This window comes from Lolium perenne, chromosome 6 (assembly GCF_019359855.2).
Source record: "Lolium perenne isolate Kyuss_39 chromosome 6, Kyuss_2.0, whole genome shotgun sequence".
In the NCBI taxonomy this organism is placed as follows: domain Eukaryota; kingdom Viridiplantae; phylum Streptophyta; class Magnoliopsida; order Poales; family Poaceae; genus Lolium; species Lolium perenne.
Window position 1 is genome coordinate 268,443,223 of NC_067249.2, and position 72,089 is coordinate 268,515,311.

Here is a 72,089-nt window from a genome sequence, read left to right on the forward strand (position 1 = left end):
TAGGAGGAGAAGCAAACCAACTTGTTAACATACACATGGAGAGGGGGCCACCTGCAAGCAGCACTATCACACCTGCATGCTAATGTGCTGTCACACCCACAACGAACAGCCATCAGTATAAAACCAGCACAACCTCACCGCCAGTCAGTTTCCTAGCACTCACACCCTTTCCCAGGATCACCATAGCTTGCTAACAGCAGCAAAGCTTCATCAACAACCTGTTTAGCAATTATTTGCAATAGCTAGAACCATTAGAAGAGCCAGAACTCCAAGAACATATCTGTTCAGCAAGAACCTAAGAATAACATTGAACCACCAAGAAAAGCTAGATCTTAGGAAACATATCAAGCAGCAGGGAGGTGCAGGCTAACCACAAGAAGGAGGTTATTTTCAGATTCCAGAAGACCAAGCTACAGACGTGCAACAGGTAGAAATCAACTAGAAGTATAAGATTAGGAAGCATCTATTCTTAGCTTTTGCATGGGCACATAAGGGGAATAACATAAATCAGTCTAACCCAACTACCTTTCAACTAGATTTTTATCTAGGACTAAGAGGTTAGAAAGATGGTTTTCTCTAAGAGTTGCATGGAGGTGCTATACAAATTCCTCATGGAGAAATTAAAAGCCACATAAAAGTATCTGTTCTTATCACAAGTTTGTGCCTCAGCCTAAGCATCATTGGCAAGTCTACAAGATCAAGTCAAATCTGTTCTTATCAGTTTATAACTATCAAATAAGGGACAACAAGATCCATCAATAAAACCCAACCTTGCAAAATAAATCATTTTAGTTGCTAATGAGCAACTAGATCATACTCAAGACATTAGCAGGGCACCCGTTTGTGTATTCCAAACACATCTACTGTTCCATATCATTTGTGCACATAATTTATTCATCACCATAAGCATCCAGTATTAATCAATAAGCTCCAGAATTCTACTTAGGGTTCAGGACATTCATCCCAGGCCAACCAAGTAGTATCCTAGATGCAGCTAAGAAACTATATATAGGTATTCATACAAGCCGATCCACAAGCCACTAGATCCAGAGTGCTGATGATAAATTCATCATCCAAACAGAGGCACAGTATAGGCACAACATCAACTAGAGTAGCTAGAGTAACAGCCAACAAATTCTAGAGGATTATTCTGAGACTAGAAAATACTCCAGGCCATCAAGTAAGTTATACAGTAGTAGCTGCAGTATTGAAATCATCAGCATGTTTGAGCTCAATTAAAATTAAACCGCAGCAAAGCCACCATAAGTGAGCATATAAGCTCACAGCCAAGCTACCCAACAAAGCATCAGCCTGTTCAGTTTCATCAGTTTAAGATAGTAGCAAGCCATGGATGAGCTAATCATCCAAAATGAGGGACCCCACTAATTACTGGGCAATTATAAATTTGCACTTACAGAATCAAGCCATTTATCACAAGGAAGCCATCAAATAAATTATCAAGCCACAGTAATTCTAGTTCATTGATTAAACTAAACCATGAGTTAAATGGGGCACCAATTTATCTCAGTAAAACAAATATGTGTGGTTGAATAAAACCATCCAAACAGGGGCACCACACAGAACATATAGCAATGATCATTGAACCAGAGTATTACTAGCTTAAGTCCACACCTCACTGATTCAGTATGCACATAAACCACTAGGTGCTAGACCATAAGCATATCCAGCACTTAACCAAATCATAGTATTGGAGCACACCAACAATTGGGCAATGCAGAGAAGCGAAGAAGAATAGCTCACAGTGTAGTAGAAGCGTAGTCGCAGCCGTCGACGCCGGGGTTGCGCCTACGGCACCGTCCAGCCGGCGTCGAGGTCGAGGATGAAGTCGTCACCGCAGCACCACCAGTACACGGACGTCGGGGTTGCACACCAGTGGCCGTTCCACCGGCGTCGAGACGGTGGTCGACACATGACCAGCAGCATCACCGCACCACCAGTTCACCGCCACTTGAAGAATCAGAGCAGTCGGGCAGGGCGGAGCCGAGCTGGGGCTCGGGGCACTCAAAGAGGAGGTCCATTTCGCCAAGGAGAGATAGCCGGAGGCGCGGGTGTGCGAGCGCCGTGTCGGCGACCTAGCCATCGCAAGCTAGGGTTAGCCACAGGGTTATGTGCGAGCACAGGACGGCGTCGTGGCGACGGGTGTTGACGGAGGAGTTCGTGGCGGAGCTGGGCCGGTCGACGGCGGCGGTGGATGCGACCGGCAGAGCCTTACGGCGGCGTGTGCGTCGGCGACGCACAAGTGCGGGGCGCACAAGGGGAGCCGAGGAAATCAAATCGATCAAGACAGAGATGTAGAGCGTGATGAGGCGGTCCAGAACCCCACCTCGCCGGCATCGAGGAAGGCCGGAGGTGGTCAGGGAAAACGGCGGAGGCGGCGTCACAGCAGGGGTCGGGGCGAGCGAGTAGGAACTCGAGGATCAAATCGAGCAAAGGGAGGTTGTAGATCAACCCGAGGCGGGCCAAAACCCTATCACACCGGCGCTAGAGTCGGCCGGGAACGGCCGGGAGGAGATGGGCGCGTGGCGGAGCCATGGCTGCTCGTGAGTGTGCGCGTGCGTAAGAAAAAGAGAGACGGAGACGGCGACAAGAGACATGAGGCTCTGTTGTGTACTTGTGTTGGACTCGTATCTGTGCGTGTATGACCGGACAGGGTATATGCGTACGTGCACAATTGGCTTAGTAACTCATCCGATGTGTACGTGTGTGTAACACTACATGCATAGGATTAGTACTTAATACTTACACACACTTGTGTAGGTTCAATATTTACACTCTAATAAAATTATCCACTAACCTTGTATAATTGTTTGATTATGACGTAAAGATTATAAGATTACTTTAAAGTCCCTTGAAAAATACGTAGTAATACCTACAAATCTCAAATAGAATTTTTAAATGTTTGAAATATAATTCCAGCCTTAATAATGCAATAAATATTACCATTATGACTTGAACATAATAAACTAAATAAACCTTAGTTTTAATAAACAAACATATGAAGTTCCATAAAATCTATAATAAATATTAATTAATTTAAATAATATTCTAACACATGCTTATATTTTTTTGATGAATATTTCTTAAAACTTTAAGTAGTTAATTAAATCCTAAATCATTTAGTACCTCTTAGGAAGTTCTTAAGACCTTAAAAATAAGTTCCTTAACCATAATAGATGAAACCCTAGAACTTGACATTACTAGAGGTTAACTATACCTAGAGTCACCTATTACTATTAATTAACTCCTAAACCATGTATTTCCCTTATAATAAAAGCCTTTATTTTAAACCCTTTGAGCCAATTGAGATACTTATATGATACACTTCGGAACCTTAATGTCCCATAATCCTAGAATTGTATATGTTAAGAACTCAATTACTACCATTATGTAATACCGTACCTAAACCTAAAGTAACCCTGGAAGCAAATAACACTCTCATGGAAGTACTTATTTGTCCTTAAGAAATATATTCTTCCAAAGTTATTCTTTTAGATATGTAACAAACAATCACTAAAACACATATGGTAAGTCTTAAATGAATAGTTGTATTTTGTATGCTAATCATGTGCCAACTATAAGCAGTTGTGTGTTACTATGTTATTCAACTTATAAGATGCCCAAATTAACCAAAATCCTAATAATAAACTTGTTTGTGAAACCACTCTAGAAAGAGCAACACATCCTAGAGAAATCATTACAACTCATCAATCCTAAATCAGTGGGGTTAGGTTACGCTCGGAACGATTGCATCTCATACTATGCATTATAGCATCTTTGCCAGTTCTTTAAATATTGTCCTTACCGGACGATGATGATATTTCAGAATTTGGAGTTATCACGTATCGAAGCTTTTGCCTGCATAACTTTGCAGTCAAGAAAGGCAAGTTCATCGCTTGCTCATGTCATTTGAGTATTTTTACCAAATTACTTGCAAAGTACTATATTTATCACTATTGCATGAAAAACAAAACCACTATTTTCATAACTATGAATATGACTATGTGGTGGGCAATGGAACCATGGATTGTGTTGATATGGTGGAGGTTCCATTGCAAGGGTTTATATCCATCTAGGATTAAACAACAAATGTCGCCAGTGATTCTTGTGCCGTAATACCCGTGTTAACCATAAGATCTGGAGTGGGACGGAATAGTCAATCGTATTTCCACCTCTTGTACATCAACGGATGCGCTTTACCGTAGACCCTTGATCCAAGAGAGGACAAGTGGTACCCTTGATCCAAGAGAGGACAAGTGGTAGGGTGGGGGTCCCGATGAAGTCCCCACGGTTATTGCGGTCTATGATGGGTTGCGGCCGGCGAAGGAGTTCATGGTAGAGACCTGAACTGTCGTCGTGGTCGGGGTCCATCCTTAATTGGAGTAAGAGGACCGGCGAGGACCCAGGGTCGGGGTTTGCAACAACGGGTGGGTGTATGAGGTAGCGGAGGAATATGATTGGCTATGACCTTATACCGGGCCTCACACCAAAGGAAGTGTGGACGAGCCCGCGGCTCGGTTGGCACCAAGGTTAAGATCTCTTATGGGTAAAGCAACACACCTCTGCAGAGTGTAAAGAACCGTGACCTGTCACTCCCTGTTCCGGGATATGGAACTGCGAACGCGGCCGGAAAGGAGCTCCATGAAGTTCTAGTAAACCGGTGAAGGCTGACGGACATAGTTCTTCTGAATAAAAGCAACCTTTTGAAGAAATGGTTATGAAAACGTGCATTGGTATTAGACTTTCTGGTCTAATGCTGTAGCTAGTGCATTAAACACCTCTTTCCTATAATGAACTTGTTGAGTACGCTCGTACTCATCCCACTCTTAAATACCCTGCTTAGATATGGAGGCATCGAAGGAGGACCTACAGTGCAACTCGAAGGCCGAGGAGACAACAACTACTTCAAGAAACAGAACCCTGTCAGAGGAGTCGGACACCACATCCAACAAGGAGAAAACTTAGTTTAGCCATAGAAGGGAACTAGCTCCCTAAACCCAGCTCCTATTTAGTTAGAATCTATTCATAGCCTCTATAGCTAGTCAAATACTTTACAAATAGAGTTCGTGATATGATTAGACTACGAGTCGTTCTTCTGGAGTTTATTTGCAAATTTACCTCATTGTAAAGTAGGAGGCTATGCTGATCTTATGTAACAGAGTCTGTATGTAATTCTATAGACATGCCTTGGACCCGCATATGTTTCTGTTGTACCACTCTGAGCGATATAATACTAGTGGAACGGTGTTTCATTGGTGTTATATCAGACTTGCATACTACACCATGCAGTGGTATGCCGGGTCACCACAAAATCTCTCTAAAAAAACAAAAATGAACAAAAAAAAAATTCCCTCTCTCTCTCTTCCCCGGCCACTCCTTCCTCTGCCTTCTCCGGCGCGATCCCTCTCTCTAAAAAAACAAAAAAAAACAAAAAAAAAGCCGGCCTCTCCACGCGCCCCCTCTCTGTTTCTTGCCGATCGAGAGGGCGCCGATGGCGGCGGGCGAGGGCGGCGGGCGAGGGAACGGCGAGCGGGCGAGGGAGCGGCGGTCGTCGGGCCGACGACGAGCAAGCTGGGAACAGGCGAGGCGGCGGCGACGATACACGTACGTCGGCCGACGGCGCGCGACGATGGAGGCGGCAGAGGCGGCGTGCGAGGGCGGCGGGCGAGGGCGGCGTCGATGGCGGCGGGCGAGGGAGGCGTCGAGGGCGGCGGCATCGAGGGGCAGCCTGACGGCGTCGAGGGGCAGTCGTCTAAGGATCGCCGCACGTCTGTGTTTTCGAGGAAGAAGAGAAGTGAACCGCCAGGGCGCGCACGCGGGTACTTATAATTTCGGCCACCAACTGCGAGTAAAGGGTTTTTTCGGGTACCAACCACGACTAAAGGTTTTTTCAATTGAAATTCATTTCAAATTACATAAATTATATAAAAACATCAGAAAAATAAAACTAAATCATTTTAAAATCATAAAAATACAAATAATATATCAAAAAATTCAGAAAAATAAAACTAATTCATTTCAAAATCTTAAAAATACAAATAATATATCAAAAAATTCAAAAAAATAAAACTAATTCATTTCAAAATCAGAAAAATACAAATAATATATCAAAAAATTCATAAAATAAAACTAATTCATTTCAAAATCCGAAAAATACAAATAATTTATCAAAAAAGTCAGAAAAATCCATTTCTTCCCGCCTCTGTCTTCAGGCCACCTCCTGTCTTCCCGCCCCCCCGGTTTCCGCTATTTCTTCCCGCCTGGCGTATCGATGCTAGGTTGGCTTGTTGGTCCGCTTGCCAAGGCGTATCGATGCTCATTTTATAGGCACGGCGCCGCTTCTGCTTTGTCTTGTTCCTCCGATAGGGCATCGTGCGCTACATGCTTTATCTCATCGAGCAGTACGTGCACCCACGCGTCCTTATCCTGCCGACAGCTTTAGTCCCGGTTGCACCCACCAACCGGGACTAAAGCTTACCCAGACGTCCTTATCCCACCGATAATTTTGTTAGATGACACAAAAACCACCTTTAGTCCCGGTTGCACCCACCAACCGGGACTAAAGGTTAGATGACCAGCTCTGGATTCATCTTCTTCCCGCCATTAATTCCTTCCCGCCTCCTGTCTTCCCGCCCACATTTCTTCCCGCCATTTCTTCCCGCCTCTGTCTTCCCGCCCACATTTTTTCCCGCCATTTCTCACTATATATATATAGCCCGGCTTGGCCAGCATTATCACATCTCTACAATCTCTCATCACTCTCTCATGGCTTCCACCGTACCCACTCTAACCTACCAGCAGGTGGAGGAGCTTTGCGCCTCGAACTACCCTTGCCCACCGGGCTACCGCGTCCCCGCCGGCTGGAGCCTAAGCGCCGAAGGCGTGCCTGTCCCTCCCGTCCCTCAGGGTACTGCGCGCCGGGCGGCCATCACGAACCACTACTACCTCGACCTCACACCGGAGCAGCGGATGAATCCCCACTGGCATCCCGACAACCAGCAGACTTGGGACGCCTTCTTCATCAATCGGCGTGAGAGGGTGCTCGCCAGGTATGAGGAGGACGGTCTGCCTCCTGGGAACTTCCACGAGGCCGGCCGTCGGCTATGGTGTGGCAGCCGGACTCTACAGAGCGTCATGGACTACATCACGGCCGGCGATATCCCCCGCCTGCGGTACCCTCAGTACCAGTCGAGGTTCGAGCCACGAGCGCCGCCCGATGACAGCGACGACGACAGCGACGACGACGGCGGCAACTTAGAAGGCGACGACTACCAGTACAACGGCGGCGACTACGAAGACTACGAGTATGCATATTATAGGCCTAGGCAGGAGTATGACTAAATCAATCCAACATTCTAAGATGTACTCCTAGGCCTATCAAATTTCATGTATCATCAGTGGTATCTCGAATCAATCGAATCATTCGAAAATGGACACCAAACACATCACATATAATATAATTCACATGATCCATTCAACAAAGTTTGGTACAATAAATTATTACACATCATTTCTTTCCTTGTGTCCCTTGCTTACGATTGTGCCGTATCCATGGAGCATCCTTATCATTTAACCTAATGCTTGGATCAGTGTTCACTTTGAAGGGCGGAATTTCACCGAACATATTATAATCTTCTGACATGTCTGTCTTGTCCTCCACACCCACGATGTTTCTTTTCCCTGAAAGAACAATGTGGCGCTTTGAATCATCGCATGATGTACTCGTTTTCTTATCTTTCCTTTTCCTCGGTTTGCTACTCATGTCCTTCACATAGAAAACCTGAGCGACATCTTTGGCTAGGATGAATGGTTCGTCAAGGTAACCAAGATTGTTGAAATCCACCATTGTCATTCCGTATTGCTCGTCCACCTTTACCCCACCTCCTGTTAGCTTGAACCATTTGCACCGGTACAAAGGGACCTTGAAGGAGGGTCCATAGTCAAGTTCCCATATCTCCTCTATGTAACCATAATATGTGACCTTTTACCCATTCTCGGTTGCTGCATCAAAACGGACACCACTGTTTTGGTTGGTGCTCTTTTTATCTTGGGCGATCGTGTAAAATGTATTCCCATTTATCTCGTACCCTTGGAAAGTCGTTATAGTCGAAGATGGTGTCTTGGCCAACATGTACAGCTGATCTCCAACATCATTGTCATTCATTAAATGTTTTTTGCAACCAACCGCCAAAAGTCTCCATGTGGGCCTTACTAATCCAGGATTCAGGCTTCCCCGGGTTTTCCGAGCGTAAAATATTCTTGTGTTCCTCGAAGTACGGAGCTACCAAGCTGGAATTTTGCAGAACTGTGTGGTGTGCTTCAGTCATAGAATGGCCGTCCATACATATCGTTGATTTCCTTCCGATCGTGCCTTTTATGACTGAAGCACACCAAACCGATCTACTTAGTCTCCCCTCGTTCTATGACTGAAGCACGATCGGAAGGAAATCAACGATATGTATGGACGGCCATTCTATGAATGAAGCACACCACACAGTTCTGCAAAATTCTAGCTTGGTAGCTCCGTACTTCGAGGAACACAAGAATATTTTACGCTCAGAAAACCTGGGGAAGCCTGAATCCTGGATTAGTAAGGCTCACATGGAGACTTTCGGCGGTTGGTTGCAAAAAACATTTAATGAATGACAATGATGTTGGAGATCAGCTGTACATGTTGGCCAAGACACCATCTTCGACTATAACGACTTTCCAAGGGTACGAGATAAATGGGAATACATTTTACACGATCGCCCAAGATAAAAAGAGCACCAACCAAAACAGTGGTGTCCGTTTTGATGCAGCAACCGAGAATGGGCAAAAGGTCACATATTATGGTTACATAGAGGAGATATGGGAACTTGACTATGGACCCTCCTTCAAGGTCCCTTTGTTCGGGTGCAAATGGTTCAAGCTAACAGGAGGTGGGGTAAAGGTGGACGAGCAATACGGAATGACAATGGTGGATTTCAACAATCTTGGTTACCTTGACGAACCATTCATCCTAGCCAAAGATGTCGCTCAGGTTTTCTATGTGAAGGACATGAGTAGCAAACCGAGGAAAAGGAAAGATAAGAAAACGAGTACATCATGCGATGATCCAAAGCGCCACATTGTTCTTTCAGGGAAAAGAAACATCGTGGGAGTGGAGGACAAGACAGACATGTCAGAAGATTATAATATGTTTGGTGAAATTCCGCCCTTCAAAGTGAACACTGACCCAAGCATTAGGTTAAATGATGAGGATGCTCCATGGTTACGGCACAATCGTAAGCAAGGGACACAAGGGAAGAAATAATGTGTAATAATTTATTGTACCAACCTTTGTTGAGGAAAATTTATTCCAAACTTTGTATGGATCATGTGAATTATATTATCTGTGATGTGTTTGGATCAGCCCCCCTTTTCTACTGGCCCGCCGCTGTCGCCGTCGCCGTGCCACACGTGTCGCTTCCCCATTCCACGTGTCGCCCCCCTTTTAGACTATGTTTGATCTTCTATGTTCTACAAAAATGTGTAACCTTTAGTCGAATTTCCAATTAAAAAAATTGCCATTTTCATTTTCTGTCGGTGGGATAAGGACGCATGTGTAACGCGGGACTAAAGATGTCGCTCAGGTTTTCTATGTGAAAGACATAAGTAGAAAACGAGTACATCATGCGATGATCCAAATGCCTAGGAGTACATCTTCGAATGTTGAATTGATTTAGTCATACTCCTGCCTAGGCCTATAATATGCATACTCGTAGTCTTCGTAGTCGCCGCCGTTGTACTGGTAGTCGTCGCCTTCTAAGTTGCCACCATCGTCGTCGCTGCTATCGCTGTCGTCGTCGCTGTCGCCGGGCGGCGCTCGTGGCTCGAACCTCGACTGGTACTGAGGGTACCGCAGGCGGGGGATATCGCCGGCCGTGATGTAGTCCATGATGCTCTGTAGAGTCCGGCCGCCCCACCATAGCCGATGGCCGGCCTCGTGGAAGTTCTCAGGAGGCAGACCGTCCTCCTCATACCTGGCGAGCGCCCTCTCACGCCGATTGATGAAGAAGGCGTCCCAAGTCTGCTGGTTGCCGGGATGCTAGCGGGGATTCATCCGCTGCTCCGGCGTGAGGTCGAGGTAGTAGTGGTTCGTGATGGCCGCCCGGCACGCAGTACCCTGAGGGACGGGAGGGACCGGCACGCCTTCGGCGCTTAGGCTCCAGCCGGCGGGGACGCGGTTGCCCGGTGGACAAGGGTAGTTCGAGGCGCAAAGCTCCTCCACCTGCTGGTAGGTTAGAGTGGGTACGATGGAAGCCATGAGAGAGTGATGAGAGATTGTAGAGATGTGATAATGCTGGCCAATCCGGGCTACATATATAGAGTGAGAAATGGCGGGGAAAAATGTGGGCGGGAAGACAGTGGTGGGAAGAAATGACGGGAAGAAATGTGGGCGGGAAGACAGGAGGCAGGAAGACAGAGGCGGGAAGAAATGGCGGGAAGAAGAGGAATCTAGAGCTGGTCATCTAACCTTTAGTCCCGGCTGGTGGGTGCAACCGGGACTAAAGGTGGTTTTTGTGTCATCTAACAAAACTGTCGGCGGGAAGACAGAGGCGGGAAGAAATGGCGGGAAGAGGGGGGCGGGAAGACAGGAGGCGGGAAGGCTGAGGCGGGAAGAAATGGTGGGAAGCAGGGGGCGGGAAGACAGGAGGCGGGAAGACAGATGCGGGAAGAAATGGATTTTTCTGAATTTTTTGATAAATTATTTGTATTTTTTTGATTTTGAAATGAATTAGTTTTATTTTTATGAATTTTTTGATATATTATTTGTATTTTTCTGATTTTAAAATGAATTAGTTTTATTTTTATGAATTTTTTGATATATTATTTCCATTTTTAAGATTTTGAAATGAATTAGTTTTATTTTGCTGAATTTTTTGATATATTATTTGTATTTTTAAGATTTTAAAATGATTTACTTTTATTTTTCTGAATTTATTGATATATTATTTGCATTTTTAAGATTTTGAAATGAAAAGTATTTGGAAAAAACACCTTTAGTCGCGGGACTAAACGGTTTTTCCGCGGGAACCAAACTTCCGGTGAAAAAACCCTTTAGTCGCGGTTGGCTTACCCCTTTAGTCGCGGTTGGTGACACCAACCGCGACTAAAGGTGGTCCCCTATATATTCGCGCGACGCGAAACGGCCGCGCATTCTTCTCCATCGCGCCGAAGACACAGACGCCCCCGCCGCCCGCCGAAGACGACGAGCGCCGTCAGGCTACCCTCCTCGCCGCCCGCCGTCGTCCCTCGCCGCCCTCGCATCGACGTCGGCGCCCCTTGCGCAGGTCTCTCTCTCCGCCGGCGCGCTCTCCCCGCGGCCGCCGCATGCCGCGCGCACACATCGCCGCCGCGCACGGTCATCCCTCGCCGCCGTGCGCCGGCCTTCTGTGTATGTTTATCGCGGCGCCGCCGCACGCCGTACCATCGCCGCCGGCCCGCGCGGCGCCGTGTGCCCCGCCGGCCCCCTCGCGCGCGCAGCAAACAGAGAGAGAGAGATCGAGGAGGGGGCGCGCTAGAGGGAGACGAAGAGAAACAGAGAGGAGAGAAGGGAGAGAGGGCCGGGCCGTGTGTGGCCATATTTTTTTTAGTTTTTTGTTTAGTTTTTTTTATTAGTTATTTTGTTTAGTTTTTAGGAGAGATCGAGAGGATCGGAGAGAGAGTTGTGCGCCGCCGCCCCTCTCGCCGCGCCCCTCCGTATACGCGCGGGTTTTTTTTTGTTTGTTTGGGAGAGAGAGGATCAGAGAGAGAGAAATTAACACACCGACCCCGCGCGTATACGGAGGGGGCGGCGAGGGGCCGGCGCACGCGCGAGTTTTTTTTTTGTTTTTTTAGGAGAGAGAGAGGATCGGAGGGGGCGGCGGTCGCCCCCTCTATATTACAACTTATATAGTTATATATTTTTATTAATAAACACTATCGTTCGCTCGCAGCCCTCACCGCACTCACCGCAGCAGTCGCCGGCGTCGCCGCCCTCTCCTCAGCAGAGCAGGTAATATATACGTGCCCTCCTCGCCGCCCTCGCCGCCATTTGATCAGTTCTTTTACTTAATTAGTTCTTACTACATGCATATCTTCAGGAGTGACATATGGCGGACGATAGAGCCGACCCGATTGTGGAAAACTATAATCCGGAAGCTGAAGATCATATAATGTCCATCATAAACGGCGATATTCCTTATGTGCCGGCCGAAGAAGATGAAGAAGAGGATGTCTCTTCTTATCTGAACCTTGACGGTGAAGGTGAAGGTCGACAAGGTGATGATGAAGGAACGGACATTGTCGATGGAGGGCAACCGTCGACAAACGACGATCTCGAATTACAAGTAGCAACCACCTCCGGAGAGGTATATATATACATTGAGCCTCTGGTGATACAAATTTACTGATTTGAATAAATATGTATTAACGCGACTCTCTTTCTTTTTTTAGCCCTCGGCCGGATCGTCGAAAAAATCGAGTACGACAAAGCGTGGCAAAACCAAGACGATGAAACAAGGAGAAACATATACCATCGATGTTGTCAGTGAAACCGGCAAGCCGCTGGAGCCCCAAAAGCACTACACGAAGTTTATCAACCAATGCGGAGTCGTTGTTAGAGACAACGTCCCGATCACCGTCCAGGAATGGAATGAGCCAAAGAAGGCACGTCTTGGTTTCAGTTTTGTCGACAAGAGAACGAAAAAGGATTGCTGGAGAAAGCTTATGGAACATTTCATTCTACCTCCGGAATTCAACAAAATCGATGAATTCGGTAACGAAATTCCGGGTGGACGTGAGAGGAGGAGGCTAGTCAAAGAGTTCGCTCTTCAGAAGATGGCCGAAGCATTCCGGAACTTCAAGAAAAATTTAGCCCGTGACTATGTCAACCAGAACAAGACTCCGGATTTCAATGGACAATATGAGAAACTGAAAGATGATTGGCCAGAATTTGTGAGCCAAAAGAAATCGGAGCATTTCAAGGCCATATCGAAAAAAATAAGGAAAATGCGGCTAAGAAAGAGTACAATCATATTATGGGGCCAGGAGGATACCGCCTTTCGGAGCCTAAGTGGGAGAAGATGGAGAACGACCTGAGGGAGCGAGGAATCCCTCTAGGTACAGAGGGATGGGTCCCAAGGGCCAAAAGCTGGTGGTACGGGCATGGGGGATCGCTAGACCCCGTGACAGGGATGTGTGTTCACCGGAAGAAAGCGTTTAAACCCACCCAAGCCCTTATTGACGCAATGACCCAAGCTCAAGAGGGGAAGATCAAGTTCAACAGAGAGAACGACGCGCTGACATTAGCCCTTGGGAATCGTGAACACCCAGGACGTGTACGAGGCAAAGGCGACATTCCGTGGAAAGTAGGGTTTTCCCAGGACAATGACCCGTACAGTTACAGAAGCCGTAAGAGAAAGACGGGTCAGGATGCAGATCTTGTGGGGCAGTTGGCATCGGAACTCCATGAGGTGAAGCAGATTGTGAATGAACTAGTAAAAGAAAGATCGGCTGCAGGGCCGCATGAAGATCATGCAGCGGATGTCGGAAGCCAGTAGCGGATAAGCAGCGTGGCTTCCACGGATGCCCCGGCTGGTGCTAATGCACCCTTCACCCCGGCTGATGCTAATGCACCGACGATCGAGATTCGTGCACCGGAGCCTCACTACCCCGTGGATGATGTAAAGGAGATGAAAGAATGTGATCTGCATTATCCAGTGGGGAACATTTCCCTGAAGATAGCGATCGGCAGTGCTTTACCCTATACACCTGGAGCACTCCACCACAACAACCCCATTGAAGATGGCTATGCTCGTGTCACGGTGGAAGACATAGTCCAAGGGTTTGAGAACCTAGAGATTGACTATGCTACACCCGAAGGGGAGAAAAGACTTGGAGATGTCAAGCGCCAGTTCATTCTATGGAAAAAGAAGTACATAGTGTTTCCAGGCGAGGCGCCAAGGCCAACAAGTCCACCCCCCTCCGGTGGTGGTGGTGGTGGCAGTGGTGGTGGTGGTGGTTCACCTACACCTCCTTCACGTCAGCCGACGCCGCCCCCCAATCTACCTCCGGCGGGTAAGCAGCGGCCGCCCCCCAGTCCTCCTCCGGAAGGTACGCCGCCCCCCAATCCACCTCCGGCGAAGAAGCAGAAGCAGGCGGACAGCAAGGCAACCCCCTCCTGGACTATTAACCCGGATCCTTATGTACCTAAGACCACAAAGGTACCAATGCCATCACTGAAGCCTCTCCTCCCGAGACCTTGGGAACTTAGTGTCGAGGAAACCAACGTGGCCGCGGCTGCTCAGCATGAGAAATGGAAGGCGGATATGAAGGCGAAAAAAGAGCCTGAGCCCAAGCCAGTATTTACTGAGCATCAAAATAAGTGGGCTAAGGATTTTTTGACGACACCGTCCCAAGTCGAGCGGAATCTGCCAGACGACTATGGACGTGAATTTCGTAGGCAAGTAGAAATATTGGAAGAAGCGGAGGCGGAGAAGAAAGCCTTGGCGGAGAAGGAGAAGAAAGCCTTGGAGGAGAAGAAAGAAGAAAGTAAAAAAAGCGGGAAACAAGTTGCCCAGCTCAGGGAACAGAATAAACAATCGATCCCCCCGCTCATAGTGAAAGCCGGTCCGGATGCTATGACGTTGTCCTTCAGAGCCGATATGGATAAGGACTTTGAACTAATGGACCCCGCTATCATAGCAGCTGCGGCAGCACGGGGAATGACTGTAACGGGTGCCATAGAAAGAGCGGCCGAGTTCGGTATGACTCTTCGTGCATTGTTAGGCCTTGAGGATGCGCCAATAAGTGAGGTACCATTTACATATGTGCCGAATGGGCCTCTCGTCGAGCCTACGCAGGAAGCGAGTCTACCAACAGAAATGCGAAAACTGCTACGTTGGTACAAAAATTTCATAAAAAATAAGGCCGGTAAAGAATATATTTATGCGGAAGTTAGACAGGAGCATCACTTCAAACAGTACTATGTACAAGTTCATATGAGTGAATTGTTCCAGCTGTTCAATCTGCGCGAGCTCGACAAATCTATCCTGAGTTGCTACGTTCTGTAAGTGATTTATTTCTACCTCATCTCGTTCATTGCCTGCACTATATATATTGTCCTAACTATATTGTTGTGTACGCTATTATGCAGAATGAAGCTTGGGGAATGCAAAAAAAGGAACATCCATGATGTTGGGTTCATTGACCCACATATCGTTAATGGATATGTGTTAGAAAGATACCCCCACGACGTGGAGAGAGACTTGTACAATTTTCTTAAAGAGCAGCAACTCAAAAGTCAAATTCTATTTTCTTACCATTTTGGGTGAGTGTTTCTGTCTTGTGCACATTCTCTTTTGTTTACTCCATGCATGGTATGTCTAATCGATGAGTTATGCATGACTGTGCATGTATCGTGTCCGCAGGTTCCACTGGATTCTGCTAATAATTGAATTTCACACCTCCAGAGTTCTCATCATGGACTCTCTGAATATGGATTCAAAGCTTCGGGCCAGCTTGAGAAATATGCTGCAAAAGTAATTATTCATTTCCTGATATCAAGTAACTAATAACTCCCTTGTTCATTTAATTTTCTTTGCCCTGTAGGGTTTGGAAACGGTTCTCAAATAAAATAACCGGTGAATTCAAAGATGAGCTAGAATTTAGAAGGTTAGTTAATACCACATATGCTCCCTTGTCCAGAGTTTCTTTGTAGTAGCTACTACATATGCTCTGTTTATACCACGCAAAATCGAATCAATTGCAAGTTTTGATCATACAGTAGGAAACTATTTCAGTTACACAGAAAGAAGGAAATGGCAAAGATAACTTATATCAAATTTCTGGTGTCAGAGAAGAAACTTATCAGAAAACTCAAGCTTGATAAACGACAGTAAGCTTAGCTCAATCTGCATACCAGAACATAATCATAGTACAGAGATAAGGTAAATGACCAGACACTAACTATAACTATGGAAAACATGGATAATATCAGGGATTAGTGTATGTCTTAGATAAACCTAACTTATTGGTTTCACGTAAGAGCATTGGCTACCCAATATAATGATTGACGTCAATGAACCAACTTTTACTTGAACCTAGAAAATTAGATCAATGTAAAAAAAGGAGATATATATGGGTAGTTTTATAATCATAGTTATTCAAGATATTAACAAAGAAAATTAAATATCGGCAACCAGAGTATTTTCTAAACTGAGCGCTTTCCCTAAAAAAAAAGCTGAACTAAGTGCTTTATTTTTAGTAAACACCAACAAATATGCGATAAGATATAGACGAATGCCTAAAGAAGAAGAAGAAGAAGCAAAATCTCAACATTGAGTACTCAAAACGAAGGGAAAAACACTTGATCGGTCATTTGCAATAATTTGACTGGGGATTGACATACTATGCACCAATTAGCTCATTATGGATCTGAAACGCAGAAATTCGGCAGACTGAACTATAAACTCTTGCAGTTATCTAGAACAATGCATAAATTTAGTCTAGAGGAGGATGTGGAAATAGGCAAATAGCAATGCCAATATTACCACCGTATATTTGGAACAGATGAGAGACCAATCAACCCATAGAAAGGCTCATGCATTACAAACTGTGGTCGGAGCTGCACACACAAAATAGAGAGAAGAATTACATGATATTTAACTCCAATCAAAACCATCCAAGAAACCATGAAGCAAAAAAAACCTGCATAACCAAGGTCGAGCGTCGTCCTAGCTTGTTGAATGGCTGAGGCAGCCTCAAGCGGCAGAGTGGTGGTGGTGTTAGCTATAATCAAAGCATCATAAATAACATAAGAAACAAAATTACTGATAAGTATTGCTACATGAGGTCTAAAGAACTGAAAAATGAACTCCAAATAAAAAGCTACAATCACGGAGGAAAAAAAACAGAGACATCAGGGAATGGATGAGTAGAGAATGGCAGAGAAACAAACCAGTTAAGAGAAGGATTGGTATTATTTTCTCTGGGTTTCAATGGGAAAGCACGTGCGTGTCCCCACGCCTTACACTCTCTTAGCTGAGCTCCTCCAAACACCCTTCCCCTGATGGGGTGCCCGCTGGCCGCCTGGGCATCCCCTCTCATTTCATTGTTTTCATGTACAGTTTTTTCACTCTTTGTAATCTTCTCTGTACTATTACTGGCATTTATCCCGGTTTCACCTTAATGAAATGAAGCAGTGCTCGCTGCCTTCCGTCCAAAAAAAAAAAATTATGCAAATCCTTTAAAGATGGGACTCTTACTACATTTGAAACTAACTTCAGTTCATAAACCTAAGATGGTCTTCTTAAGTGATCAAACTATTGCATGATATAGCATAGGTGCTCCAAATAGATTGATCGGGCCAATTAGGTTATCCTAGACGTTTCTTTGGCAACTTGATTCTCGTGGAAAGGATGACTCCATGTTCTCAGATATACACTAATCAGATTAAACCAAAGCTAAAATACCTGAAAAGAGGGTAGCCTAAGAATGAGACAAATAGGTTCTACTGATTGCTTAACAGTCATGTCTAATATCTGAACCGGCTTGCCCCCATTGGGAAGCATGGCTCTCTATGTTCTCAAATATCAACAAATCATAAAGAGCGAATTATCAACCCAAAAGGAAAGACACCATCACTTGGTACTTCTATTGCCAGCAAACATTCACTCGTCCAGTTTAAAGGTGTGTCGGAACAACTACACTAATTTAGAATTCTAAGAACAAATGGATCTTCTAAGATCAAACTATCATTGGTACCCAGCAGAAAAAAATATAAGGAACCTGACATGAATAAATCACACAAGACAGGGTATCTTCATCCAATCGAGAGAATAATTAACATTTACCTTTTAATTGACTTGGCCATGCCACATGACGTCAAAGAGAAGGCATCAGGGGTGATTTCATCGTCGGCGATGTCTTGCTGCTGTAAAAGTATAGGTTGGTAAGAGTTTAGGCATCAGGCCTCTGTTTAAAGTTGAAGTACAGAAAGATTAGATATATGCACCATAGAGATAGCGATTTACTGCATTGGGAAGAAACATCAAACAACATAAAGATCCTCTCCATACTACAATCCCATAATACTTCAATTAGTAGAGATAGCATGGAACAAAACAGAACCTGTAAATCCTCATATGAATATCAAAATGAGCTGGCATCAAAGGGAACTGGTTATCCAATATTTGATTTGGTGATGCAGGAAACACAACCCTTGTGCTAAATTTTTCTGGTGGCTGGACACCACGCATACCAAATCACTTTGTGTCCGTGCAACTCAAAATTAATCTGATGAAGAGTATTTTCTTATAAACCTACAAACTTACTCCGTTTTTCTACACAGTGATCAAGCAGATTGCTGGGGCTTGACTAATTAAATGAACCAGAAAATAGAAGGTGTTAAAGCTACATGGCTGCTTGCCTAGTGAGGGTGGGGAAGCGCTGTAGTTCGACAATGCTGCCACGGCCGAAACACTCTGAAGCTGCAACGCTCCATATAGCATAGCATCCACCTCTTCTCACGCCTAATCGAAGAAATAAGTAGCAGCAGCGCATCACGCTGATTGGGTAAGGCGCAGCGAGACAGCTGAGAATGATTTGGGAACTGCGCCGGGAACCAGGGGGAGATTTGGAGGCACGAGGGATCTGAGAATGTAGGTGATGGGAGTAGCCGGGTAGGCAGAGGCAACGGCCGGCCTGCAACATGGGAGCCATCTCGTCGGTGGGAAGCTGATGTGGCCGAGATGAGAAGGGAGCGGGCGTAGTGCAGGTCGTCGGGGTGCAGCGCAGGCAGGCAGGCGAGCAGCCGCAGCAGCGGCGGGGAACCAGTAGAGGAGTCCAGGATCGAGACGAACTTGCGCCGGTGAGGGGCACGCCGGAGGTGGCGGAGGTAGTCTGAATCAGAGGAGAAGTTTTGGCCGCAGAATCAGAATAGAGAAGAGGAAGTAATTAGGAGAGTCGGGCTAGAGCCAAAGTTTGACTTGGATCAACACGTATACAGACGGCCCACAGAACAACCGACTCCCGATTTCACCGACAGACAAGCGCTAACACAGCTCGAGGTAGGCCCAATGAAAAGGACGTCCCGATCAACCACAGACTCCGAAAAGCCTGGGAGCTTAGAGCTCTTGTAAGATAAGAGCAAATTATAAGTGTACGCGGCCTAAAGTTGGGTGTTACACTAATAGTGCATGTAGAAAAAATCATTATTAGACAGAAATGAGCTAATCGTAAATAGTAGGGAGCAGGGGCATCTTTTGTAAAAGAATGGGAAAAATATACCAATTCCAATCTTCACTGAGAGATACTCAGTGAAGATACGTCCAAATATATGAAAGGTAGTGATTCTCAACTGCTGGCAGTCATTGATAACATACGTATAAACAACCAAGTGATGATAACATAACCAACAAACATAGGTGCATGCTGTCATTCAGATAGGAATAGTACTTGCCAGCTTAGAAGAAATTGATCCTATTCGGAAGAAATTGAGCAAAAAAAAAAACAATTGGTCAGCCTCTATTAGTCACGCACCCCAGAACTAATTGGATGACAAACATTATTCATGTGAGTCGACTAAAATTGTTAGAAACATAAAGGTATATCACATAGTGCATGAAAGCAATTACTTGTAGGACAACATCCTTCTTAAACTTCTCCAAAGAAACAAACCTCTCTCAACATATGCGATATCATTAGACCTGAAGAATATTTGTAGGGCGAAAAATCGATGGAAGGGTCAAGAGACACCTTGGAATCCAATCTGCTCCTGGCTGGGTATGACTCTCTTGGAAGGCGGTCGGAGGTCCCTGTCCCATTATAGTTCTCTCTTATGCCAGTCAAGTGTAATATTTTTTGCTGTGGACGAACATCATAGAACACAAAGAACCCAATTCTTAGTCATCTCTATGGTGAAAACTTACCTCGTTGGTTTTTCTAAATCAGTTTGGCTCTCTAAATCTGGAAACCGAATACCCATGATGAAAGGATATAAGAGAGGAGTAATAACCCATCAACAAACCATGATAATGTACATTCCAACGAAAATAAAAAAATTGAATCGTAGTGTATACGTTACTTCAACCTTCCGAAGTTTTACATGATTTCTTAGTAATGTGCTTCTTACAAACTTTCCTGTAGGACTGGTCCAAAAAATACATTTCCCCAAAAAAAATTGGATCATGAAGATGAAGAAACCTAAAATTTGTCCTAGGCTAAGTGATCCTACTCACATTGGACCCAGTGCTCAGGTAGTTTGGCCTATAGTAGGGCAAGAAATATTAAATGGTGATGTAGGCGGGGGTTTCTGAGGAATCCAAATAACCTCTGGGTTTTTTCAGCTTTGGCCAGCATCTGAAATAACTAGTGAATTACAACTCTATTATACTGCAATTGGTGCTGTCGTGGGCTTCCCTGAATCATGTTTGGCCTCCAGATGCTCCGTCCAGGATTAGAAGGAGGACGTGGTGGATGCGGCGGTGTCCCAGGTAGGGGATTAGAAGGAGTGTGTGCGTGCGGAAAACAAAGAACGAAATAAAACCCTCATGATTTGAATCTAAGAATCCAATCGGAAGGAAGATTCGATCCCCACTGAGCCACGGTCAAGTGAAGGAACATTAAAATTCAAATATATAGATCTAAATCACTGTCCCAACTACATCCAATGAGGCTATGGCGGCAGAGATGGTACCAGGAGCATCAGCGTCGATGTGGCAAGATAGCGGCCAAGGAGAGATCACCTATCAGGGCTTGTGGACAACCTGTGGTCGTGATGGTGTAGAGGTGGCAGGAGCAAAGATGTGGATCAGAAATTCCTCATGATTGACCCATCGCCTTTCTTTCATGCACCTCACGCGCACCTGCCTTCTCCTATGTACCTGACATGGGATTAACTTATCAATGCCTACAGATTGTAGACTAGGGTTTAGCGGAAGTAGAGGGCAAGTAGATCTCGAAAGTTTCAGCCGAAAAGTACTCGACGATGTAAAAACTAGGGTTGCGTGAGACAATGAATCGATCCTTTCTTTGTCCCTCGACTCCCCCTTATATAGGAGGTGGAGTCGAGGGATTCGTAGTACACATATTACAGAGTCCGGGAAGGTTTCTAACTCATCCCGAAAGATTACAAGTGTTTTTCTAGCTTTCCTTAATACTAACTTGGACTTCCGAATCTCCATACTCATCGAGTCGTGGGCCTTGAGTAAACCCCGGGTACCATCTTCGGCAGGCCCATTGGGGATGCCTATGTCAGTAGCCCCCGAGATTTTGCTTGAATCGAAGAATCAGGGAAAATCTCCAACTTTAATCATTCAATAACTATCAAATTTATCACATATCTTTTGGATACGCAATTATATATTGTGCAGGGATAATGGTAGTTGGGGCTAGTTCATCTGACGGATCAGGTACTAGTTAACTGCTCTAGTGGCAATCCGCAAAAACCTACTTCAAGATCACGTCCCTGGACATGATCTCGGGATACTGGTGTAAACTTCGACAGGTGCCGCTTAAGGTTCTACCATTCTGTCGAGTCCCAGTCATGTTTTATCGGGTACCTAACGCGTCCGTTAGGATTTTTCTTCGTATCTGTTGATACGGAAAAAAGTAGCAAACCGACGTCAGAGACGGTGCCACGCCGCTCAGAACGGATCTGGGGTCTTACCTTCGCAGAGTTTTGCGGCATTCAGAGATTATTCGCAACTTTGGCGCTCTGAGAATATATTGTCGAGTGCTTTTTCAGCTGTTGGAATAGCACATTTTATTGAGTCAACGGATGACTTATATTGCCCTCCCGATGGGAGTATGTTTCGAGTTATTTGTATAACTCGAAATATGCTCACTTCTTCTTTCTCTCTATATTTTTTATAATTTCATCGGGCACGCGAACAGCGTTCCCGATGGGAGTAGCCCCCGAGGCTACAGCCAAGGACTTGTGCTTGGTTGTAGGCTCAACATCTTATGCCACTATATTGTCAATCTCTCTCGAACTTTTCATGTCTATCGGGTGCGCGACCAGCGCTCCCGATGGGAGTAGCCCCCGAGGCTATGAACAAATGCTTGCGTTTGATCATAGGCTCTCGCCATTTCTATTTTGTCATACTCGAACTTTTTTCTTTTTTCCGAAGTAGCCCCCGAGCATTTGGGCAAAAACTTGTATTTGATCAAAGGCTCTCGAAACAATCGATAATTTTTCTCTGCCTCCAATTTCCTTACTCCTCACTTCCTAGATTTTCCTTTAGTCAATGTCGTCACTACTGACGATAACCACGACCAGTGTATTGGAAAAACGCGAGTACTGCTCTTTTCTCTGTCTTGCGGGCCTAGAATCCTCACCACGTTTACACGTTGTGCAAGTGGGGGACCCACGTCCTCCACTTTTCCTGGCGCACGCACTGTAACGCCTGTTCCGTTCCTTCACAGTCAAAGTACTCTTTTACCCCTTAGCCACGTGTACAACATCCACCGCCAAAATTACTCCGTCCAACGGTGCGCCGCTTCGCCAATTCCTTATATAAGGTCGTCTTCTTCCTCCGTTTACACTTTCGCTTGCGCCGCACCTCTGCTTCTCCTCTGCGAAAAATCCCCATTGCGCCCAGAGCTGAACCATACTCGCACGCTGCGCCCTCGCCATTGCTTGATGCCACCACGCGCGCGGCTCACTCGCCACACCACTCCCGAATCCAAGATGGCGGCGGAAGATCTGGAGTGGGAGAGATCCAAAATCTCCCACCAAGACCTGAACCTGATGAAGAAGCTCGGGCTCACGAAGATGAAGGACGCGCTGCGCTTCCCCAGCGACGAAAGCTATCCTTCACCTCCAATCTCATATCGGGTCAGTTTCGTTGATCATCTCATTCGCGGCCTGTCCACCCCCATTCACGATTTCCTCCGCGGCCTTCTCTTTGTGTATGGGGTGCAGCTACATCAGCTCACTCCCAATTCCATCCTCCATATCGCCATTTTTATTACTCTTTGTGAATGCTTCCTCGGAGTCCCTCCTAACTGGGCTCTGTGGAAGCGCATCTTCTACCTCCGCCGCAATGGCTCCCACAACTTCACCTACAACATAGGTGGTGTCGTTATTTACGTTCGCCCTGACGTCGAGTATTTTGACGTCAAATTCCCCGACTCCGTCCAAGGGTGGCGCAAAAGATGGCTCTATGTGCGCGAGGAAAGCGCTAACTCGGTGGAATACAACATAGCTCCTTTTGATGGAAGCGCGAAAATTCTTCGCCGCCGTTCCTGGGACGCTGAAGCTACCGAAGTAGAGAAAGCATCGACAGAGGCGCTAATGTCTCGTATTCATGAGCTTCAGAATACCCGCGGCAGGGAACTGTCGGGTATCCAAATCACAGCTTACTTCCTTAGGATTAGGGTGCAGCCTCTGCAGGCTCGCAAAAATCCCCTTTGGACGTATGCTGGCAAAAAAGATGCTAATAGGATCTCCAAGGACCTTTCTGTAAAGGACTTGGAGAAACTTATCCGAAGAATTTCATCACTCAGCAAGAAAGATCCTATTCCATCTTCTTGCCGTGTGGAGCCATATAGTGTCTCCAACCCACTCCCCAAGGTATTTTCTCCAACTAGTTTTTTATCTTCTCGATTTTTTTGTCTTCCCGATTATTTTACTATTTGTCGACTGTTACTTCTGCTGATTTCCCCTGCATAACTTTCTTGTCGACTTTTCTTGTCTTTGTAGAATCATCCAATTCTAGCTTCTCTTCCTCCTCTTCCTGAAGATGGAGAAGTCGAAGAACAGGCTGTTGTCACTGACGACAACCAGGGTACTTCTCGCCCTGAGAGTGAAGTCGCGGGTTCTCAGAAATCCGCGGCTTCTTCTGAAAGAGAAGATTCTGAGGCTACCGCATCGACACACTCCCTCCCCTCCGCTGTTTCTCCAAGGAACAAGAGAAAAAGGGACGAAGTTGACGATTCTGGCACCTCCAAGACCGGCGCACCTCCTGCCGAAGAAGTTGTTCCTACTGAAGAAAGGACAACTTTCAACCCTTACGAGGATGCCCTTGTCAGCTCGTAAGTTCTGTTGCTCTTTGTTGTTTGCTCTCGATATTTTGTCTATGTTGTTTCTTACTTTGTCGCCTTTTATTGTAGTGGCGACGAGGATAAAAATCCACCTGCTGACGCGACTGCTCGAACGAGCACGTCGCAAACTTTAGTCGTCTCCGAAGCTCAACCTGATGAAGAGGAAACTTCGCCTCCTCAGCAGGACGTTGAGCTCACTGCTCCAATTGTGAGCCCCCGTGCCTCTTCACCGAAGAGAGCTAGGGTTGAGCCAGCCAAGGAACCCTCCCAATTAATTGGCAGTTCCACAACTCCTCCATTGGATGATGTAAGTTCACTGGGACCCCCCTCACCCATTACCAGTTTCTCAAGTCTGTTGAAAAGGGGGCCACAACCTTGGTTTTATTTGCCTATGCCATGTATGCCATGCTTTACTTACTGTTGTCTTCGGGTGTTTACTTCCTGTTGCCTTCGGGTGTTTATATTCTGTACTGTACCCCGCGGGACGTTTAGCGAAGCATGTGGTTTGCACGCCTAGCCGCCGACGCAAACCCTGAGTCCGTCTCGGAGTACGGCCGAACTTCGTCATGGGTAGCTTAGTTAGGTGGCCCCCCTAGACTTTCTTGTTGAACTGGGAAAGGTCTTGTTGTGAGACATCCACCTGTCGTAAGTGGGTCGAGCATGCGTATGGTTACATTTGGGCAACCCCTGCAGGGTGTACATCTTATCTATAAGCCGTGTCCGCGGTTATGGACGACTTGAAGCTGTATAGCTCGATCATAGAACAACTTACACCTTTATGTTGCTGCTAATAATTTGCTAATAACTTGCGTAGTAATTTAGCATTACTACAACGGTTACTTAACAAAACTTGTCCACCGTGTGAGTGCCTTTGTAAGTACTTCCTTTGCGAAGGGGGGGGGGAACATCGGCTGTGTTATGTTTGCAGAGTATAGAACTGTTAGCTTATGCGCTCTCTCACCTCCTCTGGTAGACGAATGTTGTAGAGTGTCTCTATAGGTTTTTAGTGCTCGCGCGCTGCCGCTTAACCCCACCATATTGCCTATGACGTTCCTCTTGCGTCCTCTAAGTCCCCTGCGTGCCTCAAGTACAAAGGACGACTGGTTGACGAATGCTTATACATCTTGAAGTCTTGTTAAGTATGAACCCGTACTTATTGCTGCTTTGGGACATAACCGGGCAGGTATGAAGATTGGTACGATGAAGACGACATTAGCAAGGTTACCCTCCGGCTTGGCCTGGGCAGGGTTATGGACGCCATCGTTTATCTTCAGGACTCTTAGTCCAATTTGTATCTTGTCCGTACTCGGACGTATTCGATCTTTTGTATGATTCGGATCTTTGTGTTGTATATTTGTATCTTGACTCGTTGGAGTCGTTGTTGTAATATATGCTTCTTGTGGGCTCTATTGTAATCCTGTTGTAATGTTACTGCTCATGGTAATTCCTCTGGCATCACGTGTGTGATTTGTCGCGCACGTCGTGTCGGAGGGCGTCTCTGAATCGATATCGTGCGGATTTCGGCGGGATCGCTGGAATGCTCAAGGTACCGGTTCCGGGGCGTCACACATGGCTAAGATAAATTTGCTAAAAACTAGTGATAGAGTTTTCAATGCTCGGGAAGATCTCCCCATGCTTAGAATCAAGCCAGGCGGGCTCACACAACTCCTTTGGTGTACCTATTCCTCCTCTGGTGCGAAGGATGCTCCACTGACAGTATCTTCCCTCTTCCGATTGCAAGTGTGTGTTATACACGCAAAACGAGTAGCCAACTCTATGATGTCATCATGCTGATTCTTGATTACTTTGACAAGCAACTTCCTATCATCAGCCATCTCACTTTAGTCAAGCTTTCGACTCTTTGATTGATGTATTCGACCTTTTTATCCAGGTCTTTACTCATCAACCAGTAAGAGTCAACTCCCTCACTCACAGTTTCAACACAGGCTTTAGAACCTTTTCAAGGGAGGTGATCCTTTCTTCAATTTCTTCATGTTGCACCCTCTCGTTTATAGGGGGTAGCCTAGAAGCAAATTGGAGAGAAGATTATATCTGTAAGGGTTCAGATGAGGAACCTCCTTCTTCACCAGTTTGTGGGATTCTTCCTCCTTTTTCACCCAAATTTGCTTGATGTGAAAGGGATGCATGTCTCTTGTGGGAGTAGATTAAAACTTATCAAGAAATTCGAGTAGGAAGAATTGAATCTCAGCAGAAACCCTAATTGTTGAAGAGAGAATAGGTTGAAAAAAGGAAATTGGAAAAAGAAAACTCTAAATAGACGGCCCTTGCCTCAGCACCGACATACGCTACGAGCGGGTTTGCCCCGTACCGTCTGCCCATACCGATGCAATCGGCACGTTCTATTCTCTTCTTCTTCTTTTTTGCAAAGATAATAAACATCGATTGAAAACAACAAAAGTTACTGTAAGTTTACCGACCATCAGTACGGGCACATGCGCCCGTACCACCCGGTCGTACCAACTTGACAGAAAAATGAAAAACGAAAAACGAAGCAAAAGTTACTATAAGTTTTACGACCATCGGTACGGACAAAAGCGTTCATACCACCCGTTCGTACCAGCAAGAAAGCAAAAAACAACAATACTTTAAAATTTACTGAGAGTTTAACGACCATCGGTATGGGCCGGTACGACCGTACCGGCCGCCAGTACCGTGGTAAAAAACACACTAAATCGAACATTTACAAGGAACAAGTAAGAAAAATTCAAAAACAAACCCAGACGTGAGGTTTTTAAGAGGAAAAAATATCAACAAAGGATTTTTCATCGTAAGTACTAACATGTGTATCTCGACTGAATTCCCCGGCTGAGACCATTCGAACCTCAACAATATTATTTACCTCATTTGCTCTGTAGTGCTTGAGGCGCTGGCCATTGACAACCCATGAGCTGGAGGGAGACTTCCCTTTTAGTTTTACAGCACCAAAAGGGTAGGCTTCCTCCACATCATATGGTCCTTCCCATTTTGATCTCAATTTTCCTGCAAAAAAGCTTAAGACGAGAATTCAATAGCAAAACTTTAACCCCCTGCTTAAACTCCTTCTTCTCAATCTTTCTATCATGCCATCTTTTGACTTTCTTCTTAAAAAGTCTAGCAGTTTCATAAGCTTCATTTCATCTAGAGCTTGTAGATCTAATAACCTTTTTTCTCCGGCGGCCTTAAAATCATAGTTTAACTTCTTGATCACCCAAAAAGCTTTGTATTCTAACTCTAAGGGTAAGTGGCAAGCGTTACCATAAACCATCTTATAAGGCGTAGTTCCCATTGAGTTCTTGAATGCAGTATGATAAGCCCATAGAGAATAATTAAGTCTCATAGACCAATCCTTCCTAGAATTATTAACAGTTTTCTGCAATATCGTTTTGATTTCCCTATTAGATAACTCAACTTGTCCACTAGTCTGTGGGTGATAAGGTGTGGCTACTCGGTGATTAACCCCATATTTATTAAGGATCTTCCGAAAAGTTCCTATCATAAAATGAGTTCCTCCATCCGTAATTAACACTCTAGGGACTCCAAATCTAGGGAAAATTATATCTTTAATCATTTTAATAGAGGTTGCTTCATCCGCATGAGATGTAGGCATTGCTTCAACCCATTTAGTAACATAATCAACAACAACTAAGATATAAGTATAACCATTCGAAGGAGGAAATGAACCCATGAAATCCATTCCCCATACATCGAAAGGTTCAATTATAAGATTGTAGTTCATAGCCATTTCATGTCTCTTACTTATGTTACTCATACGTTGGCAAGCATCACAATTCTTAACAAGTTCAGTAGCTTCTTTAAATAAAGTTGGCCAGTAAAAACCTGATTGTAGAATCTTTGCAGCAGTGTGACGTCCAGCATGGTGCCCACCATAAGGACCCGCATGGCAAGCCATCAATATAGGAAGCATCTCGCTTTAAGGTACACACCGTCTGATCATGCCATCCACTCCATGCCTGTACAAGTAAGGTTCATCCCAAAAGTAGTGTCTTAAATCATGTAAGAACTTTCTTCTATGATGGAAGCCCATATCCTTTGGTAGAAACCTTCCTATAAGAAAGTTAGCATAATCCGAACCAAGGTTCATTATAATTAAAAACTGAAAGGCATTCCCCCGGTATTGACTCGTTAATTGGAACGGGATCATATGCTATGCCTTCCATGCGGGATAAGTGATCAGCAACAGGGTTATCCTTACCTCATCGATCCAATATTTCCAAGTCATATTCTTGGAGTAATAACACTCACTTCATCAATCGTGGCTTTGCATCTTTCTTAACCAGTAGGTGTCGCAAAGCTTGATGATTAGTTTTTAGTTTTACCTTGGAATTAATGATATAAGATCTAAACTTACCACATGCAAAGACAATAGCAAGAAATTCTTTTTCAGTTGTCGCATAATTCGTTTGATCATCATTAAAAAGGCGGCTAGCATACTAGATGACATTCAAGTTCTTACCATCTCGTTGTCCTAAGACGGCACCTGCAACATAATCACTATCATCACACATTATTTCAAAAGGTTCCTTCCACTTAGGGGGTTGTATAATGTGTGTTGTTACTAATGATGCTTTTAACTTTTCAAAATAAGTGATAAATTATTGTCAAAAATAAAGGGAACATCCTTTTGAAGTAAATGAGTTAACATGGAAACTAGATTAGCAAACTTTTCAATGAAACGCCTATAGAACCCAGAATGTCCAACAAAATTTTGTAGTCCTTTAATATCTCGTGGCCTAGGAAATTCCCTTAGCGGTTAAATTCCTGGCTCATCTATTTCAACTCCTTTCTCAGAAATTTTATGTCGAAAGACCTTACCCTCTTTCACCATGAAACGGCATCCTTCCCAATTAAGGACTAGCTTTGCCTTTTTACATTCCTGCAAAACTTGATTAACATTGTAGAGACACTTATTGATAGTATTATTGTAAACAACAAAATCATCCATAAGTACTTATACAATGTTTTCAACAAAATTTTCAAAGATTTTCAAAACACATTCTTGAAAATTTACAGCAGCATTACAAAGGCCGAAGGGAAGTAACTTATAAGCATAAGTACCATATGGGCATGTAAAATTTGGTTTCTCTTGGTCTTCAGGTTGGACAGGAATTTGGGTATACCCTAAATAACCATCAAGAAAGCAATAAAAGGAATTATTAGAAAGTCTTCCTAAAACTTGCTCCATCAAAGGTGGTGGCTTATGAACTTTTTTAGTGTCTCTATTCAACTTCTTGAAGTCTATGCACATTTTATAGCCGGTTATGGTTCTTGTAGGGATAAGTCTATTTTCACCGTTTCTAATGAAAGTTATTGCTCCATCTTTCGGGATACAATGGGCAGGACTTACCCATTTACTATCCGAATTTTGGTAAATTATCCCAGCATCAAGTAAACGAATAACTTCCTTTCTTATAACTTCCTTCATTTTGGGATTCATTATTTTTTGTGTGTCAATGAAAGTTTTAGAATCATCTTCCATTATTATCTTATGAGTTATTATTAAAGGATCTATGCCTCTAATATCTTTGAGAAGAATACCCAAAAACCTTATCATAATTAACAAGAACGTCTAGCAAAGTCTTAACCTCAGTGGAAGAAAGGCTACTACTTATGATAAATGGACATTTATTTTCTGCATCAAGAAATTCATACCTTAAGTCTTCAGGAAGGGGTTTTAGTTCCAAAGGGGGTGGATCTTCACCTCCCTTCCTTACCAATTGTTCATACTCAAAGTCTTGAGTGTTTTCTTCTTCTGCTGCTTCATTCAAAATATCTTCTAATTCTTTCTTACCTTCATCACTTGGTATCGACTCATTGTTAGTAAGGCTTCTTTCTAGGTTATTTTGAGGAATACTAAAGTAAATAACAGCCAATTCCTCAATGGACTTTTCCACTTTAACTCGAGCCTACTTTTCATAAGGGAACTTCTTTACTTCCTTGAATCTGATGTTTACCTCCTCTTCTGCAAGCTGCAAAGACATAACCTCCTTTTTGCTATTAATTTTTAACTTAGTTAGAACACAAAAGGGTCCTCCTAATATGATAGGGCAAAAAGGGTCTTCCAATATATCGATAATGTAGAAGTCTATCGGGTAAACAAAATCTACAATTATAATATAAGCATTGCGAAGGATACCATGGTATCTTTGGGTGGGTCTATCTAAGAATACTAGAGTAGTATCGGAGGGTTCTAACCACTATTCTAAAAATCGGCCGAGATACCGATTTATCAGCCGATTTATCGTGAATCGGATGGTAACCGATAAGATTTTGGCATATCGGCCAGTTTATCGCGCCACCGATATTTCGGCCAATTTTCTGCATGTGAGCCGATATTTTGCCCGATTTTCACTCTCATGGCCGATATTTCGGCTGATTGTCAGTGAAATTTCAGTGACATTTGGTATGGCAGTCGATATTTTCGTCCTATGGTTTTGCAGAATTGTGCATTAGCTCAAATTTTCCATTATTATTGATTCAAATGCAAAGAATCGAGGTAATACTTATGTGCAATGCTTAAATATTATTTTTTGCATAGCATATTATAGAAAATTTAGTGTTGAAATTTAGGATTTACAAAAAAATTATCCGGTAAATGGCTGACCGATAAAATGGATTAATCGGCCGATACACGATTAATCTTCATTTTAAGGCCGATCGATAAGTTAAGATTAACGATTTCTTGAACATTGGTTCTAACTCATGGTCATCCAGTTAATAATGGCATAAAGTATAAGCATGATAAGGGAGAATGTTAATATTCAATCTTTGATCTCTCATACCTTCAAAATCCATTTCTCCTAACTTGAATTTAATATTTTTATACCTTTCATTCTTACCTTGTGGCTTCCCTCCTATAAATTGAGAGGATTTACGGTTAATCCTTACTTACTCACCTTTAATGCCTTCAGGTTCCAAGAGCTCCTTCACAATATCTATGTTTGTCTTCATCGCCCCTAGGTTTCTAGTCATGTTTTGAGGCTTCCTGTTCCACACTTTCTCTTTCTGCTTTCCCTATGGTGGGCAAGGTAACTCTTTTGGATAATACATCTTCTCCTCCACTTGTTTACCTGCTGGGATTTTCTTAAGAGATTCGTTAATGGAAGCAGGTTCATAATGTTTCCAATCATTTGGGAGTTGTAAATGTTTAGCATAATTCTTAATAATTTGAACAATATCCTTGGGCTGAAGCTTGTTACGAGTAAGTAATTCAGCAACCTTTTTAGACTGCATAGAATTATTAATATATTCTAACTCTACTAGAGAATTCAAGTCAGGTTCTTCATTTTCTTTTAGAATCTTATCCTTGTGTATGGTTTCTAATAAGTTCCAAGCCTTATCAAATCCATACTCAGTAAAAGATCCATTAGTAAGCAAATGTAAAAGATCTCTATTCTCCAAACTGACTCCTGCATAAAAAGTATGTATGATTAACCAAGGTGGGAAATCATGATGGGGATAATTTCTAAGAATTCCTCTAAATCTCGAGTAGCTTTCATACAACCCTTCTTGCGGTAGACTTTTAAAGTTTGTAATCATCCGCCTTGCTCCTAGAGACCTGGTTTCTGGAAAGAAGGTCTGAAGGAATTTAGTAGACAATGTTCTCCATTCAGAAAAATGTGAAATAGGATAATCATTATACCAAGTTCGAGCTCTATCAGTAAGAGTTTTTCCAAAGAGTTTAAATTTAACCTCATCTTCTGAAAAGATATTTAAATTGAAGGTTGCACAAACATCTTCAAAATATTCAATGTGCTCATACGGATCTTCAGTGTCATCTCCTGCAAACATCTTGGATTGCAGTAAGTCTAATAGTGTGGGATGAATGTCATACCCTCTTGGATTAATGAGTATGTCTGACTTAATAAAAGCGTCCATTGGAGGGCCAGAGGTTTTTATAATGATGAATAAATTAGCAACTAAAAGTAAAGACCAAAAGCGCTGAGCTCCCCGGCAACAACGCCAGAAAATAGCTTGATGACTGCAAGATCACAGATCAGTTGTAGCTAGTTTCGAAATAAGAGTATCGAACAACGATGAGCTACTAGTAGTGATCTTAATACCCCTTGTTACTATTTATCTAAAATGACCGCAAGTTGTCTCAAATTTCAAGCGAAGGATTAAAGTAGAAAAGGTTGGGTAATGTGTTTTTGTAGAGTAAATAACTTAAACTGAAGAATGTAAATGCACCTAAAATTCAAGTTTGAATTGCAATAAGGCTAAAATGTTCTCAGGGGTTGTTGGTTCCACCACTAGTATTAACTAAAGACACAAACTGGATAACTCATATCTTAGCTCTCATTGTATGTGGGAAGAGCTCGAATTGGATTATGTATCTCATAACATATCCCTGAGTAACCTCTGCAAAGACCTTCGGCAAGCCATCTATTGATCCATCATAATTAAGGGATTCCCCCATGGTTACTTGTTAAGCTTGCGAGTCCGTTCTTATCCCCCTCTTCCTTCCGATAGTGCACCGAACACGGGATGTCACTTCCTGCCGTATACACTACCAAACTTCCGACGGTAGTTCCCTCATGTGACCCTTAGGCAAATATGACATGGTCGGCATCATGCAACATCACAAGAGAAAACTAACATACAATCATAGTGCAAAGATATAAATCATCTTAATTCATACAGTAGTACAACTACGGTTTCTCCATCTCCCAAAGAACGGGATGAGCTACTCACACATGGAGACAATCAAGAACATCATCATAAACTTGCATATGGAAAAGGGATAGCGGTATGAATCCAAGTATGAAACCACAATAGTAATGGAGATTACAATGTAATGGGATGGAGAGAATGGAGATGGTGATTCGTTGTGGATGATGATGAAGGTGATGATGCATTCTCCTCCAATGATCCGGGTAGCAGCGTGGATGAGGCCCCTTCTTGATCTCCCGTCAGATCTCTCCTGGAGCAGTGTTCTGGTGTTTTTGGTCGCGTCCCAACTCCGATCTCGGATCCGTCTGCGGGAGGTGAAAGTATTTGACGAGGTGGTGCCTCGGGCGGGTGGTACGGGCGGGTTCTGCCCGTACGGATGCCTGTTAAAGTCTCTGGAAGCTGTCCCCGCATTGTCCTTTCGCCCAGGCGCATTATTAAGTGCAAAAATAATTTCTATGACGTCAAAATGCCAGAAAATGGCGGTTTTCATTGATATTTCATTATTGACTTGTTATTTTAGGATCCTGTGTAGACAAGCATAAAAGGGCGCGATAGCACGGTGAAATACAAAAATCTTACTACTACTTGATGACAACTTGATAAAATTGTAATGCAATAACACGCTAAAAATTCACTCATCAAACACCCCAGGGGTGCTGAGTGGAGTTGACTTGACATGTTTAATCGAAAAATCGAATTTACCATGCACAAATAGGCCATCTACCACTTTTTTTTTGAAATTGGTGGTGGTAGAGGGACTCCAAAACAAGAAAAAAAGTTTTGTGAACTACCCTAGAACCAACCCCAAATGCGGTCACCATCTACCAGGGTTGTTGGACAAGTTTGTCGCCCATAACAACTTTCTTACTAGTGCGGGTGATAGTGGCCTGGACTTTGGGGAAGGGATGAGGAAGGGAACATCAGGGTTGGGGCAGGAAGCCGGAGCCGGCATCGTCGATTTGGGATTTGGCGAGGGAGATATAGGAGGAGGAAGAATAAGAAGAGAAAAGATAGGGGAAGAAGATAGGGGCCTCATAACCCCCAAGAGCAGAGATCACTGTAGCACCTCTCAATGTGGAAGTCGGGTATCGATCCGCTAGAGCAAGAAGGAAAAGCTAATATTCTCTACAACTGAATTGTCACAAGTTTTAGTTGATTATGCACTAGAAAATTTAATTGAGTGGTGGAGTTTGATTTGATACAAGAAAATAAAGTGCAGCAAAAATAACAATGTAAAGTGTCTCAATCCTCTTCAACACAAGAGGACAAGACAAAGGTTTTCTCTTATAGAAACAATGGCCATGGGTTCATGGGTTCACTCAATCCTCCCTCACAATCTATGGTGGTGATCATGTTATAGATAATAAAAGTACACAACATCCACACCCATGCTTGTAAGCAATGGACGGCTATGACAACATCCACACACATTCTTGTAAGCATAAATATATTTTCACAAATAAGTGGTAATATGTAGCAATAAAATGCAAAGTTCCATGTACACCTCACCTCCTCATCCACATGTGTTGCCGCCTCAACCATTTTAAATGGGCCCCATCATGGCCGGTGTAAAAATGATTTTGGATGGAGAACACCACGAATTGTTATTCCACGCCATAGACTTGGTAGTATTTTTTTTAAAAAAATCCTAAAATAGGTGCTAACTTGTTATTCTAGCACCAAAATATGGTAGTTATATTCTATGTAATTTACTCTACGTCTATATGAAAAATAAAGAAAGACCACAAGAGTATAATTCAAAGGTGTACGATCCAAGATCAGTCTCAAGGCCAAACATAATAATCAAACATCGAAAATGGCATCTTTAATCTTACACTAGTAGAAAAATGGGCATCCGTCTAAGCCTTTAGTACCGGTTCCCTTACGAACCGGTACTGAAGGGTGCATTAGTACCGGTTGCTTTGCCCAGGCGGTCGAGGAACATCAATACCGGTTCGTTGAGGGCCTTTTGTACCGGTTCGTGTTACGAACCGGTACGAAAGGATTTCCGTCCAATTTTGAGATGGAGGTGGGGCCAGAGCTGCACCTTTAGTACCGGTTCATCTGCAGAACCGGTACTAAAGGGTCCCTGCCCTATTTCTTCAGCCCGATCCCTGCATCTCATTTTCCCTTCTCCTTCTCCTCTCTCACATTTCCAAATATTTTGCACCTCTCACACTCCAACAAATCTCCATTTTTCTCCACAATTTTATCAAGATTGACGGCACCCATCTATCCAAAGGTTAGCAATATCATCCTTTCTTCCGGCGTTCTTAATTTAGCTCATTTCTTTGCTAGTTTAACTCGTATTAATTTTCTAGTGCTAGCAAGGTGTTCGATGAAATGCCTAAGTTAGGAATTTCATTCTTTTTATGTGCAATTTGAGCTCAAATTAAAGTATGATTTGTAGGTTTTTGTATCGTCCCTGTCCTCACCGCCGTCGATCGCCAGCGTCGTCCCCTTGCCGGCACCGTACCACCTCCGTGAGCCTCTTCTTTTTTATAAAAAAAACTTAGTTTTATGTGATTTGCATGTGTGGTACACTAATGCCACAAAGAGAGGGATCGAGGCTATCATGGTGCGAGTTAAGGATGAGCACTACTTCCAAGAATACTCTGTGAGTGTTGACTTCTGCGAACTTTTTCAGTTATTCAATCTCCGGGCCCTCGACAAATCTATCATCAGTTGCTATTGTCTGTAAGTGATTTATTAATGTAATTTGAGAAGTCTTTAGCTCAGCTCGTTCATTGTCTGCAAATTATCCTCAATTTAATCTTTTGTGCGCTATTATGTAGATCGAAGAAACTCGAATGCAAAAGGGATGAAATCACGGATATTGGGTTCATTGACCCAGATACAATGCATGAAAGAACCATAGAAGATCGCATCTATAACAAGGATACACCGGAGACTTTGCTAAGGTTTTTAAAGCGACAATGTGACAAAAAGATAATACTTTGGCCTTACAACTTCAAGTGAGTGTTACTGTCTTATAACACATTCTATTTTGCTCACCATATGTTAAAATTTTAATCGATGACTTATATCTATGACACTACATATTTAAACGTGCGCATGTTCCACTTTATTCTTATCGTCATTAAAATGTACGATGGAGATGTTGAAGTCTTTGACTCACTAACCAAAGAGCCTATACTATACAAGACGGCTTTTGATATGCTCAAAAAGTAATTTTAATTCTTATCGGTTTTTTCGTTAATTTCCTGATATCAACAAATTGATAACTCTTTTATGCATTTTCTTTTGTCGGGCAGCGTATGGCAACCGTTCATCCAGGAAGATCCGACCGGTGGATGGAAACCGAAGCTGATATGGCGTGCGAACAAAGTAAGTAGTACTACCTAGGTCCACACACCTTTATCATACTTGATTATTGTTTGATTGATTTATATTCTTGTACAGAAATGCGCGAAACAACCAGAGGGGACTAATCTATGTGGATACTACGTTTGCAAGTACATCCTCAAGATTGTCAGCGAGAGAACGAATAATCAAAGAAATAGAGAGGTACGAAAACAATATTCACAAATTTATTTTGTTACCATAACTTTTGCCGAGTTTCAGTCATAATTGTTTGATTGTGATTTGATATATATATATATATACACACATAGCTCATGTATTCATTTGTATCTCATTCTTTTACAGTTGGCAAGAAAGCGGGACAGGATCTCAATCGAGCACCGCTTCAAAGCAATTGGCGAGGAATTGGCGGGATTTTTTCCTTCGGGACGTCATACCTAACTTCGCAGAGTACCACTATGAATGAAGATCTACATGTAATATATAGTTTGACTCGGAGAGTACCAGTATGCTACATGTAATAGATAGTATGCCTCGGAGAGTACCACTATGCATGAAGATCATGCATGTACTACTTAATGTGCGATCTTATGCAATTACATGTGTTATATTATATGCACCAATTTGATATGCATCACCTTGATCTTCATGTACTACCTAAACCCAAACACGTTTACGGAGCATCGACGCGATCCACGTACGATGAAACGGTCCGATACCCCTAAACCCCTCCTAAAACCCTAAACCCTGAATTCTCTGCCGCGGCAGAGATTTATACACTTTCTCTGCCACGGTAGCCAACCTTTGGTACCGGTTCGTGTTACAAACCGGTACCAAAGGCCCCTAGCCCTGCGTTCTCCTGGGTGCCCACGTGGAGGCCCCTTTAATACCGGTTCGTAAGGAACCGGTACCAAAGGGGGGGGGGGCTTTTATCCCGAATCTTTTGTACCGGTTGCATTTCCGGTACAAAAGGTCCTCTGAAACCGGTATTGTTAGCCCTTTTTCACTAGTGTTAGCACACATCACATGGCTGTAGAACTGGCAAAATGTACACTGTTGTTTGATGTTTGTCTGTCTACTTGACGAAAGTGACAAGACCTCTAGAGCAAAATATTTAGTTTGGGAATAAGGACAAAACAACACTTACAACCAACTACGGAGTACTACCGATGTCTCAAGAAATAAGGCGTCCTTGTTTTATGTGGTTTTTGTTTGACCAGGAATTACTTCAAATAGATAAAGATTATTTATATGAAATTAATATCATTAAAAGTGCTTTTCAATACGAATCCAACGATACTAATTGCATATAATATAATCAAAATTTGTTGCTTAATTTTTATGGTTAAAGTTCGCCTTGGAATACTCGTGCGTCTTATTCCTTAAAACGGAGGTAGTAATATATACTACTATTACCCAGAAATCCCTATATTAAAAAGAAGGAAGCCACCGCAAGGATACCACTTGTGGATTGGCAGCTGGCTTGTAGTTCGCCCGTGGCCGTCACATTGATTGGGAACATGGAAGGAAAAGACGGCTTGTAGATACTAACTTCCAACCTACCTGCAAGTACTAGCTAGTTATAGTTGTGAGTGAAGTCGAGTCTACCCATCATTTGGCTGCCGGCCTCCTCATGCATCTCGGCCGGAGACCAGCAGACTAATTTTGGACACCGGTATGTATATTGCAACATCATTTTTCAGTTACATTTCCTGAATGAAACAGGTTGGTTTGGTCCGGCGCGCGGTGCGGACGACAGACAGGAAGGAGCAACAATGGCTGCTTCGCTGCGACATCTCTGGAACAGCTGGTCCATTCAGATCCTGGTGCTCCTTAGCCTGAAGCTCCAGATCGCTCTCTTCCTCTTCGCCGGGATCCGCAGACGCGGAGCCCATTATCTGCCGCGGTTTCTGCTCTGGTTCGCCTACCAGCTGGCCGACTACACAGCGACGTACGCGCTGGGCCACCTCTCCATCAGGGGCGCACGCCCCATCGTCGCATTCTGGGCGTCATTCCTCCTGCTGCACCTCGGAGGCCCGGACAACATCACCGCTTACTCTCTGGAGGACAGCAAGCTCTGGAAGCGCCATCTGCACATGCGCCTTTCTCCAGATCCTGGGAGCGGTGTATGTCCTCTACGAGCACGTCGCGAGCACGGCGGCCTCGCTCCAGCTTGCCTCCTTGTTGATGTTCGCTGTCGGCGCCGTCAAGTACGGGGAGAGGACTAGGGCACTTATGCGCGGAAACCTCGACAGCATCCGAGGCTCCGTGAAGAAGCAACCACCTGCCATTCATAGACACTTCCACCCTCAGGATAAAGTGTTCAAGGGGGGAGAGTTGGACGAGGAGTCCCTTGTGCGGCGAGCCCACTCGCTGTTCCACATCTGCAAGCGCGCCATAGTTGACTATCCGGTGATCGAGGATGATTAACAGGGCCAAGATACAACCACCACAATGGTGGTCGGGGTCAAGATGTGGAGATTGATGGAGACGGAGCTCTCCCTCATGTACGACATGCTGTACACCAAGGCAGCGGTCATCCACACCTGGTTCGGCTACACGGTACGTCTCGTCTCGCCGGTCGCCATTCACTAGTAGAAAAACGGTCATCTATACCGGTTCCAGAGGGCCATTCGTACCGGTTTTGCAACCGGTACAAATTATTCGGCACTAAAGCCCCCCCCCCTTTCGTACCGGTTGCTTACGAACCGGTATAAAACGGGCCTCCACGTGGGCCACCAGGAGAGCTCAGGGCTGAGGATCTTTGGTACCGGTTGGTAATACGAACCGGTACCAAAGGTTCCCCCCGCGGCAGGGAATTTTCCCAAATCTCTGCCGCGGCAGAGAATTGGCTTTTTAGGGTTTTGGAGAGGTTTAGGGATATCGGTTTGATTCATATCGCGTCGATGCACCAGAAACGCGTTTGGGTTTAGGTAGTACATGAAGATCAAGATGATGCATAGCAAGTTGGTGCATATAATATAACACACATGTTATTGCATGAGATCGCAAATTAAGTAGCACTATGCATGAAGATCGATCTTCATGCATAGTGGTGCTCTCCGAGGCGTACTCTATATATGTCTATTACATGTAGCATAGTGGTACTCTTCGAGTCAACGATATATGTAACATGTACATCTTCATTCATTGTGGTGCTCTGCGAGTGGTGGTATGACGTCCCGAAGGAAAAATCCCGCCAATTCCTCGCCTATTGCTATGAAGCGGTCATCGATTGAGAGCTTGTTCCGCTTTCTTGCCAACTATAAAAGAATAAGATACAAATGAATACATGAAACAACTATTACTGAAACTCGGCACAACTTATGATAACAAAACAAATTTGTGAAGATTGTTTTTGTACCTCTTTATTTCTCTCATTATTCGTTCTCTCGTTGACAATTCTGCGGATGAACTCGCAAACGAAGAATCCACAGAGATCGGTCCCCGGAGGTTGTTGCGGGCATTTCTTTACAAGAATATAATTCAATCAAACAATAGTCAAGTATGATAATTGAAAGGTGTGTGGACCTAGGTAGTACTACTTACTTTCGCACGCCATCGCAGCTTCGGTGGCCATTCACGGGACGTATCTTCCTTGATGAAAGTTTGCCATACGCTGCTCGACAAAAGAAAATGCATAAAAGAGTCATCAATTAGTTCAAAGCAGGAAATTAACGAAACAAACCGATAAGAATTCAAATTACCTTCTCGAGCATTAAAAAACAAGACACGTATAGATCCTTTTCTTTGGTTAGTGAGTCCAAGACTTCAACTTCTCCAATTTCCAAATTGATGACGAGAAGAATAAAGTGAAACCTACGCACGTTTCAATATGTAGTCATTAGTTAAAATTTTGACATACGGTGAGCAAAATATAATGTGTTATAAGACAGGAAGACTCACTCGAAGTTGTAAGGCCAAAGTATTAGCTTTTTGTCACGTTGTCGCTTCAAAAACCTTAGCAAAGTCTGCGGTGTATCCTTGTTATAGAGGGGATCATCTATGGTTTTGACATGCATTGTGTTCGGGTCAATGAACCCAATGTCTGTGATATCGTCCCTTTTGCATTCGAGCATCTTCGATCTGCATAATATAGCGCACAAAAGATTATAATCTGCAGACAATGAACGACTTCTCAAATTAAATAAATAAATCACTTACAGACAATAGCAACTGATGATTGATTTGTCGAGGGCCCGGAGATTGTATAACCGAAAGAGTTCGGCGAAGTCAACGTTCACACAATACTCCTGGAAGTAGTGCTCTTCCCTAACTCGCACCATGATAGTCTCGATCCCTTCCTTTGAGGCCTTAAGGTACCACGAATGCAAGTTACGCATACATGTTGGTACCTTCCTGAGATTCTCGACCAAATCTTTCCCTTGAACAAACTGATATGCTCGTTCAGCTAAGGCGTAATCAGTTGCGTCTTGTCGAGAACTTTGAACGGTCTTCCCGTCAAACACCTTGAGAGGGGCGACCGATTGAACGGGTTGTTGTCCGAGCTGGTAGACACTGTGTATCCCTTTTATCTCCCTGATACCCGATTTAACGGGTTTTGTCGCCTCGATCATCTTGTCATACGACCTTTCAATAGAACGCGCATAGTCAGATGGCGGCGATGGTACAGGGTCATATAGATTGTCAACGGTACGCACAACTTTCTCCCGATCTAGTGTCTTCTCGAAAGGTATCTCTGGCACTTTCGGTGCAAAAAATTTCTTCACCTCGGCCTTAACGGCCTCCGCGTTTTCCTCTGGAGTTTTTTCCCAAGGTAACTTCTCAGGAGGCGGCAGTTGTTTCTCCTTTCTAGCTTTCTTCCTAGGCGGCGTACCGTTCCGCTTAACGGACGCTGTCTTACGCGGAGGATCTCGAGATGGTGGACTCACGCTGGGGTCCCTCTCTGGTAGCTGTGGACTTGGCTGCTCACCGGGACTGCCACCAGAGGAGTCGATGGCATTTGCTGCTCATGTGTAGGAGTCGGTGGCCTTTGCAAAAGGACGACGTACTTCTTCGGCCATAGGGCGAAACCGTGCTTGACATCGCCGGTGTCCTCTCATCTTCACCTCTAGGAATATCAAGCTCCACTTTTTCAAACCCCGAAACAACTTCATCCACCCCGACACGAACACAACCAGGTGGAATGGGCATATGATGGTGCATTGCTCCATCTTCACTTGGGTACACATAGCCGACCGCCACCTTAACGTACGCGGTCCCGATTAACATATGTAGCTCGCAATCTGTCTTCTCCGTGACATAATCCACGGGGTAGCTTCCTCCACATCCGTCAAGATGCGAGGAACCGACACTGCTTCTTCGCTGAGATGGGGCAGCATCGGCTTGTGGATCCTGTAGAAACAGCGGCTGATCAGGTGCCCTCTGATTTCTCTCAAGAGCCTCCACCCTAGATAACAACTCCGTTACAATGTCGGCGTCCTTCTTCTTCTTTCGCGAACGGCTTCTATAAGTGTCGCGCTGTCCGGCCACGCTTCCTTCATGGTGAGACCTGGGCGAGCTCGTACCCGTCCAACATGTTCAGGGTTCCCCGGAGCGAGTGTCAGCTCGTCATTCTCTCGATCGGGAATGTACTCTCCCTTTCGGACCTTTTCAATTGCATCTACAAGCTTCGGTACAATTGCCTCAATTTTTTCCTTCCATTTTCCCTTCGCAACGATCAACCCTGTCTTTGGGTCCAACCCTGCCCCATGAGCGAACAACCAGAACTTGGACCGTTCGGGCCAGTCCCATGTCTCTGGAGTGATACCAAGATCCATCGGTTTATTCTCAAACGCTGTCCACTTCGGAATGGCACTCTTGTAGCCACCTGACCCCAAATGATGCGGAAGTTTCTTCTTTGCAGCATTTTCGGTATTTTTCTTCGATCGGGACACAAACTTAGACGATTTCTTATACTCCTTAAATGCGGCCCAGTGATCTTTTATCTTCACTAGATTTTCGGTATTATCATCGAATACTGGATCTTCATTCTTATATTTGTCCCATAAATTTTTCTTGAAGCTCTGGAATTGTATGGCCATCTTCTTCCATGTCCATTCCTTGACTTTATCCTTCTGGCCTTCCGTCATGTCTTCCGGTAGGCTGAACTTTGTCAGTAGCGTTTCCCAAAGAAATTTTTTCATGCTGTCGTTGACATAAGTAGCACCACTCTCCGGGTTCTTCGGCTTATGCCACTCTTGAATGCTGATCGGTACATGGTCCCTAACAATAACTCCGGATTGACTTGTAAATTTGCGGCAAAACTCCTTGGGCTCCACTGGTTCACCATTAGCCTTGAATGCCGTGAGGGCTAACCTGCCCTCGCCCTTTAGCACCCGCGTCGGGCCTCGTTTTGTTCTAACAGACTTGCTCGATGATCCAGAAGGCTAAAAGAAAAAATTATTCGTTAATAAGTGCAATACAAATAAATGAATGCATCTAGGGATGAACACAGACTAATTGATACATAGATATACACCTCGCCGGAGTTTGTGATGGACACTTCATTGTCTTTTCTAACTTGTTCAGACTCAAGTCCCTCGCCAAAATCATTCAGAAAGTCGGCGTACTCGTTGTCATCTCCATCGTCGGGTTCCGGACCACGGGCACTCTCATAGATCAATCGCTGCACCGCTTCTTCCCCCTCCTCATCTCGGACGAAGGTGCCGTCCTCCATACCTCAATGTCACTGCAAAATTAAGAAAGCAATTAATAGCATAATCATGTGAAATACAAACACATATGCCCTCCTTTTGAAATGAATATGCCAAACAAAAACACAAGCATGCCCTTAAGAAAACTTAGTTGTGGTACTTTCTATCTATCCAGATTTCACCTTGTGATGTTCATATGTTTATGTAGTTCAAGAACTATCAATTCCAATCCATGCCAACAAATAGAACACTTTGCTCTGTTTCCCTACATCTCTTATGCACTAAGGCAAGAAGTGACAATATTTACAGCCGAGAGAGCCCGAGAAGTTGGCTCCAGCTTTGACACGAATCTGGTCTACATGCACAACGCCGCCAGCCCTTTCCCGTAGCGCCACCGTGCGCTCGCAGCGCCGCAGGCCGCAGCCTTTCCCTTTGTCCCCTCGCCGCTCTCGGAATTCTTGGGACAAAAGTAAAACGGACCCAAGCGAAAGAAAACTACGTACGTGGCTCGGTCACCCAGCGTTCATCATTACCGCAATCTGCAGCTAGTACTCCGTATATCAATATGATCAGCCGATTCAAAATGTTCTCCATTGAACGATGAGAATCAAATTCATGCCTTTCCTTGTTTCAAAAATAATCAAATCATGCCATTTCGGATGATCAGTGCAAGCACATGGTCGATCACAATTCACAAACAAGGAGTGCAGTGACACTGCTTCAACGCTCCTATACCACAACAGCGGTCAGCGGAATCGAAATAAACATCAATTCCATGCTTCCAAAAATGGGCAGAGGAAGTTTACGATCGATGGGAACAAAACAAGGATTATAATGACACTGTTCAGCTGGTGAATGCAACAACGATTTGCCATACTACTAAGTAGTAACCGCATGCTGAATACCGCAGAAGCTTGGCACCGATACAAGCAAGGATATCACAAATTGAGACAAGCATCATAAGGAGTCGCGTTACACGATCTACTTGAAGCAAATGACAAACACCAACACATGTAGCAGAATGGAACAAAATCTAATGGACCCGTATCTACAATTAGCGCTTGGTACCACGGCAATTCTTCACCAACCGAGCTCCGTAAAGAACAAACGACGATCAATCGAGATCCACGGGTACAAAAGCACACTCCCAGCTAATGCTAACCTCCGATTAATCAAGAAACACTCGCGGTCACAGCTCCCCAAACAGATCACGCGGACGCCAACGCAAAACGGGAAAGAAGCTCGGCCGGTCGATCTCGAAGCGAGTCACCGGGGAGCGCGGAGAGGAGGTTCAGGTTGAGGTGGTGGTGGTGGGCCTGCGCCACCGGCACGTACGCCGCCTGCGCCTCCGGCGGCGAGAAGCCCCACACGTCCCGCCGCGGCGCCGCCGTAACGCCGCCGCGTCGTGCTCCTGCTCCTGCTCCTGCTCGCGCGGCCGCTTGCCGAGGAGCTCCGCATCGACTACGCGCCGCGCGCTCACCACCTCACCCCTGCCGTCGAACACCTTGCCGTCGAACACCTTGCGGGCGGCGATGAGGGGTGGCGGAAAAAAAGAGGAGAGGGCCGGGGAGGTACTGCGGGCGGCGGCGGCTGCGTCGGCGGTGGCGGCTGCGTCTGCGGCGGCGGCTTCGTCGGCGGCGGCGTGGGTGCGTCGGCGGCGTGGGTGCGTCGGCTGCCGACGGCGTCGGGGCTCGCTTTCGTCGCGCGGGGGAAAGAAGAAGATTTGGGATTTCGTCGCGCGCGCGGCTAAGGTTAAACGAGGGCGATGGGCCTTTAGTACCGGTTGGTACCACCAACCGGTACGAAAGACCTTTCGTACCGGTTGGTGGTACCAACCGGTACTAAAGGGTTTTTTTTTGTTTTCTTTTTCTTTTACCGTTTTCTTTTCTTTTGTCTTTGTTTCTTTTTTCTTTTACTTGTTTTCTTCTTTCTTTTCTCGTTTCTTTTTCCTTTTTATTTTGTGTTTCTTTTCTTTTCTTCTCATTTTCTATTTCTTTTCATTTTCTATTTCTTTTCTTTTCATTTTCTATTTCTTTTCATTTTCTATTTCTTTTCTTTTCATTTTCGTTCCCCTTTCTTTTGTGTTTCTTTTCTTTTATATTTCTTTTCTATTTATTTTGTTTTCTCGTTTCTTCTTTCTTTTCTTTTATGTTTTTTTCTTTTCTATTTATTTTTTTCTATTGCTTTTGTTTTTCTTTTCTATTTCTTTTCTATTTCTTTTCTCTATTCTATTTCTTTTCTTTACTCTCGCCACGACGCCGTCCGCAAGACAGAAAACTTTCCCGCCCCGACGTCGCGCGGAAACTTTCCGGCCACGACGCCGCGCGGAAAAGAAAGGGCGGGAATGAAATTTTATTACGATTGAACTCGAATTAAAAGTACATAGCTTAACTGAAAATTAAAGATACATGACCAAATTCTACTGGGGAGTCATTCAGTCATACTCCTGCCTAGCCCTGTAGTACTCGCCACTGTAGTCGTCGTAGTCGCCGTCATCATCGTCGCTGGCATCGGGGTCGCGGTACTCGAACGTCGGCGGGTGAGCACGCGTGGGCTGGGACTGAGGGTAGCGCAGCGGGGGCCACGGTAGGCCATGACGCTCGGAGAGTCCGGCCGCGCCACCACAGCCGACGGCCGGCCTCGTTGAAGTTCGGAGGAGGCGGGCCGCCCTCCTCGTGCCTGGCAAGCGCCCTCTCACGCCGATTGATGAAGAAGCTTTCCCAAGTCGGGCTGTAGTCGGGATGCCACTGGGGATTCCTCCGCTGCTCTGGCGTGAGCTCGAAGTAGTAGTGGTTCGTGATGGCCATCTCGCGCGCCACACCTAGAGGGACTGGAGGGACCGGTACGCCTCCGACGCTTAGCAACCAGCCGGTCGGGACGCGGTAGCCCGGCGGGCAGGGGTAGTTCGAGGCGCAAAGCGCCTCCGCCTCCCGGGGGGTTAGAGATGCGATGGAAGCCATGGGAGAGAATGATGAGGTTTGCAGATATGAGTCTAGATGTGATATGTAAATGGTGGCCAAGCCTACATATATATAGTGAAAAAATGGCGGGAAGACAGAGGCGGGAACCGGTGGAAAGCGCGGGAAGAAAATAGGCGGGAAGACAGATCGAGGCAAACCTTTAGTACCGGTTGGTGGGTGCAACCGGTACTAAAGCTGTCGGCGGGATAAGGACGCCCGCTCGATGAGATAAAGTATGTAGCGCACGACGCCCGTCGGTGGGATAAGGACGCGTGGGTAACCTTTAGTACCGGTTGGTGGGTGCAACCGGTACTAAAGCTGTCGGCAGGATAAGGACGCGTGGGTAACCTTTAGTACCGGTTGGTGGGTGCAACCGGTACTAAAGCTGTCGGCAGGATAAGGACGCCCTGCTCGATGAGATAAAGTATGTAGCGCACGACGCTCTGTCGGTGGGATAAGGACGCGTGGGTAACCTTTAGTACCGGTTCGTGTCTACAACCGGTACTAAAGCTGTCGGCAGGATAAGGACGCTCTGCCTATAAAAGGAGCATCGATACACCATGGGAAGCAGCTCAACAAGCCAACATGGATGGAGAGTTTCATCACCATGGATGGAGGAAAGGGTTGGGAAATCTCCCGTGGCGGAACTTGTCGAAGATGCCCTTGGTGCACACGCCCTATGGCATCTTCGGAAGTTCCGCCTCGGAAAAATTTCCCTGCAAGCCCGTGGAAGACTCCATCTCCTCTAACAAATGTTGGGGAAAGGGTTGGGAAATCTCCCGTGGCGGAACTTGTCGAAGATGCCCTTGGTGCACACGCCCTATGGCATCTTCGGAAGTTCCGCCTCGGAATTTTTTTCCTGCAAGCCCGTGGAAGACTCCATCTCCTCTAACAATGTTGCGGAAAGGGTTGGGAAATCTCCCGTGGCGGAACTTCTCGAATATGCCCTTGGTGCACATGCCCTATATATGGCATATTCGGAAGTTCCGCCTCGGAATTTTTTTCCTGCAAGCCCGTGGAAGACTCCATCTCCTCTAACAATGTTGCGGAAAGGGTTGGGAAATCTCCCGTGGCGGAACTTCTCGAATATGCCCTTGGTGCACATGCCCTATATATGGCATATTCGGAAGTTCCGCCTCGGAAAAATTTCCCTGCAAGCCCGCGTGACTTAACTAGTAAAACAAGCCAACCATCTCCATTGTTAATATCTTACATACAGTAACATCATTACACAAAAGTGATTTCCATATTGAGATACACAAGTTATGATCCCTATATGTAGCTAGCAAGTCTTCTGAAGTTTTCTTCGCTCGTTTCCCTTTCTTCTTCTTCGCGACGCAACCATGGACAATCTTCATTGTTTAAGATGATGCTTGGGTCAATTTTTACCTTGAAGGGTGGAATATCGTCAAACTTATTATAATCTTCTCGACATGTCTGTCTTGTCCTCTACTCCCACGATGTTTCTTTTTCCTGAAAGAACTATGTGCCGCTTTGGCTCATCGTATGATGTGTCCTCTTGCCTTTCTTTCCTTTTTTCGGTTTGCTAGACATATCCTTCACATAAAAAACCTGAGCCACTTCACTGGCTAGGACGAATGGTTCGGTGTCGTACCCAAGATTCTTGAAATCCACTGTAGTCATTCCGTACTGCGGGTCTACCTGTACCCCGTCTTTCAAGTTGAACCATTTACACCGGAACAAAGGGACCTTGAAATTAGGTCCATAGTCAAGTTCCCATATCTCCTCTATGTACCCATAATATGTGACCTTGTTCCCATTGCCATCTTCTCGCATCAAAGCGGACACCACTGTTTTGGTTGGTGCTCTTTTTGTCTTGGGCGAAAGTGTAAAATGTGTTCCCATTAATCTCGTACCCTTGAAAAGTCGATATAGTAGAAGATGGTTGCTTGGCCAACAAGTACAGCTGCTCGTCATCGGTGACATTCATGAGACGTGTTTGCAACCAACCGCCGAAAGTCTTCATGTGTTCTCCATCAATCCAATCTTCACGTTGCTCCGGGTATTTAGAGCGTAAGATCTCCTTGTGTTCCTCTTTGTACGGAGCCACCAAGATGGAATTAAGTAGAACTGTGTAGTGTGCTTGAGTGAAAGAATGTCCGTCCATACACGTTGCTGATTTCTTTCCTAGCGTGCCTTTTCCACGCAGTCTCCCCTCATAGCGCGATTCAGGAACACCGATCGGCTTAAGGTCAGGAATAAAGTCAACACAAAACTCAATGACCTCCTCTGTTCCATAGCCCTTGGAGATGCTTCCTTCTGGCCTAGCACGGTTATGAACGTACTTCTTTAAGACTCCCATGAATCTCTCAAAGGGGAACATGTTGTGTAGAAATACAGGACCGAGAACGCCAATCTCTTCGACCAGGTGAACTAGGAGATGTGTCATAATATTGAAGAAGGATGGTGGGAACACCAACTCGAAGCCGACTAGACATTGGACCACATCCTTCTCGTAAATTTTGTAGAGTAAGTGGATTGATCACCTTCGAGAAATTGCATTGAGGAACGCACATAGCTTCACAATGGGTACTCGAACATTTTCCTACAGAAGCCCCTCAATGCAACCGGAAGTAATTGTGTCATAATCACGTGGCAGTCATGAGACTTTAGGTTTTGAAACTTTTTCTCCGACATGTTTATTATTCCCTTTATATTCGACGAGAAGCCGACGGGACCTTGATGCTACTCAGACTTCAAAAAAGATCTCCTTCTCCTCTTTGGTAAGAGCATAGCTGGCAGGACCTTGATACTTCTCTGGATTCAGGTTGTTTCCTTCGTGGATACTTTGCTGGTCCTGCCGTGCATCCGGTGTATCTTTTGTCTTCCCATACACGCCCAAGAAGTTTAGCAGGTTCACGCAAAGATTTTTCGTCACGTGCATCACGTCGATTGCAGAGTGAACCTCTAAGAATTTCCAGTAGGGTAGCTCCCAAAATATCGACTTCTTCTTCCACATGGGTACGTGTCCGTCAACATCATGCGGAACAGATTGTCCGCCGGGACCCTTTCCAAAGATCACTTCTAAATCCTTGACCATATCATATATAACTTCCCCATTAGGGCGGGTAGGCTTGGTTCGGTTATCTGCCTCACCTCCGAAATGCTTTCCTCTCTTTCTTACGTGATGTTGTTTTGGAAGAAATCGACGATGCCCTGTGCACACATTCTTGTTTCCCAAATAAATACTATCAGTCTCACCTAAACAAAGTGTGTGCATGCATTGTATCCCTTGTTTGACTGCCCAGAAAGGTTACCAAGAGCAGGCCAATCATTGATGGTTACAAATAACAACGCTCGTAGGTTAAATTCCTATTGTTCGTGCTCATCCCACACAGGTACACCTTCGTCACGCCACAACTCTAAAAGTTCTTCAACCAATGGCCTCAGTACACATCCAGGTCGTTGCCGGGGTGCTCCGGGCCCCGGATGAGCACCGGCATCATAATGAACTTCCGCTTCATGCACAACCAAGGAGGAAGGTTATAGATACATAGAGTCACCGGCCAGTGCAGGACTGGAGCTCTGCTCCCGAAAGGATTAAAGCCATCTCGTACTTAGACCAAATCTTAAGTTCCTTGCGTCATCTGAAAATGACTTGAACTCTCTCGTCGATTTTTCTCCACCGCGACCCGTCAGCGGGGTGTCTCAAAGCATCACATCTTTCTTACGGTCCTCTTTGTGCCATCGCAACAACTTGGCATGCTCTTTGTTCCGGGAACAAACGTTTCAACCGTGGTATTATAGGAGCATACCACATCACCTTCGCAGAACCCTCTTCCCGGGGGTGGACTCACCCTCAACATCGCCGGGTCATCTCGCCTGATCTTATACCTCAATGCACTACATACCGGGCATGCATTCAAATTCTCGTACTCCCCGCGGTAGAGGATGCAGTCATTGATGCATGCATGTATCTTTTGCACCTCTAATCCTAGAGGGCAGACAACCTTCTTTGCTTCGTACGTGCTAGAGGGCAACACGTTCTCCCCTGGAAGCATCTTCTTTATTATTTTCAGCAACTTTTCAAATCCCTTGTCAAGTACCATTCTCTGCCTTCCATCGCAGCAATTCCAGCGTGGTACCCAGCTTTTTTTTGACCATTTTCGCAATTTGGGTACAACAGTTTGTTGTGATCCTCTAACATTTTCTCCAACTTCAACCTCTCCTTTTCATTTCCGCAGTTCATCTTCGCATCAAGAATGGCCCGACCCAAATCGTCATCCGGGTCATCAAAAATCGGCTCATCGAAAATGAGCTCTTCTTCAGCTTCATCTTCCCCCATTCTACTACCACCGTCTTCAGTGAATAAGCTGGGATAGTTGTCACTATCCTCTTCTTCTTCGTTGTCTTCCAATATAACTCCTCTTTCTCCGTGCTTGGTCCAACAATTATAGCTGGGCATGAAACCATTCTCCAGCAGGTGGACGTGAAGGGTCTTCGAGGTAGAGTAATCCTTCATATTCTTACAGGAACTACATGGACAATACATGAAACCATTCGACCGCCTGTTTGCCTCAGCCACGTTGAGAAAATAATGCATGCCAGTAATGAACTCGGGATGGCACCGGTCACCGTACATCCATTGTCGACTCATCTGCATTTTATATGTATATCAAAAATCATTAAGTACACAACATCATGGATATATGAGTGACCAACTTAATTAATATTCAAGTTCATCACATAAAACTAATTGTTTTTATAAAAAAGAAGAGGGGCTCACCGAGGTGGTACCGTGCCGGCTAGGGGACGACGCTGGCGATCGACGGCGGTAAGGACGGGGATGATACTAATTAAAACCTACAAAACATACCATAATTTCAGCTCAAATTGCATATAAAAAAATAAAATCACTAACTTAGGCATTTCACCGAACACCTTGCTTGCACTAGAAAAATAGTATGAGTTAAAACTACCAAAGAAATGTGCGAAATTAGGAACGCCGGAAGAAAGGATGATATTGCTAACCCTTGGATAGATGTATGCCCTTAATCTTGTTAAAATGGTGGAGACAAAATAGAGATTTGTTGGAGTGTGAGAGGTGCAAAGAAATTTTGTGTGAGAGGAAGAAGAGAAAAATGAGATGAAGCAGCAGCCAGGGACGGGCTGGCGACCAGTGATATAGGGGGCACCCTTTGGTACCGGTTCGTGTTACGAACCGGTACCAAAGGTCCTGCCCGGGCCCCACGACGCGTCCGAATTTTGGCCGAAGACCTTTCGTACCGGTTCCTAACACGAACCGGTACGAAAGCCCCTCACGAACCGGTACCAGAGCCCCTCGCCCGCCTGAACCTCCAAACCGGTGCAGATGACCCCATTGGTACCGGTTCGTAAGGGAACCGGTACCAATGGCTTAGATGGATGTGAGGTTTTCTACTAGTGATTGTCGCCTCACTGCTGCTGTTTAAGCTCACTAGCAAGGATGCCCACCGCAGTGCTGACGTTGTGATCACCTACGTCTTGTATGGTGGCGCTTTGTTCATGGAGACGACGTCTCTGCTGAACGCGCTAGGCTCCTCTTGGACATTTGCGTTTCTGAGTACCACCAGATGGCGCTGGCTTCGATACGCAGCTCTGTGCAACGAAAGATGGGACCGACTCAGGTGGTCCGTTGCGTATCTTCATCATCTGGTCAGCATAGGAGGACGAAGCCGGTACAAATCAAGGAGGTGGTCATGCATGATAGGGCAGTACAACATGCTGCACTTGTGCACTCGTTCTGAGAGTGCTCTGCTCGGCAGGCTGGCACAGGTGGTGGGACTGGGACTCAATGAATGGTGGAATAGGGGGCATTACTCGTGGATCATTGAGATGCCGGACCATGTCAAGGATCGTATTTCTCAACATATGAACAAAGTTTACACGGAAGGGGTTGCGATCAACTCGTTGGGCATGCTCAGGAACAGGTGGGGCGAGGAGCCATTGATTCGCAAGGAGCTGCTGCAAGGCATACTCAAGGATTCGCTTGGCGTTGAGTTCCAGGAGTGCGTCATCATGTGGCACATCGGCACCGACGTTTTCCTCGCCAAGAGCGAGGGCTCCATTGCGGCGGACGACGAGGAGGCATCGCTCGATGTGGAGGCCATCAAGGTGATATCCAACTACATGATGTTCCTCCTCGTGGAACAACCTGACATGCTGCCAGGCCTTTCCCAGAACAGGCTCTACCAACGAACCTGCGAGAATCTGGTCAACACTAGACGATCGACTTATCATAGGCACAACAACGACCCGAGCTTCTGTGCCAAGCTCAAGAATCTCTTCCGCCTGCAGGATGACCACGCTTCAAAGTCCAGGGTCACCGACAGAGAGGAGCTCGCGAAAACCATATATGATGAGTACGAGAGCAAAGGATTCAGCCACGATTCTCTTCGACTCCCTTATGTAGTTAAACTTGCCAAGCAGCTGCTAACGATGGAGGAAAATGGCACTGCTGACTCGGTGAAACTCGTCCTTGATGTGTGGACGGATATCCTTGTCTACGCAAGCAACAAATGCAGCAGGAAGGCCCATGCCGAGAAGCTAAATAGTGGCGGTGAGTTGACAACCATCCTGTGGCTTATGGCAGAACATTTCTACCAAATTTATCTGGACAAGCTTATTAAAAAAGCGAAAAATAACTCATCGTGAAAAAGGCAGGGAGATGATGATCATTATTCTAAGGCTGTAAGGCGCGCGAAACGCATCAGGGTTTTTTGGGCATTCTAGAATCCATGTAAATTGTTTGTATCTTCCCCCTTGTTGAATAAAGAACACCGTGCATCTACTTGGTTCCACGCCATCCTGTACCCTTTCTAGATTATAGTGAGCAAATTAAAGAGAGGGTACACATTTCAGGAAAATGAAATTATGATTTAGGTAAAGTTCCTCTGAGACATTTCAGGAATCGAGAAATTACAGAAAGGAAATCAAGAACAAGGTTCTAATATATTCGTCCTCTAATCTATTAGTCTCCTATTTTTTCCTCCGCGTGAACTTATAATCATAATACACATACAAATTCAACTATTTAAAAAAGATAGTTGATTGTACTTGAAAAATACCAAATCCACCTCGCCTTGCAGCGGGGAGTGGACATGAGTTGCAAAAAAATCTATAAATTCCACACTATTTTGATAGAGAACAAGGACACCATTGTTATTTTTCCTTACAAAAAGATCTATGTGATGGAAGCGCTTAACAATTCCTTATTACCGAGCATAACAATTTTATAATGTCTCCAAATCATGCGCAGATAAACATAATATTTAGTAGTAGATAATAAAAATATATTTTCTAAATTGCTTAATTAATGGTGCACTCTTGCAGAACGTGCTAGATCACCACCCGAACACAAAAGGATGATTCAACACATCCAATTAAGCTAAACTCAATAAAAAGGGACAGAAAAACCTAAGATCATAGTTCTCTCACCGAATCACTTATGTATGGTTGTCTCCCAGCTCCTCCAAGTATAGCAAATAATAACAAAATATAGGATTCAAAGTTGTGAAGAAACAATGAAAATGTATTAATTTTTGCTGCACCCTCGGACCATGTAGTGTCTTTCAGAGCTCTTTTTTCTGTCCTGCAAGGGAATCCCAGTGGCCACACACAACTAGATGATTATACTATGCAAGGTCACTACGCCAAAAAGGCTTATCAGACTGGCGTGTTTTTCGCTATGCTAGTGGTAGAGGCCAGCGTCACGAGTATACATCCACTGGTAATGGTTATCAGTGACGGGCATTTATAACGTCGGGGGTACGATGCAACGCTGACGACAAACTTGAATTTTCGACCTTCTCTCTGTTACTTGCTCATCTGGGAAACGTGGCACAGCGGTGACATACGAGTGGCGATCGAGAAAATGTTATTTACGTCAGCAGTGCTCAAATTTAGCGAGAATAAACAAGGCGAGGGCGTCGGTAGTAACATATCGGTGACGTGTCTACATAACATGCGGCCGTCGATTGTATTGTTCCTGTGACGGATTTCCATTGGTATGTATTGTCATTAGTATCTTGTCGGTGATGGTCTTAGTTATAATTCGGTTGTCATTAATAGTCTACCGCTGACTATCGGATTTCATCTCACGTTGTATTTCATAGATTACTACTGACATTTTGTGTTTTCCCTTATTGTGTGTGATATAGTGTAACTTGTGGCATACGATGAGATCTTTGTTTGTCACTACGTTTTTTCAGCAATGACGCTTCCAGGTTCTAAGAACATCAGTGGTTACGATATTGGAAATTAAAAACAACGGCATTTGCTATATAAATAGGCTAGGGTATATGTAGAATGGCAGTTGTTTACGTATATAATTTAAAAAATACATAAATAAGTTGTTGTTTGTGTTAGTGATGTATAGACCTCTTTATTGTATATTCCCAGTGTATGAGGTGCTTCCCTGCATATTGTAACACATGTACATGTACTGGCCTTTGATTCCATGTGAATACATGTGAATACTAGTTGCTTATTCATAACATGGTATCAGAGCTCCTGGTTTAACTCTTTGCACGCTGCAACTCCGTGCTCGATCCGCACCGCCGCCGATGATCTTTCCGACCGCCGCTGCTCCACTTTCTTTCTCCTTCTCTTCCGTTTTTGTCGGAATCGATTTATCCAAGAAATTTGGCCATTTCCATCAAATTTAGAGCTCCAAATCGAGTTCAAACTGCCCGGGCCTTGTCGGCTGCCGCCCTGGCCCTCCTCAGCCCCGTCCGTCGCCGGCCTGGTCCCATCCCGGCCGCCGCTGCCCCCGGCCGCGCCGCCCCCGGCCGGACCTGCCCCTGCCGCGCCCTGCCTCTGGTCGGCCTCTTCCCAGCCCCGATCCGGCTGCCTCTGGCCGGTCCCGCCCCGTCCCAGCCACCTTCAGCTCCGGCCCGGGCCTCGTTCTGAGAGTGCTCTGCTCGGCAGGCTGGCACAGGTGGTGGGACTGGGACTCAATGAATGGTGGAATAGGGGGCATTACTCGTGGATCATTGAGATGCCGGACCATGTCAAGGATCGTATTTCTCAACATATGAACAAAGTTTACACGGAAGGGGTTGCGATCAACTCGTTGGGCATGCTCAGGAACGGGTGAATAGCTCATGTACGACGTCTTTCCTCGCTATTGGAAAGAACACGACGTTGTTGCTAGGAATAGCATGCATGCGATGTTTCTGACGATGCAAATAGCTAGCATGCGACACTTCTTTTAAACAGCAGTAGACAACTTAATTATCAACTCAAATTACATGGGCTGACCGGGACCCACAACTTATCCACATCGTAACAGGACACCTCCGAGAGCGGGACCTACCTCTTATCCACCTCACCGCGGGACCCACAGCTTATCCACCTCACTTTGCATGGGAACCACAGCTCTCAGCTTTTACAAAACAGAGCCACCTCGCCCCCGCGCCGGAGCAATCCCCGACCGTTGCATCCTCCTCTGCATCCTCTCTTCCCCCTTCTTCTCCGACGACGACGCGCGGCAACGCCGACAGACGATGTCGAGCTCCTCTCCCGCGTCCCAGCGCAAATGAACACGCTACGGTCCAGTGCCGTTGGGCAGCTGCCCTGATTGCCCTCGGACGGCACCCCTGAAGAGGCTGATCACCATGAGCGATAAGAATGGCAACGCCGGGCGTGAGTTTGTGAAATGCGAGAGCAAACCAGAGCGAGGGAAGGTGGGATCTGAGTTTCCCCTCTTCCAATTTCGTTTTATTTTCCTCAATTTTGCGTTTTCATCCGATTTGGGAATTAGGGTAAATATTTTTCTTTTTTCAGGATCTGGCGAAATGCAGCCATTTTGAGTGGCTTGATGAGTACATCAGCAGGATTGAGATGGAGGGCGCAACCCTCAGGCCCAATTTGCCGTCGGCGGTGGAGCAATTGGGATCTGATGCTACGGTGAGGAAATCGGAAGTGGTTGCGGAAGAGATGGGGTTGAAGGAGTTGAAGAAGATCAACAAACAGCTAGTGAAACTTGTGAATTTGAAAAAGCAGAACAATTTGTTGGCCGGGCTATTTTATTTTTGTGTAATTTCTCTCAGCTTTGTTTATCTCTTAATCATTAGCCGTTAGACAAAGCAATCAGTATTCGCTTAACAATTTCCATGCTTTGTAGTAGTACTGAGATGGATACTATGGTCACTATCTTTGCATTCAATCAAATGCAACAACAATTTAGCAAAACTACCATGTTGCGCGGTGTGTGCAGGGTTTGCAAAGTTCAGTTAAATGGAAAAAAACCGACGACAAGTTGTAGGAAAGGCCAGGCCCAGTAGTGCGTTTCCAGGCCCAATACGGTCCAAACTTGTAAGTTTTTTTAATAGTGGTTCAAATTTGAATTTGAATTTGTAATAGTACTGAGCATTTTTATAAGTTTTTTTAGTGGAAGGCAGTTTATGTTCCCGTTAGATTGAGCATTTTTATACACAATTGTTTTACCACATTTTTTGGCCAAATAAAATGGATACTAGAAAACACTCATACTACAATATTTTGTGTCGTGTCACGGCACAAACACATAGTAGGCTTTTTACACATTAAAAATAGATAAAAACATTAAAACACTCATAATACGATATTTTGTGTCGTGTCACGGCACGAACACATAGTAGGCTTTTTACACATTAAAAATAGATAAAAACATTAAAAATAGATAAAAATATTAAAACACTCATAATACGATATTTTGTGTCGTGTCACGGTACGAACATACATTAGGATTTTTACACATAGATAAAAACATAAAAAAAATATAAATACTACTGGGGCTGGCCCCACCCCAAACCCTAGCCTAGTTGGCGTCGATCTGGCGGCCAACCTCGCCACCAGGAGGCTGCCCTACTGGCTCGGCGGCTTCCACCCCGCTGCCATCCATTCCGCCGCCTTCGCCGCCATCTGGGCCACCTGGAACACGGCCTCACCCTCCGCCCGGACCCGTGCCGCGATGTAATCCTCCCTCTGGGCCGCCCGTTTCGCCGCGGCGCGCCTCTCCCTCACCGTCGCCCGCCGCTCCTCACGAGCTTCTTCAGCGGCCTCCAGCCGCTGATGCCGCTCCCAGTACTTCTCGCAGCGGACGATGACGACGTCGCCGGGTTGGGGGTTGTGGATGAACTCGTCGTCCGACTCCTTGGGGGAGTCAGAGTCGGAGTCGTGGGCGGTGCGGGGTTTGTCGCCCGCCTCACCCGCCTCGCCTGCCTCGCTCGCCTCGCCTGCGTCGGGCGCGCTTCTTTTCCGGCTCCCGTTCCCACCAATGGCGGTGGTTCGGGTTGTTGTCCTCGTCGCTGAACTCATCGGAGCTGTTGCTCAATGGTGGGTGGTACGACATGGTGGCTGGGGCTTTTGGAAGATGAAGAAGAAGAGGAAGTTGAGGCGCACTATTTATTCACCCGGGGCAAAGAAGTTGAGGCGTAGTGAATTAATGGGTAGCCGGTCGGTGAAGCTACGTGGGAAAGCCTACAAAGTAATGGTAACGTGTGCTAGGCGATGGCAGCCGCGTGCTCTGCGCTGCGCGCGATCAATGCTTTGACTGAAAATTGCTCCGATGCGACGTCCCCTTGCATGCATGCGTGCATTGCACGGCGGGCCTGCCCTCCTCTGCGTCGACACGGCGGACCGACGAGTGTACCTTAGGGACAGAAAAAATTAATTATGTGCATCTTCCCCTCTTTTTGGGACCGACGAGTGTACCACCTCGTCGTTGCTTATGCCGGTAAGTGTGCATGGACTGACATTATGTGATGTCCATTGACTGAATTTACATTGTGCATTGACAGAACTTGCTATGTGTGTTGTATAAAACTCAGTTGTATACAACTTTTGGTAAATACTTAAGTAGAATTGTTTGTGCTTCTTTGTGTACTGTCTCATGAAACTATAAATTATTGTTTATCTATATTAGGCTGTTGGTGCTTATTTGTCATGTAGTAGCACTATTTCGTTTTGGATGTTGTCATGTAGTATGTAATGATAGCGGCGGATCATGATAGCGCGCGTTGCCACGCTTGTTTATTTTGACTATGAAATGGTAGGGATTTCTGTAAACATATGGTTCCAATGAGCCCTTCCATTTTCATTTTGAATGAACACTACAAACTAATATACATGGCGTAGTTGCTCAATTTGGAACGTATGCATTCAAATGGTGAACAAATTGGATCTTAAAAGCTTTTACTATGTCTTAAAAAAAACACACACGCTATTGTCTACAAGGTTTAGTGAAACAAAAACACAAAATATAAAAAAAATTAGTGTGCTCCACTGGTTTGTCACAACACTAAATGCTCCAGCAACGCTTGCGTTCATTTAGCACCTCTCCTGCGTCAGCGCGCCAACTCATTTCAGAAAGGATGACAAAACCAAAGCTTGCTCACGGACAAGTTGATACCTACTTTGTCTTCAGCATAAAGTATGTCTATCTACCTTAGGAAATGAAGATTACAGGTACGAATTCACAACGAAGTGCCTAAAGACTAATTGATATTTTCAAGGATTGCCGAAGAGCTTGATTCGAGAGCTGAGAATGCAGCATCAGATATCCATTCATTTCATCAGCATGCACACATATCTGTCCAAGAAAGCTAGATCATAGATTCAAATTGTAGAGGGGAAAGTAAGCGACAGATTGTAGTTATTGAGAGTAGGATTCAAGAGCAAGGAAAAGTACGTTACTCCGTATTTTCTTTTGTTACTCATAAACATTAGAATTAGAAGTCTGATTGAAGCCTTGGTTGGAAACAATTTTCTTTAAATTTGAAGATAACACTGGTAGAAAAAGGGGCTTTAGTCCCGGTTGGTAACGGGCTTTAGTCCCGGTTGCTTACGAACCGCGACTAAAGGCTCATCCACGTGGGCGGCAGGTGTCCATCGGGGCGGAGGACCTTTAGTCGCGGTTGGCCAGACCAACCGGGACTAAAGGTCTCCGCAGGTTTAGGGTTTTTACCCCCCTAAATCTGGTTTCTTTTTGTTGTATTTCATTTATTTTATATTTTATTTTGTGATTTATTTTAATTTCAAAGAAGTTTCAGTACACATATTCTACGCTACTATATACACGTTACACGTTGATGCATATGAATGTACAATTTCAAACAAGTTTGAAATTTCAAATAAGAAGAATTCAAGAGGAATATATAATATTCAATCTCGGGTGACCATATACAACTTCAAACAAGTTTCCATATACAATTTACGGCAGCAGAAGTTCTTAGTCCTCGTAATAGTGTTCTCCAGTAGGATGGAGGACTTCCCTCATCAAAAATCCTGCCAATTCCTCTTGAATTGGTCGGAAGCGAGCTTCTGGATTAAGCTTCTTCCGCAAGTCATTCATCCGCAAGTTGATATCCTAAGCCCTCCGCTCAGAGGTGTGTTCCCGGATGAACTCACAAACATAGTATCCACATAGATTGCTTTTCGGTGGCTGAGTATCCACATTAGCTAACCTTCTAAATGTTAGCTCATCTTTGAATTCACCGGTTATGTCTTCTTTGAACCGTTTCCAAACCCTACAGGGCAAAGAAATTAAATAAATAAGGGAGTTATTAGTTACTTGATATCAGGAAATGAAGGAAAGAGGCCGATATAGTGCGCAAATGATTGAAAATAATTACTTTTGCAGCATTAATCTTATGCCGATCCAATGCTTTGGTTCCATATTCAGAGAGTCCATGACGAGAACTTTGGAGCTGTCAAACTGAATTATTAGCAGAATCCAGTGGAACCTGCGGACACACGTTACATGCACAGTCATGCATAAGTACTCATCGATTAGACATAACATGGAGTAAACAGAAGAGAATATGCACAAGACAGAAACACTCACCCAAAATGGTAAGAAAATAGAATTTTACTTTTGAGTTCCTGCTTTGTAAGAAAGTCGTACATGTCTTTCTCCACGTCTTGGGGGTGTTTTTCTAACACATATCCATTAATGATATGTGGGTCAATGAACCCAACATCAAGGATGTTCTTTTTTCTGCATTCCCCAAGCTTCATTCTGCATAATAGCGTACACAAGAATATAGTTAGGACAATATAGTGCAGGCAATAAACGAGATGATGTAGAGATTTAATTATAGAAATAATTCACTTACAGAACGTAGCAACTCAGGATAGATTTGTCGAGCTCCCGCAGATTGAACAACTGGAACAATTCACTCGTATGAACTTGTACACAGTACTCTTTGAAGTGGTGCTCCTCTCTAACTTCCGCATAAATATATTCTTCGTCGGGCGCCTTATTTTTTATGAAATTCTTGTACCAGCGTAGCAGACCTCGCATTTGTGTTGGTAGACTCGCTTCCTGCGCAGGCTCGACGAGAGGCCCATTCCGCATATATGTAAATGCTTCCTCACTTACTGGCGCATCCTCAAGGCCTAACAATGCACGAAGAGTGATACCGAACTCGGCCGCTCTTTCTTTGGCCGCCGTTACAGTCATTCCCTGTGCTGTAGCAGCTGCTAGGATAGCGGGGTCCAATAGTTCCATGTCCTTATTCATATCAGCTCTAAAGGACGCCATAAGGGAAGTACCGGCTTCCACTACGAGCGGGGGGATCGATTGTTTTTTCTGTTCACCGAGCTGGGAAACTTGTTTCCCGCATTTTTTACTTGCTTCTTTCTTCTCCTCCAAGGCTTTCTTCTCCTTCTCCTCCAAACCTTTCTTCTCCGCCATGGCTTTTTTGAATATTGCTACTTGCCTACGAAATTCACGTCCATAGTCGTCTGGCAGATTCTGCTGGATTTGGGACGGTGTCATCAAAAAATCCTTAGCCCACTTCTTTTGCTTCTCAGTGAATACCGGCTTGGGCTCAGGCTCTTTTTTTTCCTTGATATCCGCCTACCATTTCTCATGGTGAGCAGCCGCGGCCACGTTGGTTTCCTCGACACTAAGTTCCCAAGGTCTCGGGAGGAGAGGCTTCAGTGATGGCATTGGTACCCTTGTGGTCTTAGGTACATAAGGCTCCGGGTTAATAGTCCAGGAGGGGGTTGCCTTGCTGTCCCCCGTAAACGCCTGCTTCTGCTTCTTTGCCGGAGGTGGACTGGGTGGCGGCGTACCCGCCGGAGGTGGACTGGGGGGCGGCGGCTGCTTACCCGCCGGAGGTGGAATGGGGGGCGGCGGCTGCTTACCCGCCGGAGGTGGATTGGGGGGCGGCGTCGGCTGACGTGACGGAGGTGTAGGTGGATCACCACCACCACCGGAGGGGGGTGGACTTGTTGGGTGATTCCTCGGGGTCGGTGGCCTTGGCGACTCGCCTGGAAACTTGATGTACTTCTTTTTCCATGGAATGACTTGACGCTTGACATCTCGAAGTCTCACATCCCCTTCGGATGTAGCATAGTCAATCTCCAGGTCCTCAAACCCTTGGACTATGTCTTCCACCGTGACACGAGCATAGCCATCTTGAATGGGGTTGTTGTGGTGGAGTGCTCCAGGTGTACAAGGTAAAGCGCTGCCGATCGCTACCTTCATGGAAATGTTCCCCATTGGATAATGCAGCTCACATTCTTTCATCTCATTTACATCATCCACGGGGTAGTGAGGCTCCGGTGCACGAATCTCAATCGTCGGTGCATTAGCACCAGCCGGGGCCAGCAAGGGTGCATTAGCACCAGCCGGGGCCTCCGTGGAAGCCACGCTGCTTCTCTGCTGCTGGCTTCCGACATCCGCTGCACGATCTTCATGCGGCCGTGCCGATCTTTCTTTTACTAGTTCATGCACAATCTGCTTCACCTCAAATAGTTCCGATTCCATCATCCCCATACGATCTGCATCCCGTTCCCTCTTTCTCTTACGACTTTTGTAACTGTACGGGTCATTGTCCTGGGGAAACCCTACTTTCCACGGAATGGCGCCTTTGCCTCGTACACGTCCTGGGTGTTCACGATTCCCGAGGGCTAATGTCAGCGCGTCGTTCTCTCTGTTAAACTTGATCTTCCCCTCTTGAGCTTGGGCCATTGCGTCAATAAGGGCTTGGGTGGGAGTAAACACTTTCTTCCGGTGAACACACCTCCCTGTCTCGGGGTCTAGCGATCCCCCATGCCCGTACCACCAGCTTTTGGCCCTTGGGTCCCATCCCTCTGTACCTAGAGGGATTCCTCGCTCCCTCAGGCCGTTCTCCATCTTCTCCCACTTAGGCTCCGAAAGGCGGTATCCTCCTGGCCCCATAATATGATTGTACGTTTTGTTAGCCGCATTTGCCTTATTTTTTTCCGATATGGCCTTGAAATGCTCCGATTGCTTTTGCTTCACAAATTTGGGCCAATCATCTTTCAGTTTCTCATACTGTCCTGTGAAATCCGGAGTCTTGTTCTGCGCGACATACTCACGGGCTAAATTTTTCTTGAAGTTCCGGAATGCTTCGGCCATCTTCTGAAGAGCGAACTCTTTGACTAGCCTCCTCCTCTCACATCCTCCCGGAATCTCGTTACCCTCTTCATCGCGTTTGTTGAATTCCGGAGGTAGAATGAAATGTTCCATAAGCTTTCTCCAGCAATCCTTTTTTGTTCTCTTGTCGACAAAACTGAAACCAGCACGTGCCTTCTTCGGCTCATTCCATTCCTGGACGGTGATCGGGACGTTGTCTCTAACAACGACTCCGCATTGGTTGATAAACTTTGTGTAGTGCTTTTTGGGCTCCAGCGGCCTGCCGTGTTCACCGACAACATCGATGGTATATGTTTCTCCTTGTCTCATCGTCTTGGTTTTGCCACGCGGCTTTGTACTCGATTTTTTCGACGATCCGGCCGAGGGCTAAAAAAAGAGAGTCACGTTAATACATATTTATTCAAATCAGTAAATTTGTATCACCAGAGGCTCAATGTATATATATATATACCTCGCCGGAGGTGGTTGCTAATTGCAATTCGAGATCGTCGTTTGTCGATGTTTGCCCTCCATCAACAATGTCCATTCCTTCATCATCCCCTTGTCGACCTTCACCTTCACCATCAAGGTTTAGATAAGAAGAGACATCGTCTTCTTCATCTTCTTCCGGCACATAAGGAATATCGCCGTTTATGATGGCGGTTATATGTGCTTCAGCATCCGGATCATAGCTTCCCAAAATCGGGTCTCTATCGTCCGCCATATGTCACTCCTGAAGACATGTAGTAAAAACTAATTAAGTAAAGAAACATAATCTGTGAAAACTAATTGTATAAACATTAGTGTTGCGCGTGAGGACGCGCGTGGTGGCGAAAGGGGGGCGGTGGCGGTGGCGAGGACAACACATATAGGGATCGAGAGGGCGGCGAGGAGGGCGGCGAGGAGGGGCATACGTATACGGAGAGGGTGGCGAGGGGGCGGCGAGGGGGCGTGCGGCAGCTAGCTAAGCGTTCGGCGGTGTATACGGAGAGGGCGGCAGAGAGGAGAGAGAGAGAAACACACTGACGACCCCGCGCGTGTACGGAGGGGGCGGCGAGGGGGCGGCGCACAAAGTTGTGCCCCGCCTCGCCGCCCTCCGTATACACGCGGGGGCGGGGTGTTTCTCTCTCCTCTCTCTATCCTAAAAAATGAAAAAAAAACCAACCCGCGCGTATACGGAGGGGGCGGCGAGGGACGGCGCACAAAGTGTTGTGCGCCGCCCCTCGCCGCCCCCTCCGTATACGCCGGGCGGGGGTGTTTCTCTCACTCCTCTCTCTCTCCTAAAAAACAAAAAAAAAACCCGCGCGTATGCGGCGGGGGCAGGGTGTTTCTCTCTCTCCTCTATCTCTCCTAAAAAACCAAAAAAAACCCGCGCGTATACGGAGGGGGCGGCGCACGCGCGGGGCGGTGTGTGTTCTTTCTCCTCTCAAAATCTGTAATATCGCAAGATTTGGGGTTACAAAAATAGAGAACACCAAAGTGTGCATTGCATTCATGCATAGAAAATCCGGTGAATTTTCGCGCGTTTGTTTAAAATTGTCAAAGGGGTTGAGGTTTCTCTTGCATCGGTGGAATTGAGTTAGTCATCGATGTGAGTGCGACAAGTTTCGACATGACCTTTGTGAATTCTTTTGGTTGCGGGAGAAATAATTTGAATTGAGTTTGAAATATGAATTCAAACAAGAATTTGAATTCTAAACAATAATACTATAAAAAAATATTAAAGATAAAACACAATGTAAAATTTTGCAATGGATAAAGAATTTAATCTTTATTACATTTATCATTATACAATTAAGTGAAAGTCCCATACAAGAAATCCAAATACAAATAATTCAATACCCTAAAATACAATAAATTACAAGTAAATAAAAGAAATCCTAAATCTAAATCTTCTCAATCTTTCTAGTCTTCTTTTCCTGTAAGATACAAAGAGAATAAAGGCAAACAGAAATAGCATTGGTTAATGTTATTATGTTACCATCACCAGGGTGAGACATTTTAATTTTGGAACCCAGCTATTAGACAGTAGGAATTTATCCTAACATCCAAATAGTGGCTAGAGGGATCAACCTCAATCTATTGGCAACAAGACATCATGGATCAAACTTGGATCACCTTGGATCATTTCTGACAAGTAGGCAACAAGGATTTAAGGCAGCATTTGATCTATACAAGATAAGGGACAAGGCAACATTGAATGATCCATCTTAGCAAAAGGGACAGGAGGCAACATTTATCAACTTATCTTAGGCAAAAAAGGTGAATAATTGATCCCTCTAACCTAGTCGAGTTCCTATTTAAAACAAGCCCACATGTTTCAAATAAAGTAATTCACCGTTGACACTAGATGGTCAAGATGAATCAATAGCCAGAAATATTCAATAATAAGTCTCCCCTTTTGTCTCATCCATCAATTCAAATACATGCAACCTCACAGTAATACACTTGGCGGTATGAAAAATAAAGGCCCAACTAGGATAATAGCAAGATGACGTTGCTTGCACTAGGAGGAGAAGCAAACCAACTTGTTAACATACACATGGAGAGGGGGCCACCTGCAAGCAGCACTATCACACCTGCATGCTAATGTGCTGTCACACCCACAACGAACAGCCATCGGTATAAAACCAGCACAACCTCACCGCCGCCGCTTTCCTAGCACTCACACCCTTTCCCGGGATCACCATAGCTTGCTAACAAGCAGCTAAGCTTCATCAACAACCTGTTTAGCAATTATTTGCAATAGCTAGAACCATTAGAAGAGCCGTAACTCCAAGAACATATCTGTTCAGCAAGAACCTAAGAATAACATTGAACCACCAAGAAAAGCTAGATCTTAGGAAACATATCAAGCAGCGAGGAGGTGCAAGGCTAACCACAAGAAGGAGGTTATTTTCAGATTCCAGAAGACCAAGCTACAGACGTGCAACAGGTAGAAATCAACTAGAAGTATAAGATTAGGAAGCATCTGTTCTTAGCTTTTGCATGGGCACATAAGGGGAATAACATAAATCAGTCTAACCCAACTACCTTTCAACTAGATTTTTATCTAGGACTAAGAGGTTAGAAAGATGGTTTTCTCTAAGAGTTGCATGGAGGTGCTATACAAATTCCTCATGGAGAAATTAAAAGCCACATAAAAGCATCTGTTCTTATCACAAGTTTGTGCCTCAGCCTAAGCATCATTGGCAAGTCTACAAGATCAAGTCAAATCTGTTCTTATCAGTTTATAACTATCAAATAAGGGACAACAAGATCCATCAATAAAACCCAACCTTGCAAAATAAATCATTTTAGTTGCTAATGAGCAACTAGATCATACTCAAGACATTAGCAGGGCACCCGTTTGTGTATTCCAAACACATCTACTGTTCCATATCATTTGTGCACATAATTTATTCATCACCATAAGCATCCAGTATTAATCAATAAGCTCCAGAATTCTACTTAGGGTTCAGGACATTCATCCCAGGCCAACCAAGTAGTATCCTAGATGCAGCTAAGAAACTATATATAGGTATTCATACAAGCCGATCCACAAGCCACCAGATCCAGAGTGATGATGATAAATTCATCATCCAAACAGAGGCACAGTATAGGCACAACATCAACTAGAGTAGCTAGAGTAACAGCCAACAAATTCTAGAGGATTATTCTGAGACTAGAAAATACTCCAGGCCATCAAGTAAGTTATACAAAGAGTAGCTGCAGTATTGAAATCATCAGCATGTTTGAGCTCAATTAAAATTAAACCGCAGCAAAGCCACCATAAGTGAGCATATAAGCTCACAGCCAAGCTACCCAACAAAGCATCAGCCTGTTCAGTTTCATCAGTTTAAGATAGTAGCAAGCCATGGATGAGCTAATCATCCAAAATGAGGGACCCCACTAATTACTGGGCAATTATAAATTTGCACTTACAGAATCAAGCCATTTATCACAAGGAAGCCATCAAATAAATTATCAAGCCACAGTAATTCTAGTTCATTGATTAAACTAAACCATGAGTTAAATGGGGCACCAATTTATCTCAGTAAAACAAATATGTGTGGTTGAATAAAACCATCCAAACAGGGCCACCACACAGAACATATAGCAATGATCATTGAACCAGAGTATTACTAGCTTAAGTCCACACCTCACTGATTCAGTATGCACATAAACCACTAGGTGCTAGACCATAAGCATATCCAGCACTTAACCAAATCATAGTATTGGAGCACACCAACAATTGGGCAATGCAGAGAAGCGAAGAAGAATAGCTCACAGTGTAGTAGAAGCGTAGTCGCAGCCGTCGACGCCGGGGTTGCGCCTACGGCACCGTCCAGCCGGCGTCGAGGTCGAGGATGAAGTCGTCACCGCAGCACCACCAGTACACGGACGTCGGGGTTGCACACCAGTGGCCGTTCCACCGGCGTCGAGACGGTGGTCGACACATGACCAGCAGCATCACCACACCACCAGTACACCGCCACTTGAAGAATCAGAGCAGTCGGGCAGGGCGGAGCCGAGCTGGGGCTCGGGGCGCTCAAAGAGGAGGTCCATTTCGCCAAGGAGAGATAGCCGGAGGAGCGGGTGTGCGAGCGCCGTGTCGGCGACCTAGCCATCGCAAGCTAGGGTTAGGCACAGGGTTGTGTGCGAGCATAGGACGGCGTCGTGGCGGCGGGTGTTGACGGAGGAGTTCGTGGCGGAGCTGGGCCGGTCGACGGCGGCGGTGGATGCGACCGGCAGAGCCTTACGGCGGCGCGTGCGTCGGCGACGCACAAGTGCGGGGCGCACAAGGGGAGCCGAGGAAATCAAATCGATCAAGACAGAGATGTAGAGCGCGATGAGGCGGTCTGAACCCCACCTCGCCGGCATCGAGGAAGGCCGGAGGTGGTCAGGGAAAACGGCGGAGGCGGCGTCACGGCAGGGGTCGGGCGAGCGAGTAGGAACTCGAGGATCAAATCGAGCAAAGGGAGGTTGTAGATCAACCCGAGGCGGGCCAAAACCCTATCACACCGGCGCTAGAGTCGGCCGGGAACGGCCGGGAGGAGATGGGCGCGTGGCGGAGCCATGGCTGCTCGTGAGTGTGCGCGTGCGTAAGAAAAAGAGAGACGGAGACGGCGACAAGAGACATGAGGCTCTGTTGTGTACTTGTGTTGGACTCGTATCTGTGCGTGTATGACCGGACAGGGTATATGCGTACGTGCACAATTGGCCTAGTAACTCATCCGATGTGTACGTGTGTGTAACACTACATGCATAGGATTAGTACTTAATACTTACACACACTTGTGTAGGTTCAATATTTACACTCTAATAAAATTATCCACTAACCTTGTATAATTGTTTGATTATGACGTAAAGATTATAAGATTACTTTAAAGTCCCTTGAAAAATACGTAGTAATACCTACAAATCTCAAATAGAATTTTTAAATGTTTGAAATATAATTCCAGCCTTAATAATGCAATAAATATTACCATTATGACTTGAACATAATAAACTAAATAAACCTTAGTTTTAATAAACAAACATATGAAGTTCCATAAAATCTATAATAAATATTAATTAATTTAAATAATATTCTAACACATGCTTATATTTTTTTGATGAATATTTCTTAAAACTTTAAGTAGTTAATTAAATCCTAAATCATTTAGTACCTCTTAGGAAGTTCTTAAGACCTTAAAAATAAGTTCCTTAACCATAATAGATGAAACCCTAGAACTTGACATTACTAGAGGTTAACTATACCTAGAGTCACCTATTACTATTAATTAACTCCTAAACCATGTATTTCCCTTATAATAAAAGCCTTTATTTTAAACCCTTCGAGCCAATTGAGATACTTATATGATACACTTCGGAACCTTAATGTCCCATAATCCTAGAATTGTATATGTTAAGAACTCAATTACTACCATTATGTAATACCGTACCTAAACCTAAAGTAACCCTGGAAGCAAATAACACTCTCATGGAAGTACTTATTTGTCCTTAAGAAATATATTCTTCCAAAGTTATTCTTTTAGATATGTAACAAACAATCACTAAAACACATATGGTAAGTCTTAAATGAATAGTTGTATTTTGTATGCTAATCATGTGCCAACTATAAGCAGTTGTGTGTTACTATGTTATTCAACTTATAAGATGCCCAAATTAACCAAAATCCTAATAATAAACTTGTTTGTGAAACCACTCTAGAAAGAGCAACACATCCTAGAGAAATCATTACAACTCATCAATCCTAAATCAGTGGGGTTAGGTTACGCTCGGAACGATTGCATCTCATACTATGCATTATAGCATCTTTACCAGTTCTTTAAATATTGTCCTTACCGGACGATGATGATATTTCAGAATTTGGAGTTATCACGTATCGAAGCTTTTGCCTGCATAACTTTGCAGTCAAGAAAGGCAAGTTCATCGCTTGCTCATGTCATTTGAGTATTTTTACCAAATTACTTGCAAAGTACTATATTTATCACTATTGCATGAAAAACAAAACCACTATTTTCATAACTATGAATATGACTATGTGGTGGGCAATGGAACCATGGATTGTGTTGATATGGTGGAGGTTCCATTGCAAGGGTTTATATCCATCTAGGATTAAACAACAAATGTCGCCAGTGATTCTTGTGCCGTAATACCCGTGTTAACCATAAGATCTGGAGTGGGACGGAATAGTCAATCGTATTTCCACCTCTTGTACATCAACGGATGCGCTTTACCGTAGACCCTTGATCCAAGAGAGGACAAGTGGTACCCTTGATCCAAGAGAGGACAAGTGGTAGGGTGGGGGGTCCCGATGAAGTCCCCACGGTTATTGCGGTCTATGATGGGTTGCAGCTGCCGGCGAAGGAGTTCATGGTAGAGACCTGAACTGTCGTCGTGGTCGGGGTCCATCCTTAATTGGAGTAAGAGGACCGACGAGGACCCAGGGTCGGGGTTTGCAACAACGGGTGGGTGTATGAGGTAGCGGAGGAATATGATTGGCTATGACCTTATACCGGGCCTCACACCAAAGGAAGTGTGGACGAGCCCGCGGCTCGGTTGGCACCAAGGTTAAGATCTCTTATGGGTAAAGCAACACACCTCTGCAGAGTGTAAAGAACCGTGACCTGTCACTCCCTGTTCCGGGATATGGAACTGCGAACGCGGCTGGAAAGGAGCTCCATGAAGTTCTAGTAAACCGGTGAAGGCTGACGGACATAGTTCTTCTGAATAAAAGCAACCTTTTGAAGAAATAGTTATGAAAACGTGCATTGGTATTAGACTTTCTGGTCTAATGCTGTAGCTAGTGCATTAAACACCTCTTTCCTATAATGAACTTGTTGAGTACGCTCGTACTCATCCCACTCTTAAATCCCCTGCTTAGATATGGAGGCATCGAAGGAGGACCTACAGTGCAACTCGAAGGCCGAGGAGACAACAACTACTTCAAGAAACAGAACCCTGTCAGAGGAGTCAGACACCACATTCAACAAGGAGAAAACTTAGTTTAGCCATAGAAGGGAACTAGCTCCCTAAACCTAGCTCCTATTTAGCTAGAATCTATTCATAGCCTCTATAGCTAGTCAAATACTCTACAAATAGAGTTCGTGATAGGATTAGACTACGAGTCGTTCTTCTGGAGTTTATTTGCAAATTTACCTCATTGTAAAGTAGGAGGCTATGCTGATCTTATGTAACAGAGTCTGTATGTAATTCTATAGACATGCCTTGGACCCGCATATGTTTCTGTTGTACCACTCTGAGCGATATAATACTAGTGGAACGGTGTTTCATTGGTGTTATATCAGACTTGCATACTACACCATGCAGTGGTATGCCGGGTCACCACAGTTGGTATCAGAGCAAATGCTTTGACCCTAGGATTAAAAACCCTTTAAAGGAGACCTATAGGATTGGTAGTGTCTATAGGAAGATGTCCTAGGTAAACCAAATAATTTTTATGACTTGAGATGGATATTCACTTGAGAATAATCCTGACACACTTGAGTCAACCTTTCCTACCTATCTTTCCTAAGTAAAGATAGTTAGCTAATCCCAAATATGTAGTACACTATTAAGTCCTTAAAACAATAGATGAGTAGATCACAGTTGGTATACAATACCTGGTAGTCCAAAGAGAGGATACAACCATAAGGAAGCTATCCTATTGGAAGATGTGTACCAACACAAGTTATGATTAAGTAAGAATTATTCAGACATGTAATATGAGTAAATCAAGTGATGAAGATAATTAAGAAATCCTAATAGAAGATGTAGACCAAGTTAAGTAATGAGTAATTAAAATTATCTAGACATGTGAAACAATTGATAGTAAGTGATAACTCTAAGTTATATGAGGTAGTATAGACCATGACGAGTCAATCATGGGAGGTAAGGAGGAGAGATAGGAATAAAATATGCCTACTTACAGGGTAGAGATAGAAATCATATATGATTCACCTGAGGATCATTATGTGATGAACATCTAAAGTAATTAGGAGAAGTACAATTAGAAGTCAAGTGCTAAACAATAGTGCAAGAATTGTGTTCCAAAACAATGGGAAGTGTGCCAAGCACATCATGACCATAGTTTTATGATAGAAACACTTGGAAGTATAGGAAATATATCTTAATAGATATGTATTCAAAGTAGCCATGTGTTAGAACTCAATGTATCATAGGAAGTAGTCCTCAATAGCACTTATATATGGTATAGTACTTTGTTAGTACTTCCAAACAAAACTAGGTTAACCTTAACTATCCTAGACCACTTTGTTTCAAGTTTATCTCATTGCAATTGTGCAATTCAGGTAAATGTCAAGACAAATAGTAGAATGCCAACTATATGTGCTAAGTATCACGATATAAACCTATCTTATGTGGTGTTATATACCACACATCGTAGCCTCGATGTTTAGAGATATCTTACTCAACTATTATATTCAGGCTTATGATGGTGTGTATTATATGCACAAAGCTGAATCTTCTTGGATTTTATTGGATTTTCATTGTTTGACTAGATCCATACATGAAGTTTGACTTTGATATGCAAATGCATGTTGCAATATCAAGTCCTTACTTGATGCTATAGATCTAGAGGGTAATGGTATTCGTGTGAGGAAGTGATGAATTCTAAAGATTCTGAAGCCAAGGTGAAGGTTCATCAGAAGAAAGGAGTAAAGTTGTGGGAAGCAACCACACTATTCAGAAGAAAGTACCAACCAAAACTCATGCTTAGCCTCAACAAAGGAGTACTTTAGTACATTAGAAGCATGAAGGTGAGAAATCTGGTGATTATGGTGAAGCTCAAGTAGATCCATAATTAATATAGAAGAGGGAATGCATGGGAAATCACTTAGGATACTATATTCATAGTGTCAGCTAGTGGTTTTCTTGCAACAATAAAACCTCGAAAAAGGAAGATGACTTATGAAACCATAGCAGATATAAGAAGACCACAGTTGGTATTAGAAGACCACATTTGTGGTATAGGATCAATACTGCGAGATAGAGTAGAAGATGTCTCTTCCAGTTGATCAGAACCTATAAATAGAATCCATTTTTGGATATCAAATAGCCACAATTGGTATCAAGTAGTCCACCATTTGATTATTTGTAACAAAAAGTTGAGAACAAATAAAATCTTGTCAGCCAAATAGTTATGACCTACAAACATTTAGTCGAAGGAATCACATTGGATGTCCACAATTGAGTGGATACACCACAGATATTCTTCGCGAGACCTTAGAAGAGTACAACCCATAAGTTAGAACCAGACCAATATTCCAACCATAAGCCCAATGGTTGGAAGAAAATAAGTTGAAGACCATAAGAAAACTCTAAGGGGTAGAGTAAAGATTGAGTTGGATGTACAATAACTCAATATTTTGAGCAAGATAGATGAAGAAGGTCTGAACTGAGAGGAAGTTCGATCTTATTTTCATAAGATTGTTGAACATTACTTTCAGAAAGATGTCAGATCAGAAGCCGGGATTCATATCTCGAGGAAGTAATAAGTGGACTATAACT

The 72,089-nt window shown here is 44.7% G+C and overlaps 2 pseudogenes; one reads left to right on the plus strand and one right to left on the minus strand.

Moving 5' to 3' along the window:
* Nucleotides 1–15,875: 15,875 nt before the first annotated feature.
* On the minus strand, nucleotides 15,876–31,038 carry LOC127322137 (uncharacterized; annotated as a pseudogene).
* A 6,666-nt stretch (nucleotides 31,039–37,704) lies between these two features.
* On the plus strand, nucleotides 37,705–38,666 carry LOC139831893 (uncharacterized; annotated as a pseudogene).
* Nucleotides 38,667–72,089: the final 33,423 nt, after the last annotated feature.